Here is a 72,089-nt window from a genome sequence, read left to right as displayed (position 1 = left end):
TCCTGCAGCCACAGGTTCTACTAGCCACATAAGCTCACTGTCTGCAAAGTTTCCCAAAGTTCCCAGAGAAGCCACCTCTCTCAGGTGCAGTGACTCAACCTCATCACTAAGGACAGAATGGCCAACCAGACTAATCACTGAGGAGTGAGCATGAGCCATCGAAGGCACCCAGTGTTCAAAGATGGTCTGATTGCAGATATCAAAGGGGAAAACATTCATGAAGGGGCCCCAGGTTCTCAATTCTCAAGCTCAGCAAGCCAAACCCTAAGATGCTATTTTCTCAGGTTTTGCAAAAGCCACATGATTGACAGCCGGTGGGCAAAGGAAGAGGGGCCGTACCCGGGGCTGATGGATGGGTGTGGATGCAATCAGACGCGTTTTCAGAGCCTCTTCACTTGACACCTGCCCTCATTCTCCATGGAGGCGGGCTCTGAATGTGCTCCTGGACCACACCCTCTGTCTCCTCACCCCGGTGCCTCTATTCTTGTGGAAAGGAACACAAGCTAATGATGGATTCCTTCAATGTGATCGTCCTTGCTTAAGCACAAAACAAAAGCAGGATTGATGAACTCTGAGGAAGCATATTCACTGGCCTGATCTATGCCTTTCACCTTGGAGCAGGCAGCCAGTCTCAAGCGTGTGTCAACAACTTAGCATCTGTCAATAGGACCTTGATTCTCTAAAGGCTGAAAGGGTTTTCATGGGTGAATGCTTAGAGCCAGCTCAGGGTTTTGGGAGCCTCACTCAAAGCCTCCAGGTGAGTCTTTTTGCATCTGCTAGCTTCTTTCATCCCTAGCTCTCACCCTTGAGTGAGGGGAGGCAAAAGACCTTCTCCACGTGCGTAAGAACTGGAGATTAAAGGTGTGGGGGCTGCGAGGAGGGGGCACTCCTGTATGGTGGAAAGAGCAAGGTCCCGCTTCCTGAGTTTACATCTCAGCTTTGCCGCTGGCCAAGGCATTTATCCTCTTGGAGACTGTTCACTTACTTAACCTGCAAAATGAAAATTTAAACAGCAACCCTGCAAGGTGGCCGTCAGATTCAATAAGGCTCTGGAGTCATGCCGCCTAGCTTGGCATCCTGGCCCTGCTACTCGTCAGCTGTAAAACTTCTGGCAAGTTCTTGCTTAATCTCTTTGTGCCTCATTGGTTCCCAGAGGATTAATCAAGTGCTTAGAATAGTGCCCAGCACTTAGAAGGTGCTTAATTCATATTTAGTCAAATATTTAGTTAATATTCTTCTGCTGACTTCCACTCAGCTTCAGAGTACTTCTAATAAGGCATGAATAGTCTGTGCTCACTCATTCAGAATCAAAGGTACTGGGGGTGCCTGACGTACTGGATTCAACAGAGCTCCCCCCCGCCAAATTCGTGTCTACCCAGAATCTCAGAATGTGACCCTGGAAACAGGGTCCTTGCAGGTGTAACCAAGTTAAGATGAGGTCATGAGGGTTAGCGTGGGTGCTCATCTGATGGTTTATAAGAAGAGGAGATACACTGTTGGTGGGAATGTAAGTTGGTACGACCACTATGAAAAACAGTATGGAGCATCCTCAAAAACTAAAAACATAACTACCATATGATACAGCAATCCCAATTCTGGGCATCCATCTGGAGAAAACCATGACTCAAAAAGATACATGTATCCTAATGTTCATTGCAACACTATATACAACAGCCAAGACATGGAAGAAACCTAAGAGTGCACCAACAGAGGAATGGATAAAGAAGATGTGGTACATATACACAATGGAATATTACTCAGCCATACAAAAGAATGAAATAATGCCATTTGCAGCAACATGGATGGATCTAGAAACTATCCTACTAAGTGAAGTTAGCCAGACAGTTAATGACAAACATCATATGATATCACTTACACATGGAATCAAAAAAAGGATACAAATGAACTTATTTACAGGTCAGAAATAGACTCACAGACTTTGAAAAACTTATGGTTACCAAAGGGGACAAGTACGGTTGGGGGAGGAGGGGACTGGAGGCTTTGGATGAAAATGTTCTAAAATTAGGTTGTGATGATGATTGTACAACTATAAATATAATAAAATCCATTGAATTAAAAAAAAAAAGAAGGGAAAATGGACAGCCACAAAGAGGTAAGAAGAAGTGATGTCACACAGGGAGAAGGCCACCTGGAGACAGAGACAGAGACTGGAATGATGTGTTTGCAAGCCAAGGGTTGCTGGCAACAACTGAAAGCCAGGAGGAGGCAAGGAAATACCCATCTCTTGAACCTTTAGAGAGAGCACAGCTCTGTCGATGTCCTGGCTTCAGACTTCCAGCTCCAGAACCAGGAGAGAATAACTGCCTGTTGTTTGAGCCACCCAGTTTGTCGGACTTGGTTAGAGCAGCCCCAGGAAACTAACACTTTGAACATCAAGGGAAGTTGGTGTGTTTATCCCTCCACCTCCTGGCACAAGGTCAGTGACCACTCCAGTCTCTCAGGAAGTGAGATACATCTCATCAGGAGGTGATGTCTGACTTCCATCACCTGGTAGGGAAAGACCTTGAGCAGAGGTTGGCAAACTTTTCCAGTAAAGTATCAGATAGAAAACATTTGAGACTTTTCAGCCCATACGGTTTCTGTAGGAGCTACTCAAGGCTGCCGCTATAACTCAAAAGCAGCTATGAACCATACATAAACGAACAGGCATGCCTGTTTTCCAATAAAACTGTACTGATGAACACTAAAATTAATTTCATATAATGTTCATGAGTCATTATATTCTTCTTCTTTTGATTTTCTTCATTTATTTAAAAAGGTAAAAGCACATTCCTAGCTTGCAGGCAGCACAAAACCAGGCAGGGGGCCAGGTTTTTTTTAATGAAGTGGAATTCACATAACATAAAATTAAGTATTTCAATGTGTAGGATTCAGGGGAATTTAGCATTTTCACTGTGTTGTGCAAACATCACCTCTGTCTAGTTCCAAACCATGTTCATAACCCTCAAAGGATGCTTATTAAGCAAGCACTACCTGTTTTATGCCCCCTGTTGCCCCTGCTGAGTACCAGTCTACTTTCTGTCTCTATGAATCTACCTATTCTGAACATTTCATACAAATGGAATCGTACAATACATGGCCTTTTGTGACTGCCTTCTCTCACTCAGCATCATGTTTTCAAGTTCATCCATGCCATAGTGCATGAACAAAGCATCAGTGCTCCATTACTTTTTACGGCTGCATAATATTCCTTTGTGTGGATAGACTACATTTGGTTTACCCATCCATCTATTGATGGGAATTTGGGTGGCTTCCACCTTTTGACTATTGTGAATCCTGCTTCTATGAATGTCTGTGTACAAGTACTTGTTGGGAAAACCTGTTTTCAATTCTTTGGGATATATATCTAAAAGTGGAATTACTGGGTTTTATGGTAGTTCTATGTTTAACTTTTTGAGGAACCGCCAAACTATTTCCTACAGTAGCTGTACCATTTTGCTGTCGGTGGGCCAGATCTGACTGGTGAAAATCAGAGTTTGCCAACCTTTAGTCCAGAGCAAGGAGATGAAATCTCAATGCATACAAGTTAGACAAATAAAACGAGCAAGTTAGAAAAATAAAACATGGGGCCCTCTCAGTTGATTCACAATTTTCCTAATTTTCATAGAATCGTGGATCCAGGGAATCATTCATGACAATCCAATTGTATATAGATTAAAATGACAGAGGGTATGTAGCACTAGGTGGTGGCTGGCATTCTGCCTCATGATTGGAGAGACAACGGGCGGGCGGGGGGACCATGATGAATTAAAAACCAGTCACTGATTTAAAGTACTGACCATGACCACCACTCAGCTCTTGTCCTTTGTGGCCAAGCAGGAATGAGGGTCTACTGCTGCTAGATTTTCTTGTTTTTTTCCATAAGAAACCAGAAAATTCAGATTTTTATATGAAATTCCCCAATGTTTAAATGTTGACAATTAACTCAGGGAAAGATTAATTCATTGGCATTAATTTGCCAAGCAGCCCATGGTCAGGACCTCTGATCTCTTGTGCCTGCTTCTAATGTTGTTGGTGGCTTCTTCTAAAGAGGGGCACAAATTAATTCTCTGGGCTCTCAGTGGATTCTAGGCTCTGAGAAGAGCTGTGAGTTCCGAGGTTCTCCCAAGGGTCTGTTGACAGACAGAATCATGCACCCTCAGTTTGGGTGAGGGCCACTGGGACAGACTTGGTGACTGGGTTTTAAAGAGCCTCTCTTGAAGCCAGCAAGGGTCGGACATCCACTAAAGTTCCTCTAGTGTTGCCAACAAGGACCCCAAACTTCTTACCCTATCCCTCAGGGCTGCAGTGGGGGCAGTGGTTCACAGGACTAAATTATACTGCACATATTTCATGCCTCAGATGGAATCCAGAAATAAGCAAAAGAAACCAAAGAAATGAAGTTAAAGTGAAGAAGGTTCATCCACAAAAGGAAGTCGGGCTCTGCTATGGCAGAAGTGCTATGGCGAGCAAGCTGGAAGACATGCAATAAAGCCTTGCTTGTGGGTTTTGAGGGATGTTGTACTAACTGGGGTCAGTCACTCCACCTCTCTGTGCCTCAGTTTCTTCATCCGTTAGATAGAGACCATGGAGACCACTTCTCTGACTTGTACGTTCAAAGCATTCGGGTTATAAGATATAATTCAGCTTGTCTGGACACTTATTACACATACCACACTAACCCTAATAGATGCCCCATGAAAAAAACTCCAAGGATTCTATGATTATTAAGCTTTGAAGAGTCACTGTTGATGTTACTAATGTCACAAGTTTTGAAAAGTCCTGTAGTAAAAAAGACTTTGACTTGCTATAAACCTAGATTTTCCAAATTTGTTTGACCTTGGAATCCTTACCCTCCCACTCCCAACATACCTATTAACACCCCACATCACTAGGACTCAACAAACACACAACGGACACCCAAGATTATCACTCCTTGCTTCTGGTTTGTCCACTAAGGAGCGATGAAGCCAAGGGTAACCTACAGCCCCCTGCAGCTTCTATATAACTCCCTACCAGCTCTGGCTTCAATCTTCCATCCCTAGCTCCTTTCTCCCCTCTCTGGCTGTGACCCTCACTTCCAAAGGACAGAAAAGGTCACAGAGGCTCCCTCTAAGGAAGGGTAGGACAGGAAAAGTCCAAGTGCTCCAACTCTATCCATTAATGAGAGTGACGTCAAGAGCTCAAATCTCAGCTCAGCCACTTCCCAGTCAGGCACTTTGGGCAAGTCACTTCTTTGTGTTCCTGTTTCCTTGTTGTAAATCAGTCAAGTCTATGCCTCAGGACGGTGGTCATGTACGATGCTGTAATGAGATAATGCATGCAAAGGGCTCAGGACAGAGCCTAGCCCAGAGGTGGGCTGTGCAGATGAAGGGTGAACAAGTTAAAAAGTTTAAACAAGGCATCAAGGCTTTGGTATCCAAGCAAAAGACAGGCAGTCTCTTGGCATCCAAGCAAAAGACAGGCAGTCTGCAACAACCCTCAAGAATTCAAATGCTGAAATCCTAGCCTGCAAGGTAATGATGTTAGAGGGCGAGTCCTTTGGGAGGTGATTAGGTCAGAAGGGTAGAGCCCTTGTGAATGGGATTAGTGTCCTTAGAAAAGACACGTCTCTCTTTCTGCTTTCCACCATGTGGGGACAGAAATAAGAAGACAGGCCTCTGCAAAACAGGAAGTGGACCCTTACCAGACATCAGATCTGTCAGCACCTTGATCTTGGCCTCCCCAGCCTCCAGAACTGAGAAAAAAAGTTCTGTTGCTTAAGCCACCCAGACTGGTACTTTTGTTACAGCGGCCCAATTGGACAAGACATTCTTCTTGATGATTCCTGCTGACTTTCACACTGCTTGCCACCCTCCCTCCCTCCTTCTGCAGCAAGCACTTGTTGACTGCTTTTCCACTCACACAGTGGGCGTGGCTCTAGGCATATGGAAACAGGGAGAAAAAAAGTCTCTTTCCTTAAGAAACAATCCATTCCTTCCAGACACGTTCTGAAATGACTAGAAAATACGGAAGCAAATGAATGCTGTAAAGAGAGGCTCACCTGAATAAACCCAGGAGTAGGGACAGAAGAAGACAAAGTCCTCGACATGGGATGGAGGGGCCCCAAAAGGTGCTCTCTGCCCACTCGGCCTCCCCAGACTTCTGCCCACCCTGGAATCCACAGGCAGCTCTGTAGGTGTTGGGACCCCAGGCAGCCAGGTCCGTCCCAGGGCAGCACCTGCAGGTTGACTGCTGTCTCTCTGTGCTCAGTGGCAATAATCTTCAAGGACAAGAGACAGGTATGGTTCATCTCAGCCTCCTGGGTGCTGGTGCAGCACCCAGGTGGCTAAAAAGGGTGGCTGCCAAAGATCTAGGTGCATGAAATTAAGGTAGGGCTAGGTTAGTCTGCACACAGGGGAAATCCCTCTAATTGTAATGAACAATAACTGAAATGTGTTCATTGTCCTAAGAGCTTAGTATACTCGACTGCCTTTGCTCTTCCCAAAGACTGTGGGGAGAGAAGCACACACATGCCCCTTTCACAGATAAGGAAACTGAGCTCAGAGAGATGCACAGCTGGTCGGCAGCAAAGCCAGCACTGAGCTCAGGTGGGCATCCTCAGAGAGCTGCAAAGGGCCAAGTCTGTACCACTCAGGAAGGACCAGTGCTCCTTCCTGGCTCAGGGAGCTGGGAACCCTGGCATCACCCCAACTCTCCAAGCCCCCAGTCTCTTCCCCAGTAGGGAGGTCACCAAAGGGGGATCAGGTGAAGTTCAGAGCTGCCTCAGGCTCAGGCTCTACCACCTGCATTGCATCAACAGACCTCCCTAGAAAGGAAACTTCTGAGAAATGATAAGCAGGCTTGATGGGCAGGGGGTTGATGGTGTCAGGCGTTCAGCTGACAGGACATTAAACCGGGGCTTCTATGGATCTGAGGCCAACAGACAGGTATGACAGGAGGGTGCAGGGCTTCTGACACCACTGGGAACCTTCCAAGGAGAGCAGAGCAAAGTCTGGGCACAGATGGTGCCACAGGAGACTGGGTTGTCCCCAAGGTCATGGAAGTGCAGGCAATGGCTCCTCAGCAGGGATGCCTGGCCCATAGGAATCACTGCCTCGTGGGCAACTGTGCAAGGGGAGCCACCTTCTCTGAGAATATTATCTAAACTCTCAGAGCCTCAGTTTCTTCATCTGTACAATGGAGCTGAAAATAGCACCTGCCTCCTGGGCTTATTAAATGACAAACTGCCCATCAAGAGGCTAATGATGGGGAGTTCCCATTGTGGCTCAATGGGTTAAGAACCTGACTAGTATCCACAAGGACACAGGTTTGATCCCTGGCCCTGCTCATTGGGTTAAAGGATCTGGCATTGCCCTGAGCTGTGGTGTAGGTCGAAGACCCGGCTCAGATCTGAGGTTGCTGTGGACATGGCATAAGCTGGCAGCTACAGCTCCGATGAGACCCCCTAGCCTGGGAACTTCCACATGCCACAGGTGCAGCCCTAAAAAGACAAAGAAAAAAAAAGATGCTAGTGATGTCTAAGGCTTGTCAGTGTTATATTACAAGCTCGCCTGGACCACAAGCTCCTCAAAGATGTGGCGGTGTCTTACATAGCACCTAGAAAAGAAGTGGCAGAGAGCAGTTACTCACTTAAAAGAAGCAATATCTGCCGAACAAAGAAACAAACACACCAAGGGAAATGTATCATTTTATCATTGCCTCCTGACTCAGATTTGTGAGGCATCACTATTACTTTTCAAACAAGAAGATCTTAGCTCAGAGAGTAGAGAAACTTGCTCAAGAATTCAGAGCCTTGCAGTTGTGACCTGACCCTAGAACTCTGGGAAGATGGCATCAGAGCTGCTGCTCTGGTTGGCACAGGAAAAGACAACGCTGAGGGGCCCCCAATTTTTATGGTGGCCCACGACAATGCTCCCATAAGAATTTCATTTATTTTTAAGTTAGTGAAAAAAAAGAATGTATGAATAATGAGTAAATAATAATCAATCCATCATGGGCTATAGTTGTCTCTGCAACAGTATAGTCACAAAATATGATTTTTCATTTTTTCAATAGAGGAAAGGGTTCACAAAGGCAAAAGTGCTTCAGGGCACCTGGTTCGGGGTGGACCTCATGGGGACACACCCACAGAAGCAGCACAGAGCTATGAGCGGAGGCTAATAGATGGAGCCAAGTGCCAGGGGGCCCGAAGTGGAGAAGGTAAGGAGTAATAGCTCAAACTTGGGTGCACAGGAAATTCTGGGAGGTCACCCTCAGTAAGGGAGCCTCCTTCCTACCTTCTGTCAATAGGAAGAAGGGCTTTCTCCCAATCTTCTTCCTTCACACACTTCTCACTCCTCCCCACGCCCGCCTCATGCCACCAAACCTCCCTTATCACCACTTCTCACCTTCTCAGAAGGTCATGTCCAGGCTTGGGGAAGAAGCATGTCATTTTAGAGCCAGATGGCTTGTTGAATTTCACACACTGGGTCCAGGAGGATTCCACCCCCAGCTCCGCCACTTTGTAAATGAGAGATCTCAGACAAGTGACTTCATCTCTTTTGGCCTTGAGTCCCTCATCTTTAAAATGGGGATAAGAACCTTCCACAGAGTGGACGTGAGAGTAAGCAAGACAACAATCTGTGTACAGTACCTGGCATTTGTTAAATGCTTAAGAAGTAATACATGTTGCCTCCATCTGATCGAATCTCTATGCAGTAGAGTTCAACTAACCCCAGAGGTCAACAAACTGGCTTGAAGGTCAAATGCCACCCACCATCTGTTTTTGTGTGGCTTCAAACTAAGAATGGTCTTTACATATTTAAGTGATTTAAAAAACATTTTTTAAAAGAACATTTTGTGACATGTGAAAATTAGGTGAAATCCAAATGTCAGTGTCCACAAACAAAGTTTTATGCACTCGTTGGCTTCTGTATGTCTATAGCTGCTTCTTACTCCAGGGACAGAGTTGAGTAGCTGTGACAGGGACCATATGGGGGCGTTTCTCTACTTGGGCTCCGCTGACATTTAGGGCTGCATAAATCCTGGTGGTGAGGGCTGCTCTGTGCACTGTAGGATACCTAGCAACATCCCTGGTGTCTACCCACTAGATCCCCGTGGCCCTCTCTTCCCAGTTGTGATAACCAAAGTGTCTCTCGACACTGGGAATGGAAAATCACCCCCAGTTGAAAACTACTGCCGTATGGCCCACAAAACCTAAAATATTTCCTCTCTGGCCCTTTATAGGAAAAGTTGGTCAATCTAACTTCCTGTCTGCATACATGAAGAAACAGTTATGAAGAGCGGACAGAACTGCCCGTATTGTGCCCCCTGGATAGTGGCAGAGCGTGGACTGCTTGAATGGTTTTCTTATTTTTACATCTTTCCGGAATGTTCCTTCTACTGTATTATTACCCAGCCTCCTGGGTAGGAAGATTTTTAGCTTTCAGGGAGCATAAATCAGTACAATTTTCATAGCGTAATTTGGCAACATAATTCAATAGCTTTATAAATATGCATGCTCTGTGACACAGAAATTATTCTTCTAAAAAACGCCACCTAAGGAAATAATCATGGTTGCACCCAAAGCTCTGTAGCTCCGCAGATTGTTTTCAAATTGTAGAATTATTTAGAATGCCCCCAAATTAGAGCACAACCCAAACGCCCAGCAGTCAGAGAACGGGTAAATGAAACACAGGACACTGCGCACCCATTCAAGTTGATCCCAGTTAGAAAAAATATACACAGACATTCCAGTAAAATAAAAAAGTAAAAATACACGTGGGGTGGGGGGAGGAGAGAAAACACTGGCATCATCTACATTTCCCAGTACAAATAAGAATGCTCTCTGAGAAATAAGATTACTTCTGCAACAGATCCTTATTAGTATTGTGTAAAAATCAAGTTCGCATGGTTGATTTTAATTTTTAAAGGAGCCTGAAATCTTCAGTCCTTCTTCCCCTCCTCTCACCCGCAGCACCACAGGTGGGCTTGCAGTTGTGAGATGAAGCCTGTAGTCAGTCCGAGTCTTTGGGTGGAAATGGTGGGGCTGGGGCTGGGGCTGGGGTTGTGGGCTGGGGGTGGTGTGTGGGAAGGGACTCAAGGGAAGTTTGGGCAACTCTAACTTGGTTCTGATTTACAAAAGAAAGCTTGGAGGATTCCACAGGATGTGGCAAGACCAGGATTAACAGATGGTCTGTTTTAAAGTTTCCAAACTAGTCAAATCAAGGTTTGCACTTGAGCAGTACTTGACAACACACACACACACACACACACACACACACATATGCACACACACACGTATTCATTGCAGGCTACCTGTTATCAGTAAGCAGGGTAACAAGAGGGTAAGTCATGGCATAGATAAGCACCAGTAAAGCTTATGTTCATGGGAAGGAGATAGGGAAAATGAGGGGACACCTGGGGGGCCCAGGAGCCATGATGTGGCCAAGAAAACAAAAAACAAAACAGGCCCTGAGCAGAAATAATGGCCAAACCCAGTGCTCAGTAGCAACTTGGAGCCTCTTCGAATGATTGCTTCAGAAACCCATGGTCTACTGGAGAACCACAGATAATCTGAGCTGGCGACAACTGAAAATCACATTTGTATTCGGCTTTAAAAAGGAAGGAGGAGTTCCTGTTGTGGCTCAGCGGAAACAAGCCTGACAAATATCCATGAAGATGCGGGTTCCATCCCTGGCCTCCCTCAGTGGGTTAAGGATCTGGTGTTGCCATAAGCTGTGGTATAGGTCACAGATAAGGCTCGAATCTGGTATTGCTGTGGCTCTGGCGTGGGCCAGCAGCTACAGCTCTGATTTGACCCCTATCCTGGCAACTTCCATATGTCGTGGGTGCGGCCCTAAAAAGACAAAATATAAATAAATAAATAGAAAGGAAAGAGATTCAGATACATGCTACATCCCGGGTGAACCTGGAAGACATTATGCTCAGTGACAGAGCCGGTCACAAAAGACCCAACTTTGTATGGTCCCACGGATACCAGGTACTTAGAGTAGTAGAACTGCAGGGACAGGAAGTAGAATGGTGGCTGCAAGGGACTGGGCAGGGCACATGGGGAGTTAGTATTAAATAGGTATAGAGGTCCTGTTTGGGAAGATGAAAAAATTCTAGAGATGGGTAGTGGTGAGGGCTGCCCAGTAACACAAATGTCACAGAACTGTATGCTTAAAAATGGTTAAAAATGGTAAGTTTGATGTTACATATATTTTACAATAAAAACTGAGAAAAAAGTCACATTTGTGTCTGAATTTGGAAGGAATGATGCAATTCTTCTTGGAAGAAGGTTTGATTTCTCTAAGGTCACTAGGACAATATTTAAATTGTACTCCCTGTTAAAAGCATCTAGATTGCTAGAAAAATAGAAGATTTAAGTTGTTCTAAGACATGTAGATGGGCAACTCACAGAAGAAAAACCAATGACCAATACGTCTATGAAAGAAATGTCTAACCTCACTAATAATTAAATAATCACTGATAAAAACAAAATCATTTTTCACCTATCAAGTTGGAGATCTTGATGAAGACTGATAATATCCAGGGTTGGTGAAAGTATAGGAAATGACTCATGCTCTCTTACGAGACTGTAAGTCAGTATGACCTTACTGGAAAGACATTTGTTGGAATCTATCAAAATTCTATAGGTACATAACTTTTTTTTTCTTTTAGGGCCGTACCTACGGTATGTGGAAGTTCCTAGGCTAGGGGCTGAATCAGAGCTGTAGCTGCCAGTCTATACCACAGGCACAGCAATGCCAGATCTGAGCCACATCTGTGACCCACACTGCAGCTCACAGCAATGCCAGATCCTTAACCCACTGAGGGAGGCCAGGGATCTAACCCACAACCTCATGGATGCTAGTTGGGTTCACTACTGCTGAGCTACAATGGGAACTCCCTATATAACCTTTGACCAAACAATTCTACTATGTCTATGTCTTATAGAGGTACGAGTTTATCAGACCCATCTCATTGGCTTTCCAAGATTCTCCCAGCCTCACTGCCTCCTAGATGCTCAGCTGCTCATCTGTCCCAGCTGCCACCCTATAGCCTGACTGCATGAGGCTCGTATGGTTTAGCCACCTGCACGTGATCAACAGCACATCCAGAGTCTCTGGAGTCTCCCACAGTACACTTAGAAGAAACACCATCCCATGCGGCATGGGATCTGGCCTCTGAGCAGCTGCCACATGGGCTGAACGACATAACCTATAAGTGCACCATGGGGTGAACCACAACCACTGGAAGACAGACCTGAGAAGCAGGGGGGCAGATCCATTTCTTCTCCCTCCCTCTCCTGAGTGGTCTGTTCCTGAGGCTCAGTTTCTCTGCACAGCCTGTCCTGGGACACGCCATGCAGAAGAGCAGATGCATCTGCTTATGCTGTGTCTCTTTGGGGCTCACAGTGGATCAGTGGCCAGGATGGCACCACTTCTCTTTATTCTCTTACCCCTCACTCTCGATGCCCTGAGACTGCACTTCCCAAATAAAGCATTATCACTTAATCCTTGCCTCAGAATCTGTGTTTTGAGGCAGGTTAAAACAACTAACATTATGCTCAGAGATCTGCATACAAGACATTGTGGTTATGACAGTTCAATATGATATGGGAGCAAATACAACAAAACAGAAACCGACTTACGCAGAACAAGCTAGTGGTTATCAATGGGGAGAGGGGAGAGGGAATTACAGGAGGAAGATAAAGAGGCATTAACTACAGGATATAAAATAAATAAGATACAAGAATGTAAGGTACAGCACAGGGAATATAGCCAATATTTTATAATAACTTTGGAATTATCTATATCAATCACTGTTTTGTACACCTGAAACCAATATAACCCCATAAATAAACTTTTCTTTGATTAAAAAATATGGAGCAAGTAAATAAATTTTACTGCATCCAAAGTATGAAATAGTATATGTTTTAATACCATAAGCATATATGTACTGATATGAAAAAAATGCCCTTGATATAGTAGTGAAAATACACAGAAATAATGTATTTCATACATTTTTTAATGAAACACTACTATATATACAGAAAAAAAAGTCTGAAAGGATACGCTCAAGACTGGTTTACATGGACGCATTCTGGTGGTGACATTTGACCTTTTTACGTGATATACGTGCTTATTGTTTGAATTTGTTGTGATAGCATAAACTGTATCTTGTCAACATAAAAAGTTGTAAAAATCTGAAGAAAACTATTTTAAGCATAAGACACACGGAAGAGAGGACACAAATGAATAATTGAGAACTGACTAGACTTGCTCAGCCTGGATTAAAAAAAAAATGACCTGAAACTCTTGGAATACATCTCCCTGGGTGGGCTGCTCAGAACTCTAGTTCATCATCTAATAAAATGTGAATCTAATATTGCTATTAGATGTAAATGATAGATCCTGCTGAAAAAGGAACCCAACAGCAGATAAAAGGGAAGGAAGCTGACATCTCCATGTGGAGAAAGATCTCTTCATATCTTCCTGTCGTACTTCCACGCATTCAACTGTGGGAACTTGGGGAGAGGAAAATGAATCAATATTACAGGACTGACTTTTAATTTACACCTGCGAAATAATTCTGACGGTCGTTCATAAGTGTTTAACTAATGTTTATTCTGGAAATGTCACCACCACCTCTGAAATTTACTTTGATATTCTCTGAGTGCTATCTCTCTATTAATATATGAGTGTGGAAACACTTGCTCTCTTTCCCTCCCTGACATCTTTTTTTGACGTGCTAAAGTAAGATTGGGCCTGAATTTGTTAACAGTGGTTGCAGCAAGATAAAACGTATCTTCAAAGAAAATCTATTTCATTCTCTTCTCTTCTCACCCAATATCCACACCGGGAACACCGGTGGGCTCTAGGGTGTTTCCCACTCCAAAGTACCTGCTACAGGAGGAGGAATCTTGGGGTAACAGCTGAGGTAACCACTTGGAATCTTTTCTCCTGGTGAGACACACCCACACTGCTAAGAAAGCATGTTCCCTTCTCTCCAGTTACACAACCCACTTAGGTACCATATTGCATTTTGGTCTAGAATAACTTTTTGGCTTTAAAAGCATCAGAGCAGCTCAGGCAGAGGGGTTAAACCCTGCCCAGTGACTCAAGGTCATGAGGAAGAGTAATACCTGCTAACCAACATTGAATTCTTGGCTGTTCCTTGCTATCTTCCCTTCCCTCCCTCATCACCAGCCCATCCCCAAGTCTTTAGTCTTTAGTAAAACATCAATTTATGACTGTGTCCACCATGGAACAAAGCAAAATGGAGGGATCGACTGATGTGGAGAGGTGGTGACTAGTTCCTGTTAAATTAAGGCTGCTGTGTCATGAGGCCACTCAAGCAACCTTAAAGAAAGATTCACATGGAGAGGAACTGAGCCTTCCTCCAAAAAGCCACCACCAACTTGCTAACCAGGTGAGCCTACCACCTTGGAAGTGGATCCTTCAGCTTCAGCTATGGTCTGAATACGTCCCCTAACAAATTCATGTGTTGAGACCCTAATCACATGTCACCTTTGGGAGGTACTTAAGCATGAATAGGATAAGTGTCCATATAAAAAGAGGCTCCAGAGAGATCCCTAGCCCCTCTGCCATGTGAGGACAGAGCAAGAAGGTGCCAGCTACGAACCAGGAAGAGGGTCCTCATATGACCATGCTGGCGCCATGATCCCGGACTTCCAGCCTCTGAAACTGTGAGACATATATGTCTGTTGTTTATAAGCCATCCAGTCTGTGGTATTTTGTTCCAGCAGCTACATAATAATATGTAATAATATGATTGAGACTCTCTCTGTCAATTTTTCAGTTGAGACTGCAGCCCAACAACATTTTGATTGCACTCTCATGCAAGACTCTTAGCCAAAACCACCCAGCTAAGCTGATCCAAAATTCCTTACACAGCTGTGAGATAATAATGTATGTTGTTTCAAGCTACAAAGTTCTGAGCCACTAAGATCTGTCATGCTGTAACAGACAATGGCTTTAGGTTTTTAAGAGAATGTCAATGCCTAGTACAGTGCCTCAAAAATATTTTAATAAGGATGAATAATTAATCGATGGATTTTGAAAAAACAAAAAGGCATCAGAAAAAATCAGAATAGGTAAGTAGCCCTCCAGTCACCATGCCTTCATAAGGAAAATACATTTTCTTCATTCACACAGTGTGAGGGCTTAAGTTATTTTATATGAGTGTTAGGAACTGGGTAACTTCAGAAGGCTCTAGAGCTTGGGATGCCGGGTTCCCATGTCAGTTCTTTTCATGGGGAAAGGGAATGGAAGGAAATATCAGAGAACTAATGGACCAACCAGATACCCACTCCACCCAGCAGCAACTGCCCTTAGCTAAAGAAAGCAGGCTTTCCCACAGCAAAACCCCAAGGGCAGCCCACTACTAAATATTGGTCAGTGAAGGCATATAAAGACCTGAGCCCTTTGTTGCAACTGAGAATATCTCTGTACTACCAGCCCAGCTCAAGTGCCCTGTGAGGTTTGATGAGGTCTTTACTGAAACTGTATCACAGCTCAAATTCTCCTTCTATCCAATTTTGTATCATTTACTCCTCCAAGCTGTAGATTCCAAGAGTGCCCCCTAAGAAAATTCCTACACGCTAATTACCATCTCAGATTCTGCTTCCCAGGAAACTACCTGCAACACATGGCAAGTCAGGAAAAGAAAGCTGGGCTTCATGACTCATCTTCCTTCCTTTTTACCTTCCTTCCCTCCTTCCTTTCCTTCATCATGCATGCACTCATGCATGCATGTACTGAGCAGTGACTGAGAGCCTGCCATGGAAGTGGAACTGGGCTTATCAGGAAGCTCATTGAGCTTATATGCTTTTTTTTTATCTTTTTTTTTTTTAGGGCCACACCTAAGGCACATGGAAGTTCCCAGGCTAGGAGCTGAATCAGAGCTGCAGCTAATGGCCTACGCTACAGCCACAGCAGCACCAGATCTGAGCCGTATCTGCAACCTACACCATGGCAACTGGATCCTTAACCCACTGAGAAAGGCCAGGGATCAAACCTGAGTCCTCATGGATACTAGCTGGGTTCTTTACTGCTGAGCCACCACATAAACTCTGAGCTTAATAGCTTTACTAAGAGGTACTTGGGTATATTTTTCTTTGTATTCATTCTGCCTGGAGTTCAAGGTATTCTTGAAGCTGTAGCTTGATGTCTTTTGTCTGGAAATTTCTCTATCATTATCAATTCAAATGTCGCTTTTGTTTATCTCCTGTCCCTCTGAAATCCCAATTATAAGCATATTAGACCATCTCAATATATCTTATATGTCTCATATACATTCTTTTCAGTATTTTCTCTATTATTATTTTTCCTTTGTGCTTAGGTCTGGGTATTTTCTTCTGATCCACCTTCCTATTCACTAATTCTCTCTTCAATATGTCTATAATTTTAAATCCCCATATTGGATTATTAATTTCAGTTATTATGTTTTCCAGTTCTAAAATGCCCATTTGATTTTTTTTTAAGTTTTGGGATGTTTTATTTTACTTCTTGGATAAAGTGATACAAATATTTTTCTTTTTTTTTTTTTGTCTTTTTGCTATTTCTTGGGCCGCTCCCGCAGCATATGGAGGTTCCCAGGCTAGGGGTCTAATTGGAGCTGTAGTTGCTGGCCTACACCAGAGCCATAGCAATGCAGGATCTGAGCTGCATCTTCGACCTGCACCACAGCTCACAGCAATGCCAAATCCTTAACCCACTGAGCAAGGCCAGGGATTGAACCCACAATCTCATGGTTCCTAGTCGGATTTGTTAACCACTGAGCCACAATGGGAACTCCTCTATTTCATTTTTTATAGTTTCCAGATCTTTGCTTAAATTCTCCATCTTGTCATTGAGTTCCTTATATATCTTAACCATAGCTAAAGTCCATGTCTTATAATGAAATACAGGCAATAAAAAAATACCAAAACACTGATAACTGCAACAACAGAAATGAATTTCAAGAACGTTTTGCTGAGTAAAGAAAGCCAAACACAAAGAAATACATACTGTATGAATCTATTTATATGAAACTCTAGAAAATGTAAATTAATGAATAGTGACAGAGGGAAGTGATTGATGGGACTAGGGAGATTGAGGAATTAACTTCAAAGGGATATGAGAAAATTTTTTGGAGTGATGAAAATGTTCTGTATCTTCATTGTGGTGGTGGTTATCCAGGTGTATGCATCTGTCAAAAATCTATCCAACAGCAAATTTAAATGGATGCAACTCATTATACCTCAGTATGTTGGTTAAAAAAAAAATTAGACCTAGACTAGCTGAGGAATTAACTTCTAATTCTGGCAAACCCCAAATCACATGAATCATGATAAAATTTAAAAATCCCATGATGACTCAAATAACTCCTCTGGATATCTTTTTCTTCTGGTTTTAAATCACGTAGTTTTGCCTAATACGCTTGGTAATTTTTTAATACTGAATTCCTAAAACTGTGTCTGAAAATTGAAATAACTTCAGATTCTGGGTGATGTTATTTTTCTCCACAAAAAGGAGTGAAATCTTGCTTTTGGCAGGCAGTTAAGAAAGGGACAAAGAGAGTTCCTGTCGTGGCGCAATGGTTAACGAATCCAACTAGGAACCATGAGGTTGCGGGTTCGATCCCTGCCCTTGCTCAGTGGGTCAAGGTTCCGGCGTTGCCGTGAGCTGTGGTGTAGGTCGCAGACGCGGCTCAGATCCTGCGTTGCTATGGCTCTGGTGCAGGCTGGCAGCTACAGCTCCGATTCGACCCCTAGCCGGGGAACCTCCATATGCCGCAGGAGCGGCCCAAGAAATATGCAAAAAGACAAAAAAAGAAAAAAGAAAGAAAAAAGAAAGGGACAGAGCACATTAATCCAACTGGGGACTAAAGAGATTTGAAGCTCAGCTTTATTTATTTATTTATTTATTTATTTGTCTTTTTGCCATTTCTTGGGCCACTCCTGTGGCATATGGAGGTTCCCAGGCTAGGAGTCCAATTGGAGCTGTAGCTGCCGGCCTACACCAGAGCCATAGCAACACAGGATCCGAGCCGCATCTGTGACCTACACCACAGCTCACGGCAACACTGGATCCTTTACCCACTGAGCAAGGCCAGGGATCGAACCTGAAACCTCATGGTTCCTAGTCGGATTTGTTAAGCACTGAGCCACGATGGGAACTCCTCCTCAGCTTTATTTTTATAAGCACTGGTATGTGTCTAGTTTACCTTTACTCCTAGAGTATAATCCCTCAGGTCTCCACTGGACACATTGCTACTTATTGAGTCCCCCTCTGTTTGTCTTGAGCTCCAATTTTTGTTCCTCAGTCCCAGGAGGTGCAGAAAGTTCTTAGCTTCTCAGCCTCTTGGCCACCATCTTGAAATTTGCCAATCCCTTGAGCAGAAGATCAGTACTGAACTTTGGGCTCACTTCTCTGTGCCTCCTTTCTTTCTGGGAGCCTCACTACCTGAGTACCTGACTGATGCCTTTAAATGGATTTTTAAAAATACCTTATCCAGAATTTCTAGTTATTCTTGGCAGGAGGATTGGTCCACAAAAGTATAGCTCACCATTGCAGGAAGTAGGAATTTCTTCTCCTGGGGAGACCCAGATCCAAGGTCAGACCCTACCTTCCAGACACAACTTTCAATATTCATTAATAGTTACAATGATGTCTGCTAGACTGCTAGGCTACCAAGCTGGTGCTTATGCTCTCCCCAGCAATATTTTCTGGGTGCAGTTGGTTTCAGAGAATGGTCGTCTTCCAATTTTGAAAATTCTTCTGATGATGCACATCTGTACAGCATGTCAGAATATCTCAAATGATGCCATTCCATCATCTCTCTTGAGCTGCATAATTAATACTTTTTTAAAAAACAACTTTGTTGAGGTCTAATTTACAAATTTTAAAATTCACTCAATTTAAGTGTACAGTTCAGTGACTTTCAGTCAATTCTCTGAGTTGTGATCATCATCACAACCCAATTTTCAGATATTTCCATCACCCCAGAATGTGTGCACCTTCTACCCACTTGCAGTCACTTCCTATTCCCCTTCCCAGCCCCAGGCAACCACTAATCTACTCTCTGTCTCTATATATTTGCCTTTTCTGGACATTTCAAACAAATGAAATTGTATAATACACGGCCTTTTGCATTTGTCTTCTCTCATTTATCACAGTTGATCTTTAATGAAAGTATTGTTATTTTCACCTTACAAATGAGAAAGTTGAGGATCAGAGAGATTAAGAGACTTGCCCAAAGGTGATCATCTGGTTAATGACAAGGGCACCAGAATTTGAACCCATGTCTAAGAGCTCTTTTCTTCTACAAAACTTCCACCATCATATGCAAGCTGCCTAAAAGCCACAGCTGGTCCCAATGAGTGGCAAGCACACTGCCTGGCCCATCATGGGTGCATAATAATTATTTGTTGTACTGAAATCAATTTATTCTATTTAGTTCCGGTCTCCATCCTTATCCACCATCCCCAGGTACCATTGTGAGTGACCTCACACTGACTGCCATTAGTTGATATTTACCTAGAGATCACACATTTGTGGTTATGGTTGACCAAAGGTAAACAGAGGAAAGACAAGTGAAGAGATTAAGGAAGTATACCCAGCATGACGGTTTGTGGATTAATTGCTACTGAAGCTTATGTACTCCAGAGCTCCTGGTAAACAGACATCTGATAGAGATAAGTTAGGTTTGCCCATAGCTCCACAATGGGATGGACACCAAAGGCCAGAAAAGAGGCCCCATTCTCTGCCTATGTGGCTTAGGATGCTGATACCGGGACAAACCCCTTTCTGTGGTCCATGATCAGTAACTAGTGCAGATATTTTCCATTCTTCTTTTGTTCCAAGCTGTTTCATTCCTAGTTCTCATAACTTAGACTCATTAGCAAGTTCTGGAGAAGTAGGGGGAGAAAAGGATCCAGTATAGTCACATCTCATAGCCCCTACCTATGTATTCAAAACAAAACCTAAACATGTAGTGAGCCCCTACAACCTGTAAAATCAGAGCAGGAAGATCAGGAGGGTATACAATCTAAGTTGATGCGTCCGAAGAATTTTATTACTGAGTTGGAAGGCAGCAGAGAAAAAAGGTCATGAGCACAGGATCTGAAATCAGAATCCAGGTTTGTGTCACAACTGTACTATTTAGTAGCTGGATGCACTTAGGCTGGTTTTTAAACCTCTCTCTGCCTCACTTCTCATCTGTAAAATGGAGATAATCTATCTCAACAGGTTCTTACAATGATTTATATTGTATCAGCATGTAAAGGGGTTGATACAGACCAAGAATTCACTTACTGAGTGCACATATCTATGCATGTACCTAACACAGACCTTCTTTTGTAGTTGAATTAATAGTATCATACCAATGTCATTTTCCAAGTTTTGGTAATATACCCTAGCTATGTAAGATAAGATCATTGGGAGAAGCTGAGGGAAGAGTACACAAGAACTCCATGCTACGTTTGCATCTTCTCATGAGTCCAACATGATTTCAAAATAAAAAAAAACTTCAAAAAAATTCCAAAGCCAAATATAAAAATAATAATCATAACACAGACCTTCTCCCAACAGCCATCCTCTACCACCATCCACACCTTCATGCTGTATCCGCCACAATAAAATATGCAAAAGGAGATGGGTGAAGGGGCCAGAGACCAGCCATGGACATCTTGAGGAGGCATCCGCATGCCCTATTCTATCAATTCAGGGAGCTAAGGGATGATCTCATTCAGCACATGAATATTACATAACTGTATTGGTCTCAACCAAGATGGCACCAGTTACAACACTCCAGCCCATCTTATAAGAAGACCATTTCCATGGATGACTCTCAGTGTAACTATAGGCATGCCACCATACTTCTCTGCCCTTCTGATTTTTTAAAAAGAGGAGAGGATGGAAAAAGCACCCGATCCTCTAAGAATCATCCCAGGACTGGGGATGTGATTTGCTCAGGATTGAATCATCATTTCCTGCGTCTTATTTTACATGTGTAATTCAAGACCTCACAGAGTCAACACTATCGAGATTCACAATTAGCCTTCACAAACTGCACCCAAAACATCTGCAAAGCAACAGAAAGATTCTCTTGCAGAGAGCCTCTTTGATAAGACAACAAAAGTTATTTTATTCAACTGGCATCTTCTTCTCAATGAGCCTATTTGTGCAATTTGAGTGTTGTGCAATTTAGTTATCAAGATTCTTTTTTCCCTGTCCCCAGAAGACAAGGTCAAATAGGATTAAACACATGTTAATACCCTCCACTGCCTTAAACAAAGGCAACACCATGACTAACTTGCACTGGTTGAAAAAGGTTCTCTTACATCTGCAGAAAACTCCAGGTTCATTAGATACTTAAAAAAAAAAAAAAACTTTAAATAGAATTTTCAGAATCATGAATTATTTATAAATGTTCTTTACTCTACTTTTAGGAACAAGTGGAAACTGTCCCCCAAATCCAGTTCAAGATGATACCCACTCAACACATACTTATTGAACCTCTTCTACACTCCAAACATGGTGCTGAATGCTGAAATCTGACACAAGCCATGAACATTTTCTCCCTGGAATAAACAGTCAGGTCCAGGAGAAAGACAAATAGTCAAACATTATAGCGCACTGAGGCAGGCAAATGATCCAATGCAGGAAGTTTAAGTTCAAAGCACAATTTTTAAGAAACCGAGCTGACACTAAAGTGCTAATCTAAGACTCTGGGCAAGCTACCCAACCTCTCTGAGGCTCATTTTCCTTTTCTTTAAACTTCATAATGCAAATTTGATAATGTACCCCCATGCCTGGCACATGGTAGATTCCCCATGGGCCCTTGTGGATTGAGTAGCCATATATATAATAATACCTAACATTTGCACTTTTATTTTTTAATGCCTTTCTCTCTTCATTCCAGAAAGGATCTAAAGCTGTTTACATTCGTATTATATATTCAAAAGTTTTTTGAATGAACTAATTTTTTAAAAAGCTGAGCAAGAAGAAAATGAGAGTAGAAAACAAATGTAAAGCCTGGGAGGTGAACAGACATAACAGCTAAGCTGACAACTGCAAGAAGCTGGCCAAAATTTTGATTTTGAGCTTCCTGGTAGCCAGAGCAAACAGAGTCAGTCACCTGACACAGGCACTGGTTCCATAACCTAAAAAGTGAAAAAAGAGTGTGTGAGAATCACAGCTCTTCCTGTTCCTGATAGCAGAAATAGGTCCTCCATAGGACACTGGTTACTATATCAAGAAATACCCTCAACAAAACCCTCTTGGGACTCTGCTAAAATGTTCCAGTTAATGATGAAGAATGTAGGTCAGTGAAAGTAATCCTTTGGGAAGTCAAAATGACCAAGTCCTGATATCATCAGAGACTTCTTTGGCGTATCAAGAAGAATTGAGCACACCTTCCATAAGCTCTGCTCCCATCAGTCAACATTTTGCAAAATAAGAAACATTAGGAGTTCCCACTGTGGGGCAGTGGGTGAAGAATCTGACTGCAGTGTCTTAGGTCACTGCAGAAGCTCAGGTTCTATTCCTGGCCTAGCACAGTGGGTTAAAGGATCTGGCATTGCCACAGCTGCAGCTCAGATTCAATCCCTGGCCTGGGTGCTTCTATATGCCATGGGTCGACCATAAAAAAAAAAAAAAGAAAGAAAGAAACATTAGCCAGTCCCCAACTAAGTGGACTTACTTCAGCTTCACTGATTGTGCTTCAGCTTCATCTGCTTTACTGTTCAGCCTACTGGTCTCACAAAGAAGTGGGTCAGAGGAGTGTTCATGGACAGGCCAGGGAGACCCCTCACAAGTAATTTTGGGCTTCTCCCAGCACCCCAAGGAGGAAGCAAGGAAAACCTTAAAGTTCTAAGGACATGGAGCTACATGTGCCTAATACATTCCTGTGAGTAATGTCTCTCAAGGAACCCCTTATAGAAACATGAATGCATGGCAAACTGAGGGTTGACACATATTCTGGGTGCTCAGATATGTTCCAGGCTAAGTAAACAGCATATGCAAAAGTCCTGGGGTAGGAGAGAATATGGTGGTATGAGGGCGTGAAAGAAACCAGTGCCACTGGAAGAGGAAAAGGAGAGATGAGGCAAAGAGGGAGAGGGCAAGAATGTGTGTGTGTGTGTGTATGTGTTGAGGGGGAGAGGTGGGGGTTAGGTCAGGAATGATACAAATGAAGCTGGAGATAGAGGGGCCAGAGCACTCAGTCTGGTGCCACATCGAGGAGTTTTCTCTTTGACCTGACAGCAAAGGGAGATTGTGGAAGGGTTATAACTAATCACACTTGCCTTCTGCACAGATCTCCTTGGCTTCAGCAGGGCCATCAACTGGGAGAAGGTGAAGGGAGAGGAGGAGTTAGGAAGCTGAGGCTGGGGTAGGGATGGCTTTGACCCAGCAGGGAAATGTAAGTGGAAAGAAGCAATTTGAGAACAAGGGAATGACAATAGGTAGGAACTGGGAACATAAGGTTTTATGAGAGTGTGGTCACTGAAGGAAAGAGGTACTGATGGGCAGAATGGAGGGATGTCAATGACAGCCAGACAAAGCAGAGGACAGGCCTGTGTCTTCTGTAGAAAGCAGGAATCCTGCAGATAAAAGACAATGGTACTATTTCCTGTTGGTATCGGTTCACCAAAGACCTGAGGGTTTGCAACCCAGGCCAATGGGCTCCATGAAAAGTAAAAATGCTCCCTAGGCTGAAAAAAAGGCGGATGGTAAAACAAGGCTCTGAAAAGTTTATTGAAAGAATGAATGGAATGAATGGCTGAGTCTGGAGTGGCCAGGGAACTGCCATTTTAAAACTATAAGCCTAGATGACAGTCTGACCTCATATAACTATCTCTACATTTGAAAATAAGGAGATCCTGCTGAATAGCATTGAGAACTTTGTCTAGATACTCATGTTGCAACAGAAAAAGGCTGGGGGAAAAATGTAATTGTAATATATACATGTAAGGATAACCTGACCCCCTTGCTGTACAGTGGGAAAATAATAAAAAAAAGAAAATTATTTAGATAGACTCTTATGATCAAAAAACAAATTCATGATTTTTCTTTGTGATTATTATTAATCTAGGTCTTTTCTTCTTCATCAGAAAAAAAAATCTTGACTTTTATCTACATTTTTCATGCCTAATTATTTTTCTTCATCTACATTCCAATATGCTAAATATTATGATAATAAATCTAGATAATCTTTAGTCAGTTCCTTTTCTAAGCATACTAAGTGTTAATTAACACCCAGAATCCAAATGAAACCTCAGAGTTTTCCACATACTCACAAATAAGATGAAATAAGTTCCTTGGGGGTAGGATGGGGATAATTATCATTTATCAAATGAGATAATACATGAAAAAGCACTTTTAAGGCAAAAAGTATTATACAAAATGTGAGCTGTTATCATTCCTTAGATAAAATTCCAGTGTTAAAAAAAATCATTAAAGCTCTCACAAAAAAATGTATCTATTCTGATGGAAGGAGGTAGATGGAGTATGTAAGATAGAGCTTTAAAAGGTCCTCACAACAGACCTGTGGTTGCCAAGGGGGAGAGGTTTGGGGGAGAGATGGGGTGGGAGGTTGGGGTTAGCAGATGTAAGCTACTGCATATAGAACGGATAAACAACAAGGTCCTACTGTATAGCACAGGGAGCCAGATTCGGTATCCTATGATAAGCCATAATGGAAAAGAATGCATATACATATGTGTGCATATGTATACACACATACATGTACATGTGTGCGCATATACATGAATACATGTGTATATGTGTGTATACATGTATGTTATGTGTATGTTGTACATGTGTGTACATATTTATGCATATATACATATGTATTGTGTGTAATATACATATGTGTGTGTATACATGTGAATCACTTTGCTGTGCAGCAGAAATTAACACATTGTAAATCAACTACACTTTAATAAAAATAAAAAATAAATAAAAGGCCTTCACAAAGCTTAGATTCCCTGTAGAGTCTGAAAGCCCCTGAGTTCATCTGCCAGCAGGCATGCATCAGCCACCAAACCTCCAGAGGCCAACCGCGAATGCAGACAGTTGCCAGGCCAAGAATAAAAGTAGGAAAAATTTCACTCCAAGCAGAAAGGGGCTCGAGGGAGATGCCGCCAGAATAAAGTCATACAGGAATTGTCTCTCCCCAGGCTACTGTTCAAATACACCAGGAAGGAGGAATTTCCATTTCTAGCTGTACGTCTATTGTCACAGGGAAGGTAGGAATTCAGGGCTGGGTCCCCTTAGATCAGCCACGCCCAGCACTCAGAACCCCAGAAATGATCTCCTGCCCTTGAGAAGTCTGGAACCAACTAGGGTTACCTCCAAGCCAATAGTATTTTTCTTGGCAAGGAGAATGTCAGTGTTGAGATAAATCATTATCTCTCTTCCAGGAAAACTGAATCAGGCCCAGAAGCAGACTGTCTGGCCATCCCAGAGTCAAGGATGTGAGAGCAGTAAGATCAAGTTCATTCCGCAGAGGTCAGGGAGGCCCAAATGCACTGACTCCAGGCACCAGGCCATGAATCTACAAGGTGGTGATGCCACGAATAGGTTTGATGGATACTGGCCAAGGTACCCGGTGCAGCTGCCGCAGCAAATCAAACATGCCATCTGCAGCTTGGAGAGGGTTAACTCAGGGCCACTCTTCCAGGGTGGAGGTCCCTGAGAAGTCGGAATCTGCTGCTAAAACTCAGGGGCAGAAAGAAGCAAGCCTCCTGTCCCATTCATGATGAAGCCTTTTCCTCCTTACTGTCTCCCCACAGCTGAGGTTTTCTGTCCGTACCAACATGACGAAAAAAATAAGAGAATAGATTCAGAAAGAAGCAGAGAAGAGAAATATTATATATTTTAAATCACGAAGGGAGGGTAGGTGATTATGAAGAGATTAAGGGTGAGAGCAAACCAAAAGATGAATAATCCGAAAGTTAAAAATGAGTCAGGATGCCAGTGAAGACAGTGCAAGTTTTTGCCTTTTGTAGTGAGAGAAAAGAAAGGAAATTTGAAATAAAAATGACTGTCAGCCGAAGACGCAGAGATTTAAAAGATGGAGGGCAAAAGAGATGGAAGATTCAGCTAAAGAGTTTAAACTCAAGAGATGATCCATTTAAAATATAAAAATGACAGGGTGAAGGATTAAGGAAGGCATTAGTAACAAAAAAGGCCAAAAATTATTTTTAAGCAATGAGAGAAATCTGTTTTAATCAACTGACTGCTTTGGAATACTTTTCAATTTCTGGGAAAGTTGCAGAGATAGAACAGAGAGTTCTCATATTCCTTTTATGCGGCTTTTTCCATAAAATGGTACATTTGTCAGAATTAAGAAAACCAATGTTGGTACACTGCTATCAAGTAAACACTAGACTTTATTTGCATTTTACTAGTTTTCCCCCCAATATCCTTTCCCTGCTCTGTGATGCCATAATGCTTTTAAAAGAGACTATTTTTAAAAAAAACAACAAAAAAAGAGTTCCCTGATCGCCTAGTGGTTAAGGAGTCACCATTGTCACTGCTGTGGTTGCAGGTTTGATCCCTGGCCCGAGAACTTCTACATGCAATGGGCATCACCAAAAACAAACAAACAAACAATTTTTAAAAAGAAAACTAAAGCAAATTTTTAAAAATTATACAGATCTATATGAAAAAGGAGGGGTAGGAACAAGTGACTACCAGTGGGACAGAATGAAAAGAAGAGGAAGAGTCCTGTGTTATTTCAGACATCTGACCAATGACAAGTTGACACAGCAGATCTGTGGGGCAAAAAAAAAGCCTATGTGACAAATGGTGCTGGGAAACTGGTTATCCATTTGGGGCAGGGGTGGGGGGGTGGGGAAGAAGGAAGCTGCTTTATACCAAACACAAAAATCTATTCCAGGGGGAGAGGACAATATGTTTGAATTTATTAAATATGATTTTTAAAGCAAAAACCATAAAGGAAAGCAATGATATATTTGACTACATTAATGTTAAGAACATCTATTCATCAAAAGAAACAATAAGGAAAGTGAGAAGGCATGCCACAAATCAGAAGATATCTGCCACACATGTCACAAAGAATTAGAACCCAGAATTTTTTTAAGTCTCTAAAAATCAATAAGAAAAAAAAAGAGAAACAGAAGAAGAAATGTGGGCAAAAGACAGAGACATTTCACAGAGGAGAAAACAGGCGAGGCCAAAACACTAAAGATGCTCAACCGCACCAGCATAGGGGAAGCACCAGCAGAAACTAAGCAGAAACACCTTTTTATTCTCACCAGATGGGCAACACAGTGCAACAGTCTGGCCATATGAAAGTTGGCAAGAATATGGTGCACAGGGAACACCAACGCATTGCTGGTGAACAAATCAATTGATGCAACCATTCTGGCATCCAATCACACCTCGTCTAGTCCACAGTTCTCAGCCATGGGGTGATTTTGGCCCCCAGAGGACATGTGGCAATATCTAGAGAGCTTTTGGTTTCTTAGATGTGTTTTTGCCGGGGAAGGATGCTGCTGATATCTTGAGGGAAGAGGCCAGGGATGCAGCTAAACATCCTACAGTGTGCAAGGCAGTCCCCACCACGAAGAATTATTCATCCCCAAGTGTCAACAGTGCTGGAGTTGAGAAACTCTGATCTTGTCAAGTTGGGTGCTTCAGAGTAAAAAGCAGAGAAGAAACCCCAATGTCCACCAAAGAGGAATGCAGGCATTAACTGTGGCCTCTTCATACAATGGAATATTACCTTATTTCACTGACTTTTAAGATGACATTGAGTATAAGGATATTAATTTATGAACCACTAAGATAGAAAGAGGCTGTCAATTACCTGTGACACAGTGCTTTCTTACACTTAAAATTTTTTAATGCAGTGTTACTTTAAAATCTCTTCTAGATTTATTTGGACATATTTTATCATATATCATGCTGCTCTGTTCTTATGCCTTTCTGCATAGGCAATACATATAGACAGATTTTTATTTCAAGGCCAAGTCATGGAATAATATTTTTGAAGGTCTCTTCAACTCCAATTAAACTCAACTCATGTAAGATCAACAAAGCACAGGGTCTCAGAGGTGACAACGTTATGAAGGGGCACGTCTATAAGCACTGAACAGGCGGGGAATAACAACGACAGCCCAACCTCAGGACCATGACCATGAGGGCAGCGACCATGAGGTGCCACAGTTCACAAAGGACAGAGGTGCTGGACTGCGGGGGGAGGGGGACCTGCGTCTTAGAGTGGGTGAAGCACAGGATATGACAGCCTAAAAATGAATGACCTACAGTTATTCACACAGATCAGCATGAATCTCAAAGCCAGAATATTCAAGAAAAAAAAAAAAGCCACAGAATAGGTGAGGTATAATTCCATTTCTGTGAAGTTCAAAAACATGTGAAACTAAACTATATGCTGTTTAGGGACTTGTACACATGAGGCATGCCACAAAGAAAAGCAAGACAGAGTAAAATAAATCCTGGATGGCTTCACCTCAGGGGAATGGAAGGGAAAGACATATAAAACACACTGGTCTATGCAATGACTGGCCAAAGGGGACCTGCTACAGAGCACAAGGAGCTTTACCTAATGTTCTTTTCCTATACGGGAAAAGAATCTGAAAAAGAATGAGAAAGAATGGATGTGTGTACGTGTATAACTGAACCACTGTGTCGTACAGCAGAAATGATCACAACATTGTAAATCAGCTCTATTTCAATACAACTTTAAAAAAATAAACATAAAAAAAAATAAATTAAAAATTAAAAAGGGCTTCCAGGAACGTGGGATGTTCTATTTCTCAAATTCAAGTTAGTTTCTCAGTAATTTTATCAGGGTTAGGACTAGGGCGAAGCAAGTGAGACACTGACCTGCAGCAAAACGATTTAAGGGGGTGGCCAAAACACTCAGGTATCAAGACAAAAATGCTTCAATGCAACATTTTTAAATGAATGCAAAAAATCCACGAGAAGCATAATATCAAACTTTCATATAAGCACATACATGACCTTGCCGCACTTGTCCCCTCCCTAATCCCAGCCCTGGTTTGAATAAAACTTTATTAACAAAAACAGGCAGCTGGCCCACAGGCCAGAATTTGCTCACCTGTTATTTTAAAAAACTGTGTGAAAAGTTTATTCTTCTTTAAAGTGTTTATAGATTATAAACATACACATATCAGCACAGACACATACATATTATGTATATATGCAAATATACTATTTTTCATTTGGGATATATATTTTTTAATATTTTATGGAAAGGAAAAAAAATAGTGAGCAGAACACCCAACACAACACTGGGCTAGGAGAGATCCACTGCAGCCACTGCCAAATGTATCAGTAAGATCGAGGGATGCTTCCTACCTCAAACCCCAAACAGGGGTAGGGGGCTTCATTCAAGCCCCCATCAGCCTGCCTAGTAACCTCTCAATCAGCCTTCCACAATGGGGCAGAATTCTTCAGCGTAAGAGCCACTTTGCCATCCATTCTTGAATTTCATCTTTATCATACTGCTGTGGGAGAAGCAGCAAAAATCCTCACTTTCCAGTGGGGAAACTGAGTCTCAGAGAGACTGGCTAACCCAGTCAATATTGCGCAGTGAGGGAGGGCAGACTCTGGCTCTACACACCGGGGGTCTGAATCCATGCAACAGCCAGTCCATCAGATGCTAACGTCGGACTGGCATCCTTTGTGAGTTAGGAAGTGTCTTACCTAGTTTACCATTAAATCAGAAAATGGAGTGACAACAGGATGCAGAGTGGCTTCCGATGAAGCATTTCTGGCTGGGAGGAAGGCTTAATCCAAAGAGCTTATCCCCACAGAACTGCAGGCAGTATAGACCTATGTGCCCGAGGGTGGTAGGCAACAACAGCTGTTTCTAATCAGTTCCTGCCCCTCCTCTGCCAACAGCCCCCATGGGCCGCGCATCCAGATTCTCTTCTGAGGCAAACAGCCATCCAGGGAGCCAGCGGGGCACCTGGGGATGCAGCACTAACTCTTTATTGTCACTAGGAGGCCATTGGTGAGGTGATCACTCGAGTGCACTGATTGATGAGCAATTTCACAGCTGAGAGGAGCAATGTCATTTTCCCAAAAAGCACCCAGTTTACTCCCAGACTGATTATACAGTCACCGGGAGACTGACTTGAGAGCAGGGCCCTCAAATATGCCAGGGCTGAAGATGTGCTCCTTACAGACACTTGTTAGTATCCTAGCGCTGCTGTAACAAAGCACTCTGAACAGGGTGCCTAAAACAGCAGAGATGCATTTTTCTTAGTTTTCACAGCCAGAAACCTAGTATCAAGGTGTGGGCAGGGCCAGGATCCCCCCTATGACTGAATGAAATCCTTCCCTACCTCTTCCAAACTCTGGTAGTGACTGTTAATCTCTGATCCTCCTGGGTCTGAAGCTGCAGCCCTCCAATCTCTGCCCCCATGGTCACATGGCATCCCCCTTATATGTTTCTGCCTTGGTGGCCAAAATTCCCTCTTCTTAGAAGGACCCCGGGCACACTACATGAGGGGCGCACCTTACTCCAGCGTGGCCTCATCTCAACTTGACTAATTACTCTGACCCCCTTTCCAAATAAGAGCAGATTCTGAGGGACTGGGGCCTAGGACTTCAACCTATCTTTTGGGGGATCTCAATTCAACCCCTAACAGATCCACATGTCAGAGTGCAGAAGTCGCCATTGAAGGGAAGCGCAGAAATAGCACAGGTGAGTCAGGGCAGAAGCCTGAGGCTTAAAAGTTTCCCTCAGAACGGAGGTCAAATCCCACCTACTAAACTCACATCCTGGATCAGACTCCTGCTGGCCTTTCCAGTCTCGTCTCTTTCTCTCTGCCCTGCCTCACCCACAGACTCCTGGGTTCCTGAAACCTGTCCAATTCTTTTAACAGAGGCTGTTCCTTCTGCCTTAGATGCATGTCCATCTCAGTCATCATCTGGTTAACCCTATTTAGCCTGTGTCTCAGCATAAACAGTCCTGGTTCCCCAGCTTGATTAGACATCCCTGCTCAGCCTCACTCCCCATCATCACTCTATGGACGTCCATTTGAGGCTCTCATCACCACCAGAACCGACTCATATCTGTCTCCCCCGGCAGAATGGATGATCCGTGAAGATGGAGATCTTGAATGTCTACACATCCCTGTATCCCTGGTACCCACACAGGGAGGGGGCACTCCAAAATATTTTTGGTTGGATGGACAGATGGAGGAATGACTCTTGAAGAGATAAACTCAGAAGTTATACTGTCAGAAAAGCCATAGTTCCTGAATATTTTCAAAGCTTCCGCCCAGACGCCAGAGCTGACTTTGTAGCATAAGGGAAAGTGGAAAAGTGCTCTGGACCTCAGGTCATGACCTTAGTCTTTTCTCCCTCTTAGTGACCCCGAGAAAGTCATGTCACTTCCCTGGACCATGCAGTTCTCGTTTTCAAAATGAGAAAATAAGGCTTGTTATAATAAGGACCACAGTCCCCCTGACACCTACCAGGTGCTAAGTCCATCCTGGAGCTGGTGGCGGGGGCGGGGGGGGATGTCTTTTTAATTCATCAGTGACATGCTGGCCTTGGGATGACTGGGCTCAATTAAGAATCAAGAATTTAGGAAAATACTTTCCATCCTAGGGCCTTGGGTTTCCCACTCAAATCATTTAAAGAAATTTCTAAGATAGCAGTTCTAGAGTGAGTTTCAAAGAAGCATCTCAGAGGCCACCACTGCGGGGACCCAGGGGATGGGATGCCAGGACATAACCCAGAATAACTCCAGTTTCACCTGCTGATTCATATACTGGGGGTTATATAAGCTTCTTTCTGAAGAAGAAGTTTTGTTGCTTAATAACATTAATCATCAACCTTTAAAACTCCAATCTAGACAAAGGGTTCCTGACTTGAATTTTTATGGACCAGAAAATTAAATAAAAAAGACAGTGCCTGGAGTTAGCAATGTCTGTTTCTAAGTAAGGACACTACATAAGAAAATACCAACGTCTATAATTATCCGTCATTTCACTGTAAAAGGGACATTTAACACTAAAAAAGGTTTGAAGGATATTATCTCAAACTAAAGGGCTGTTTATTAAATTCACTTCATGGAAACACAATATGTTTCTTGTCCTTATTTATTTATTTATTTTTAATCTGGATGGCAGCTGGTTAAAAACGGCACCAGGTCCCAAGCCTGGTCTGGAGGCCTGTCTCTGTGTCATAATTTCAAAGGAGCTTGTTCAATACCCAGTATCTGGGCCCAGCCTCAGAGAACAGGATGGGAAAGTGATTCTGAAGTAGCTGCAGCATTAGAGCCAGGAGTTAGGGACTGCTAGGATCTCCTTTTGCTTGGATCTTAGGTATGGGGTCAATAATTCGATTCTGACACTTCTGTACAGCTCCTGACTTTGTTGGTCCTTCACAAGCACTGAATGAATGAATGACCTGGGTGGAGAAGAGCAGATATTTTCGGCCCTCTAGACAGCTGTCCAAGTCTCCTCGTTGGCCCTGTCCCCAAAGGCTGAGCTGTCTGTCATCTGCCCCAGGAACCACAGTCCTGTCTATATTTCACACCTGTCCACCCACTCACTTCCTCCACCTCTGCCAAAGAGCATTCAGACCTGTGCTGATGCCTGGGTGCCAGTCCGGCTGAAGATGCAGCAAGGGGACCAGGTAATGTGACAGTAATCAGTGTGTTAGTAAGCAGGAATGGCACGGGTGAATCATTGCCCCAGCAGGGCCTCAACACTTGTAAATCACATGAAATCACTCTGCAGACAAAAACCTGTCTTCCATTTATTTCTGGAGCCTGAGATGAAAGGAGAAAATGTGTAGTGCCTACACTGATGTCGTAGGTGTTCAGAAAATTCTATAAGAACTTACCTCCACCTGCCTAGGATAGCTTCTAAATGCTGGCCACTCTGGCTGGATCAATGGGTCCTGACCTTGGCTGCACCTTGCAATCATCCAGAGAGCATTAAAAAGTACTGATGTCTGGGTCTCATGCCCCAGTGGCTCTGATGTCACTGGACTGGGGTGCAGCCTGGGAATCAGAATTTTGAAAACCCCCTCCCCCCAGGTGATTGGGATATACCACCAAGGTTGGAACCAGCAGGCGAGAAGCAGTTCCTTCTTATTTCGCAGCCAGCTGAAAACTGATAGTGAAGGGGAAAAGAGAGATTCCTGACTCCCTCTTAAAGTGGGAATCTCAAGAGAGAAAAAAGGGAAATAGTCCCCATCAAATAGGTTCGTGCTCCTCTTCTGAATTACTAATCATTCATATTTCCCCTGGCTACTTAACGAGGAGAGAAACAAATGAGAGCATGAATCACAGGTGCCTAACCCACAGACCAGTGGGTTTTTATAGAGACAGTTGTTGCTCTTGCCTGCTCAACATCTCTATTCTGGAGCTCCATCATCCAGGTGTTCCTTGGAGATCTATTCCCCTTAATCATAATCTAGTTGGTTCAGTGGGGTTGCTGTATTTTAGATCTATAAAGATGGAAGCCAAATGCCACCATGAAGGAAGAGCCTAACTAAGAATGAAACCTATAAGGAGGAAAGCAGGACTGTGAGATGGGAGAGAAAAAAGAACATGGCCTGATGACACAGAGATCCTGGATCTAGCCATTCCTGAAGCCCTGGTTTATGTTTAGATTTTTTTCCCAGTACCTAAACCAGCAAGTTCCCTTTTATTTCAGCCAGTATGTGGTGGGTCTCTGCCTCAGAAAAAGCCCTGACAAATGCAGTCTTGGGAGTTTCTAAGCCAGGTACCCCTCTTTGACCAATAACCCCTACTCCCCTGTCTAGGTTCTGTGGGATTTTCAAAAGGAAGAAAACCTGAGTAAGGATTGCTTTTTCTGTCCAGATGCCTGGATCCCCCACACCACACATCTGCTCTCAGAATTAAGTTTACACATGAGTAGAGGTTGTACTGTCCCTGGTGCAGGCCTTGATTTCATAGTCTGCTTCCCCAATCAGTGTCCCTGGAAAAAGAATCCCAGACCTCCAGGAAGAGGCTATGAAGGGGCAGTCACCTCAGTATGGATGAGCTGGGCCATGGGCATGGCAGGCCCCTGACAGAAGAAACAGGACCTTGGATAAAAGCCTTGGTGTCTCATGAGGACCAGTTGGGACATGGCCTCATTAAATAAGGTGGGTGAAGAAGCCTCCCCCCAAACTCAATGCTTTGGTTCTTCCTGCAATCCTAAATGTGGCACAGAAAACAACTGCATCTCGTGGAAGAGGGGTGTATGTGCATGTGCTTAAGATATAACATATATATTCCATATGTTTTATATATAACATAGGCACATATTAATAATATTACATAAATAAGAATTGCTGATATTTACTACCTGCTCGCCATGTGCCTGGCACTGTGCTAGCAGCTCACAGGCATTCTCTCATTTAATCTTACAACCACCCTGTGAGGGAGGCCTGATTACTCTCCTAAGGGCCGCTCTTAGTTGAGAAATGCCGCTCAGAGACCTCACTTACCCGAGGCCTCCCAGCCAGCAGGGGGAAGAGCTGGAACCTGAAACCAGGTCTTCTTTAGGTCTGTAGTCTGATCCCAATTCGGCCTACTGCCTGTTTTGTAAATAAAGCTTTATTGGGACAAGGCCTTGCCCCTTCAATTAAGGCTGTGTTTCTGCTGCTACCAAAGAGTTATTTGTTGAGAACTGCTGACTTGCAAAGCTGAAAATATCTGCACTCTGGACCTTTAGAAAACATAACTGACCCTGGCCTGAACATTCACATAGAGTGTTACAGCCTGTAACAGCTCATTTGTTTCAATGGCGAGTTTGATACTGACCACGAGAAAAGAGAGAGGTGAGGTACTGCTCAGGGTCAGGTTGAGGCACAGCCCCTGTGCTTTCTTTCTTCTTTCCTTTTTTTTTTTTTTTTTTTTTTTGCTTTTTAGGGCCACACCCACAGCATATGGGAGTTCTCAAGCTAGGAGTTGAATCAGAGCTGTAGCTGCCAGCCTTCACCACAGCCACAGCAATGTAGGATCCAAGCCACATCTGCGACCTACACCACAGCTCAAGGCAACGCTGGATCCTTAATCCATTGAGTGAGGCCACAGAAGGCCTGGAGAAACAGAAAATAATGACCCTGGCTGGAAGCAGGCTGGGGTATGCCACTTAGCACCTAAGGACCTCAGATCCCAGGCCTGTTGCTATGGGATCAGCAGCAGGGATCACCCAGAAGAGGGAGGCACCCAGCCCCTGTCCCAGGACACCTCTGCCATCCATCCATCCCTCCCTCCCTCTCCTTAGTGCTTAGTACCCCCCCACCCCAGACACCTGGTTTCTGAGGTGGGAGGCGGGGGTTAGTCCTCCCTCCCTCCAGCCCCCAACCCACCAACTCCAGATCATCCCTGGTAAGGAATGTGGCCCAGAGCCGCTGGCAGAGTCAGGAGGCTGGGAAGATGGGGCAGTGGAGACAGGAGAGGGAAAGGAGAGGAGAGAAAAAGGTGGTGATGAGAGAGAGACAGAGAAAGTGGGAGGGGGTGGATCTGAGAGCGTGGAGGTGACACAGATGGAGAAAAGACAAGGGTAATAATTGTTTCAGGGGAAACCAACAGAAAAAGAGGCTGGCCAATCCAGAGGAACAGACAGACAGACACCGAGACAGGACAGAGGAAGAGGGCAAGGGTGAGGGTGAGTAAAGGGAGATGGAGGTGGGCCCTGTGTCCACCCTGCCAGCCTGGTGATGCCCAGACTCTCAACCAAGGGAAGACCTGCTTTAACAGAGACCTCAAACAGAGCAGCAGGAGGCCCAGTGGGACACGTGCCACTTGGATCTTGGCTGAGAAGAACGTGGCCTGGGACAGAAGATGGGTTCTCAGCTCCTGCCCAGCAGCTGACAGGGCTGGAGCATCCAAGCCAGGATGTGCGCCAGTGACCGGCAAGAGGGGGCACCCGGGCTGGGGGGCTGTGACAGAGCCACCCCAGGCCTAGGAAGCAGCCTGTTCTTTGGAGAAGGAGGACTCTCCCCGTTCAAAAGAAGTAACAAGTAAGTTAAAATGCCTGGGAGCTCCACCCTGGATCAGGACAGCCTGTGTGGCTCCTAAATAGTGGGAAAGGTGAGGAGGGGAGGCTAGGAGCACAGCCCCAGGGATAAGAAGAGTGGACCCTATGCCTCAGAAAAGTAAAGCTCCTGTCATAAGAATTAGCAAAGGACACGCCTTTTATGGCCAGCCCAGTCACAAGGACCCACACAGCCCAAAGAATTAAGACAGTATCACCCTTTACATGCCAGGAATTCAATCAGTAGTGATGGTTTCATTCAGGTGTGGCAGGGCAGGGAGTTGGGGGGAGGTGGCGATGACCAATGGAAACCAGTCAGGATCAAAGACAACCAAAACCCAAACTCCATGTAATAGTATTGATGAGCACACCACTTAAGTAATGCTTCCTAAGCACCAGGCACAGTGCTCAGCATCCTTTTATTTCATCCTGATAACCACACCACAAGAAAGGCCTATTAGGCTCCCATTTTGAAGAGGGTGTGGAAACTGAGGCTCAGAGATGTTAGCTAACACTTGGCAGAGATGAGATTCAAACACAGATTTGTCTAAGTCTCAACCCCATGCCTGGCTAATGCCAGGATGCTGGCTTTGCCTGAAGAGTGGCACTGAGTCTCCACCTGGAACCATGGGTTAACCTTCCCTGGCAGGCTGGGTGTTTCCTGGAGACCCCTCAAGAATGTCAGAGGGATGAAAAAGAAACTCCTTAGTGGGGATCACAGAGTAACGCAGCCCAAGGAGACACTGAGACAAAGGAGGAAGAGGGCAAGGGTGAGGGTGAGTAAAGGGAGATGGAAGTGGGCCCTGTGTCCACCCTGCCCACCTGGTGATGCCTAGACTCTTAACCAAGGGAAGAACTGCTTCCTTGGTTGAGAAGGAACCAGTTGGTTTTCTCTAAAGTGGTGGAGACATGGGCCCACTAACTTGGACCATACATTAATTCATCTAGGGGATGCTTCTCAAAGCCCCTGAGGACAGACACCCTCATTACTCATTTTTACTCTAATGGACACTGGCTTTCAGCTACACCAGTATTCACTCTCCTTTTTAAAGAGGAACTCTCCATTTCTAAGCCCAAAAGTAAAGATCACAGCCGAGGATTAAGCCAATATGTTTCCATTCCATTTCCCTGGCCCTACAGAATGGTTCAAAGGTGAGCAAATGGTCAATCTGCTGACTCAGTGAATCTCATACTTAAACATCCTCACCCCTTTACTATGAACCTCAGAAGAGGGAAGGGGCTGGAACTTCCAAGTCCACATTGCTACCATATAGAAAGCTTAAGAGTGGAGACATCTCAGAGAAGAGCAGAACAAAGATATATAGAGTCCTGACATGAACTGACCTCCTAGATCCAGCCACACCTAAAGCCCACACAATTCCTGGACTTTTCAGTTACATATGCCAATAAATGACTTTCATACTAGAAAAAGCTTGTTTTTTTACCTGTCACTTGTAACCATGAGTCCAGAGCTATGTGTCAGTACAACCACCATCACACAGTGATAATGACCTGCTTATTTTCCAGTTAATGAAACAGTTTGGGGCAGTTTTGCTACAGCATCTGCTTCTCTGGTCAATTAAAGCAGGAGAACCATCAGAAAATCACAAAGACTGCAGTGATGGCCTCAGTGATGCCAGAACCAGCCAGCTCTGCAGCTCTGGAGGGCAACGAGCAGAATTCTTTCTCCTTTTCCCTCTAGATTCTGAGGAGCTGAAGACCCATGATACTGGCCACAAAGTGAATGCCCCAAAATTGTACTGTCTATTCAAAAATATTTATTTGTCCTAGCTCCTGATACTGGCCACAAAGTGAATGCCCCAAAATTGTACTGTCTATTCAAAAATATTTATTTGTCCTAGCTCCACGTGAGGCATGGCAGATACCGTAATAAGCAAGAGCGATATGGTCACTGCTCTCATGGAACTGATGATGGGGGACCAGGGCATTAAACAAATATCCCTATAAGTAAATAGGTGGCTGGGACTTGTGCTTCTGAAGAAACGTACAGGAGATGAGAGAAGGAGGAAGGGATATGGCCCAGGGTGTCAGGGGATGCTTTCCCAAGGAAGTAGAGATTGAAATGAAGTAACAATTACAGGTGTCCAGTAGCCCAAGGGTTTAAGGTAAGACAAAGCATATTCACTGATGGAATTTTTTTCAAAAAGGCCTGGGTGGCAGGGGCAGAAGGATGAAGAAAGGACTAGAGAGAGGGGAGGGGCCAGTTCATTTAGGACCTTGACTGAGGACCATATTCATTAAGAATCTGGGCTATCACCTATGAATAATGGGAGATCACGGCCAGATTCTCATTTGGGAAAGATCACTTTGATGGATTGGATTTAGGGCCATGGAGGCTATGGAAAGATCCATTTGGAGACTATTGCATATTTGGGACCAGGGTAGTGGTTATGGAAGAGGATATTGGAAAAAGTGGACAAACAGGTCACAATCTGGCCAAATCTGGCCCTCCACCTGCTGCTGTAAATAACACTTTATTGGAATACCACCACACACATTTGTTTCTGTATGGTCTAGGGCTGCTTGGTGCTACAAAAGCAAAGTTGCGTAGTTATGATGGAGATCACTTGGCCTGCAAAACTGAAAATAATTACTATCTGGTCTTTATCAAAAATATTTGCTGATTTCTGATTTAGAAGGTTAGCTCAACAAGACTTGGAGATGGGGCAGACTGGGAGAAGAAGGGACCCAAGATCACACTGAGGTAAGATGCAGACTTGCCCAACTGAGCAGATGTACAAGATGGGGCCACTAGAGAGGAGTCTATTTTATTGGGAAGGGAAGCAAATTCGATTAACACAACGTACCATGCACCTACCATGCACCAACCTACTGTCTCATGGAAACAAGATGGGGCCAAATTATGTGCAAAGAGTACCTACAGCCTGGAGTCTAAAGATGCTGTGGTTTTCCATTCTTGGCTCTGATGCACTATAGAGCCTCTAACCATGGATTTCTCCTCTAGAAATATCAGTTTTCTCATCTGCAGAATGGGGATGCAGGAGCCCGGATAAGGAATACAAATATCTGGCATAAACTATGCAGTTCTACAGAGGCATTGTTGCTTTTTTTCTTACTGCTATGAAATCAGTTGAAACCTGAAAATTCCTCCTGGGGTTGGGAGGATGACATGGGAGATGTTAGTGGGACAAAGGCACAATCAGACTCAGGTCCTGATGACAGGGAACAGTATGCCCACACCAACAGTGTGTACCTGGCCAGGGATGAGGACTCACTCCAAGAGGCACAAATGACCCCCCCTTGGCTCCTAGTGCCAACCACTTACCAACCAATTTTTGCTGCCACAATTCCTGGTGGGAGCAATCATAACAAAAGGTCTAACGTTGTCCGCTGCATGCTGAGCCCAAACTGTTTGTGCTCAGGCAGGAATTGCAAAATATACAGGCAGATCAGAAGTGAGGGAGCTGATAAAAACCCAGTAGTGGCCTCGCACAAAACATACACACCTACACACATGCCCCTCACACACACCTACATCACCAGCCCTCTGTACACACAAAATATGTCACCTTTCAAATGAAGGCACTGTTTCCTTCCTCTGGAGCACTTTCAGCAGCACTCTTAGAAGCTACAATTTTGCAACCATCTTATCTTAACAGAGACAACCATTAGCTGGGCCTCAGGAGATGTGGGTTCACATGGCAGCTCTGTAACCCTAGGCAAGTCCCTCTAGCCTCTGGCCTCAGTTTCTCCATCTGTAAAATGAGGGCTTGGACTCAGTGATTTTTTTGAGGCACCTACCAGTTCTGACCTTCATGATTCTAGAACAGAGGTGAAAAACTGGGGACCCCAAGACCAGATATGACCCACAAATCTATGAGATTATTTCAACTGGTTCACACAGTGTTGAAAGATTTTTCACTGGGTGCTTACAATTTAAAATTGGGAAATTTCTTCTAAAAGTCACAGTCTATGACTCCTTTTTAAAATCTGGAGTTGCCACTGTGGCTCAGCAGGTTATGAACCCAACACAGTGTCCCTGAGCATTTGAGTTCAATCCCTGGCCTCAGTGGGTTAAGGATCTGGCGTTGCTGCAAGCTGTGGCGTAAGTTGAAGCTGCCAGTCAGATCCAGTGTTGTTGTGGCTATGGTATAGGCCTACAGCTGTAGCTCTGATTCGACCCCTAGCCCAGGAACTTCCATGTGCCTCAGGAGCAGCCATAAAAAGAAAAAGAAAAAGCCAAAGATCTGGCAGCCTGGGCCACAAAACAGGGGCCATACCAAGTAAAACACAACACCACTTATGTAGAAGACCTGCCAAAACTGCACAACCTGAGTCTAAGCACACAGAATCATCAGAAGCCCAAATTGAAGGGGATTCTGGAAAGCAGCTGATCTCTCCTCTTCCAAGATGTCAAAGCCACAAAGGACAAGGGCTAAGGAACTATTCAAAGTCGACACAAGAGCTAAATGCAAAATGTGACCCTTGACCGGATCCCGTACCAAGAGAAAAAAAAAAAAGTGCTATAAAGGATACTATTGAGACACATTGCTGAAACTGAATGATGGTTAGATGAAAATCTTGCTTCAAAATCAAGTTTACTAAATCTATAAGTCTGTATGGTTATGTAAGAGAGTATGCGACCTAGTCTCAAATGGTCCACTACAAGGAGGGGGGGCAGGGTTGGTGGGGGGGACTGGAGAGAGGAAACAAACGTAAAGAAATGTTTACAATTAGTAATTCTGGGTTAAGGGAGTCTAGGAATCCTTTACATTGTTTCTGACACTTTTCTGTAAGTTTGAAACTATTCCCCCCCAAAAAAAGCTAAAAAAAGACATAACCGAATAATTCTCAAATGCTCCCATGCAGAATCCCCTGGAGGGCTGGTGAAAACAGAGAACCCTGGACTCTCCCCAGAGCTTCTGATTCTGTGGGTCTGGACAGAGGAAAGTCAGAATTTGCATTTCTCACCAGCTTGCAGGTGATGCTGGTTAGGGACATGCTCTGAGAACCACAAACTGGTACAACCTCATTTAAACTGTGGAAGTGACCACCAGAAGCAGCAGACCCAGAAAAGAGATTTTTCAAAGCAGGATTGGGAAAAGGAAGGTGCAAGGGACAAATATTTTCACTAGTAACCCTTCCGTATCATTTTATTTGTTTCCAGCCATATCTATCGGAATGCCGACAAAGCACCTACGCCAGCACCTGCCCAGCAAGTAGCACATGATCAGTATGCGTTAGGGACCTGCTGGGACCTCAGTTTCCAAAAAATAGCACAGATGCCAAGAGACATGCGACAGGGGTTCTTCCTGTGTCTGCTGGGTGGGGGGAGTGGGGAGCAGGGCTTCTTCTGGCTCATTTTGGGTGAGAAAATTTCTTGGGGGTTACTCCAATGGGATATATGTTTTCCCCTTGGAATGGCCTCCACTGAGTCAGGTCAGACCCAAATTTCTCAAAATCTCTCTGGATTCTGAGACGAGAACATGGGTCAGGCAGCCAATTTTTGTCAAGACTTGAGATCCTCCGCCCCCTCTCCCCAGGGGGTAATGAACCTTGGCCTCAAACCTCATTAAACCTCATTATATAATCACCCCCATCCTGAGTCTCTTTATCTCCCTTCCAGGGGCTGGTTTCTTGGGAGTTCACTGCTCAGCTTCATCAGTCTTTATGGCTAACTGCGGCTGCCTCCCTAACAAATCAGCTTCTGACTCGGCCTCCAGGCACATGAGGCTAGGCCCTCAACTGAGGGTAGGGTGTCTGTCCTGGCATCTCCAGGACAAAGAACAGGCGTTGCTTGGAGAAGAGATAATAAGAGGGCACAGTGAGATGGGTCTTTCAAACCTGCTTTGGTAGCTGCTCCCCTGGAGCAAGGCTATCCCTCCACAACACAATCCCCCAACTAGACAAGGGCACCAGAGAGAGACCTTGAACAAGCTGAGCTCCCTCTGTGCTGAGCAAGCAAGTTGCCATGGAGACAGCATGGGAATGCATCGCGGACAGCACCTTCAGAATGGGTGCAAACTCCACCTCCTTCCTGGCCTGGGGACCTGGGGCCAGGTACCAAAATCTCTCAGCCCCAGTTTCTTCATCTGTAAAATGGGGATAATGATAATACCTACCTGATGGAGGATTGTGAAGCTTAAATGGAATAATAGAAGCTTAAACGAAGTAAGTTGCTTTGCCTGAACTGATGATGCTCAGGACACTGTCCACACACAATAAATGCTGACTGCTATTATTATCACTGTTTTTGTCACTGTTACAAGCTATTCCACCAAATAATGCACAGCAATAGCTCCCCAAGCTACCATTATGAAGACTCAGAGCTCTAAGCACTGGCCTACAGGATTTCCCTGTTTTGTCCTCACTACATCCTTGCTGAGGAGAAACAGATCCATGGGGTTCAGTGATGTCCACCACTGCTTAGTAAACCCCAAACACTTCTGCCAGGGAAATGAGTGATGATAAACAATTACCCCTCCCAAGTGGGTGGCGCTTTTTTTATTCTGAAGAAGCCTCTTGATTAGGATCATAGAGGCTACTGAGCTAAGTCAGCTGAAATCAGAGACAGCTTCCAAGGAGCCACAGACACACAGCTTGTTGGACCAAGAATGGTCCATGGGTGGAGGGCATCCAACACCACAGGGGCAACATGGTATGCATGAATGCAGCACCGAGTAAACCCAGCAAAGATGGAGAGGGAAGTCGGTGGTTTTCCACTTCTCTGGGGAGCAGGTTCACTCCTGAGTCAGCATCTTCCACATGGAGCCGGGGAGCCTGTTATCTTGCGCTTTGTCTGTGGTTAACCTTAGAGACAGATTCCTCATAAGCCAGAGTTCCTTTGACTCCCCGCCCTCCCCCTGCTTGTCACCCCCCAGACCATGGAAGCAAGGTAAGCCCTAAGGAGGTAAGTCCTTCTTGCATCCCATCCGAGGTGGCGAGGCACCCTGAGGGTCTGAGACTCGGCCACTCTGCAGCCAGGCTGCCTAACGCTGACTCCAGGCATTACCATCAGGGGTGACAAGATGCAGGATCACCACCCTTCACGGTGCAGCCACAGTCAGAGCTGACAGTGACGAACAGGCAGACAGACTCAGCCTGGCAGGGACACAGCCTGAGAGGCTCCCTTGGCTAGGTCACAGGAGGAAAGCTGGCAGTGGGGCCCAGAGGCAGGAAGTTCTCTTCTGAAACCCAGAATGGCATGAGAACAGGACTGTTAGATCATGAGAACAGGACTGTTAGAAGTAAGGAGGAGCTGGTGCCAGCAGCTGTGTTCTCCTAGCAGCCCTAGCCCAGAGTCTCCCAAACCGGCATTCTAAGTGAGTCAGAGATTTGCCTAGAAAAAGCCACTCTGCATACTCACTGGGTAAGCCTTAGCATCTCTAAGCTCTGGAATGGACCTTCATGGAATCTTTTGTATAGCTAGGGAAACTGAGACCCGGATAGAGAAAGGAAGACAGGATGCAGGTTACAGCTGCATCTGGATTCAAAACCTACAACATGGGCAATACCACTCATCTTTCTGAGCCTCAGTTTCCTGATCTGAAACATGGGACTAAAGATGTCTGCCTAAAAGATTGCAGTGAGTCCTAACTGTAACAGTGCAGCTGACATGCCCAGCAGGGACAAAAGTCACACAGACAATTCGTGACAACATTGAAACTCCAACAGAGAGCTTCTCATTTCCTGATCTGCAGCCTATTCCACCAGGCTACCTTTGTTTCTATTATTTGTCGGCATCAATGAAAGTGGGACTGGTCCACAGGGTTCCAGCTAATACTTGGGTTACACACTTGCTCTCCCACTGAGACTCTAAAATGTTATCTTTTCCTTCTTGAGAGATCAGAGAGTGACCTCATTGCACACAAGGGCCAGGAGTGTCCAAAGAGGCAATTGTGCCTGAGGGCCTCTTAGTGTCAGGAGCTGATTTTAATTAAGGACTTTGCTCCTGTCCACAGGCAAGCAGGGAAGCCTCTCCTCTCAGATGGAGACTGGGTCAAGCACGAAAGTGGGGAGCTAGGGTGAATCTTTGCAAAATTCTGGCAGAAGCAGGGGTCTGAACGTGCAAGTTTGTAGAGTTTGTTGTTTGTTTGTTTGTTTAAAGCAAGCTGGAAATGTCTCTACTCCGGCCAGAATTAATGTGCAGAATTATGGTCAAACCCTCTTTGGTGGCCATGCTGACATTCCCTCATAGGATGGTGATGCTCAAAGACAGATGGCTGCTGGAGGCAGCCTCCCAGCATCACGCCAAGGTAAATTCCAAGCACTCTTAGGGCCGTGAGGAAGTAGAGGGGTGAGCTGAAAGGCATTTAACCACAGCCTCAAACTTAATCGTGGAGCCAGAGAATGGAAATGCTACTAGGAAAAGGAGCCAATAAACATCAGAACAACAGCCACCACTTATTAAGTGCTTACAATGTACCAAGCAATGTGGAGACAACTTGACATGCATGAGCTTATCTTATCCTCGCAATCATCTATGACATGAAACTACTGTTATCCTCACTTTACAGATAAGGAAACTGAGGCTCAGAGAAGCTCTTCACTGGCTACAGGTCAGCACACTGCTCAAAAGTTACAGCTAGGACTGGACCCCAGGTGGCTCCCTCCAGGGCCACAAGAGCCTGCCCCACCCCACTGCCATTACAAACTGGATATGTCATCACCCCTTTTCCTGGTCTAGACTCACCAAGCAGCTCCCTGACTGCCACGCAGGCCCATCCACCATCACGGAGCATTTCCGGTCTCTCTGACAGTGATTTCTCTTGACAAATTGATAAATTGGCCTTCTGGTGCGGATGTATGTCACGAGGGCTATTTCAGTTCACTTGACTCAGGGCCTGTACCCTCTGGGCACTGAGATAAGCCAGACTCTGGAACTATTCCTCACTGATGTCCACCTGAGTCTCTTCTGGTACCAGACCCTCCGCAGATTCCTGCAGTGGACTTATCACACACACTCATGGAATGTGAAACTGAGTTCAATGTTGCCCCAGGCCAACCCTCCAGCTGGGCTAAGGCAAAGCTTCTGAAAGTCTTGACACTAGACATGTGTGTTGGATGTTACATTTGCAATTTTCCAGGAAGAGAATTAACAGATTGCATCCAATTCTAAAAGGGCCCATGGCCTTCCCAAACAAACTTTGCAAACCCTTGTGTTAAGTAAAGCACAGAACCCCATATTCAGAGAAAGGCATCTTGCTAATATTTGAGGAATCTTGGTTATGAAATCACGCATGAGGGTTAAACTTGTATGCTATGGAGTTAGAAGCAGATTCGAATCCTGACTCAACTACTGGATAGCTGTGTGACTTTGGGCAATTCTTTGATGTCCCTGGGCCTCAGTGTCCTCATCTATACAGTGGGAATAATCCATCTGCACCACTGGTTATTGCAAGAACTAAATGAAATCATGTATGGGGGTGATGAATACATACTTAGTATTTATCAGAGCAACAACACAAGCACACAGTCTGGCTGGATTAAGGGCAAGGGGTTATTTTCTCCCCATTCCAGCAGCGCCTCCCCAGTTAATAACAGTTCTTGTCTTGGCTGGAAGACTGGTTGGGCTTTTCTCAAGGCCTCCCCCACCCCCCACCCCGACTACATCCGTGCCTGTTCAGCCAAACAGGCAAGCAGAAAAGATTAAACACGTTCTGAGACCTCAGACCTGGATCACCAGAAAGTTCCATTTCTGCTTCCAGGCATAACCGCTTAGCCGAAAAATTCATGGGAGAGAACTGTAAACCACCCCAGGCCATGCTCTGCCCAGTTTGAACCCAAATCCATCTCTGAGATATAAAGGTTATATGCGTTGGCCTGCATGGGGGAGAAAATTACTAAATTGAATCACAGATGTTTTATCCACAGCGGCAAGGCATAATCCTGGGAACCCACAGCTGAGCAGCAGAGGAAAGAAAAGGCTGATGTTTCTTTTCATGCCCTTCGTGCTTGCTTCCCGCTGTCAACCCTGCACACCTGCAGGCAAGAAGGAGTAGGCACGCGGGTCCAATGACAACAGTCAGTCAACCTCCCAATTACGCCCCCTTCTCTCCGAAAAGATCCCAAGGCGCAGGTGGGGGCGGCAGGGGCCCGCGGATGAGGCGCGTTCAGCGAGCATTTTCCCAAAGGAAAAGAAGAGGGCAGGTCCCCAGCGCGGAGGGCAGTGGGTGCAGCCGCCAGGGCGCCCCGACTTACTTGCTGAGAAGTTAACCTCGGTGTGGACGGGAGGGGTGGAGGGCAGGAAGGGCGCGTGTCCCACGAAGAAGGAGCGGAGGGAGCGCTCGGACAGCAGGGGGGAGCGCTGCTGGGAGGGGATGTTCTCACAGCTGCCCACGCTGCTGTGTATCTTGAGGTTCAAGGGCTTGCTTTTCTTCTTGGCTCTGAAAGGGAGGCACAGAAAGAGGAGAGGGAAATGTAACCCTACACACATACGATGAGAGCGGGGGGGGGGGGACCCACTCTCTTCAGCGTGCACCCACCGGTACCCGCTCCCCAGCCCCATTGAGAGCCCTCCCACTGGACTCCCACCAACCACATGCTTTGCGCTCTTTCTCACCTCCGACCCTTTGCTTATGCAGTTCCCACCGCCTGCACAACCCTCCCCTGCTTTGCCTGGTCAATTTTCATGTTTGTTTGTTTTGTTCTGGTTTTGGCATGCACAAGTTCCCAGGTCAGGGATCAGACCCAAGCCACAGCTGTGACAATGCCAGATCCTTAACTACTAGGCCACCAAGGAACTCCATCTAGAGTATGTCTTTAACTCTAGCTCCAATGTCCTCTCCTCCAAGGAGCATTCCTTGACACCACAATCCATCCCAGCCGGGGTCAAGTGTTCCTCCTCCAGGAAGTCTTCCCTGATACTCCCCCTTCCCTCCTAGCTTGGGTTGGGGTTCCTCCTCCGTCTTCCTAAAATATTCTCCATATACCTCTGTGGCTGCACTTTCCTATTTTTTCCAAATGTGTTCTTTTAAGTTTTGTCTTCCAAGTGCATTGAGGGCAATGACTCTGTCTTGTTTCTCTGTCTTCGGCAAGGAGCACAGCGCCTGGCACACAGTAGGTGTTAATGAAATGCTTATTAAGTGATCAATCTGAATGAAGACTGACACTTATCACACTGCGTTTTAATTTTCCATCTTCTCCCCCTGACTGTGAGCTCCTTGAGGGTCAGAACCTGTGGTTTTTGTTGTTGGAACTCTCAGCCCTTAGCGTGGCACAAGCTGAAGAGAATGGACCTCTTGGGATGGTTTCGAAACATTTCTCCCCTTTCCCAGAAGTTTAGGTGATCAGTTTAAGAGAGTTTGGTTTAAAACTGCATCCAAAATTAACCTCCCCCAGTGCCCTGTACAGGCGTGTTCAGGAGTTGGGCGCCCTCTTGTGGCCAGAGCAAACCTTCCTTGCAAATTCTCACAGTTCTGGATGGAGGGCCAGGGAAGCCGCATTAATTTAAGACTAGAGGCCTCCCATAGAGGCAGCCTAAAAGTCACTCTCACCAGGAGGCCCACTGCTCCCGCTTTCAGGAGTTCAAGTGTGCCTGCATGTTGCCCCCTCATAGTGCTGGCGGCGCTGGCAGCTCTGCTTATTACCTCCCCGGGGGGTCTCCTCCTGATGTAGCAGCTCACACTGGCTGCTCACCCTGCCCGTAGTTGGGGAAGGGGGTTGGGGATGAGGGGTTGTATTTCATCCATATGAGTGTCCAGTGATGGAGATTCAAAAAGGAGTCTGCACCAAGGGAATGTAATGTAGGAGTTAAATTCACAGGCTTTGAGGCTGGGGACTCTGGAGCTCAGGACCTGACTGTGATCTCACCTCTTTGTGCTTCAGTTTACTCACCTGAACAATGGGGGAAAATCATAACACCTACCCTAATAAGAATGTCATGACAATCCTATGAGATCATGTGCACAGGACCCACCACAGAAGGAGGGTTCAGGTTACCTGTTACTAATGTCGCTGTGACCATGTTAAACTGGGTATCTGTGCAGTATGGGATTAAACCTGAAGAAGCCAAAAATCAAAGCCAAACTGTTGTTTTCATCTGAAACATCTAGCAGCTCCCTCAACCCACCCCTACCCTTGGCAGATAAAGAGGATGCAGTCAAATCTACTGGCAATAGATACCATGATTAGCTCCAGAACACAAATGGGAGCCTTGAGGGCTTGGGTCACTGAGTGACAAGGCCAGATCCCTTGTACAAGAACTGAGTCTAACCCAGCACACGTGTAACAGTAGCTCAATGCAGCAGAGAGTCAACTTGCCTTCACTTGTGGCCACAGATGGAACAGAGAAGGGGTATACAAATAGATGTTAATTGGGCAGATGGATGGATGGAAGGATGGGTGGATAGATGGGAAAAGGAGTAAAAAGTGAAAGGATGTAATGAATGATGGACAGAGAATGAAAGGATGGGAGTAAAAATGAATAGAATAAAAGAGAATGAGAAGATGGAAGGATGGATAAAAGGAACGGGGGAGAATGGGAGGATGAATGAAAGGAAGAATGGATGGATGGATGGATGGGTGAAACTGTCAAAGGATGAAAGGGTGATGGATATCTTCTTTGGAGAAATGTCTATTTATATCTGCCCATTTTTTGATTGGGTTGTTTGGGTTTTCTTTTTTATATTGAGCTGTAGGAGATGTTTGTACATTTTGGAGATTAAACCCTTGTCAGGTGCTTCATTTGCAAATACATCTTCCCATTCTGTGGGTTGTCTTTTCATTTGTTTATGGTTTCCTTTGCTGTACAAAGACTTTTAAAGTTTAATTAGGTCCAATTTGTTTATTTTTGTTTTTATCTTCATTACCCTAGGAGTTAGATCTGAGAAGACCTACAGATGGCCAAAAAAAAAAAAAAAAAGAAAGAAAAGAAAAAAAAAAAGATCCTCAACACCACTAATTATTAAAGAAATGCAAATCAAAACTACCATGAGGTACCACCTTACACCAGCCAGAATGGCCATCATCAAAAAGTCTACAAATAAATGCTGGAGAGGGTGTAGAGAAAAGGGAACCCTCTTACACTGTTGGGGGGAATGTAAATTGGTGCAAGCACTATGGAAAACAGTATGGAGGTTTCCTCAAAGAATCTAAAAATAGAACTACCATACACTCAGCAATCCCACTCCTGGGCGTCTATCTGGAGAAAACCATGACTCAAAAAGATACATGCACCCCAATGTTCATTGCAGTGCTATATACAACAACCAAGACATGGAAGCACTCTAAATGTCCACTGACAGAGGAATGGATAAAGAAGATGTAGTACATATATATAATGAAATATTACTCAACCATAAAAAAGAATGAAATAATGCCATTTGCAGCAACATAGATGGACCAGAAATTATCCTACTAAGCTAAGTTAGTCAGACAGTGAAAGACAAACATCATATGATACCGCTGATATGCGGAATCTTAAAAAAAGGATACAAATGAACTTATTTGCATATGCACACTGAGGTATGTGGAATGATGGGCCAACAGGGACCTACAATATAGCACAGGGAATTCTACACACTATTCTGTGATAATCTATGTGGGAAAAGAATCTGAGAGACAATGGATATGTGTATATGTATGACTGAATTCCTTTGTTATACAGCAGAAATTATCACAACCTTGTAAATCAACTATACTTCAATAAAACATTTTAAAAAAAGAAAGGGCAAGGATGGATGAATTTAATGAAGGAGAGGATGGTAGGATGGAAAGGTGGATAGAAAGAAGGAAGGAAGAGAGGACAGGAGGAAGAGAAAGTAGGAGAATAAATGGCTTTTGATCAGAAGGAAGGAAATCCTTTAGCACTTCCCACCTACCAAGGAAGTTTCCGTGGACAGGATGTTATGACCCATTTTTACTACCTGCCCTCATTACCCAGCCATATTTGAAGGGGAAAACAGACACAACTGACTGTGTCTGATGACTGTAACTGTGTACTAAAATCTAGTGGCTCTTTTGTGGTAGATCCTGCAGATGTAATTAAAAAGAACATCTTCTCCATGATCTTTGCATGATATTAGATATCTATTATATAAATGTCTTTTCTGGAAATGGGGCCAATTCTGGGGAAAGCAGCCAGGTGAGCTGGCATGAAACGTGGGCAAGACAGCTCCATGCTTTGGGGCTATATCAGCCCTGGGGGCCATGTGGCTTCCTGGATGGGCTCTCTGACATGGCAGGCTGGGCCACAAACTGTGCCTAGGAAAATGTGCTGGTTTTACCAAGGACAGCAAACGACTCTTCCAATGTTGGCATCTAGGAAAGTTCTTCCAACCTTCCTAATGCCTCATTTGCATAGAACATCCTAACAAAAAGGATCCTGAGAATCCTTACCTCTTCAAACTGGTTGATGACTTTCCATCTCCAGCCCCACAGTTCTGGTCCAAGCTGCCTTCCTCCCTCACCTAAGGGAGGTGAGGGAGGAAGGCGGCTGCGGCTGCTTCAGAATTGCAATCCCACTATTTTTCTTTTGCTTTGCTTTTTTTTTTTTTTGGTATTGTGGTAAAATTCACACAATATAAAGTTAATCATTTTAAAGTAAACAACTCAGTACCAAGAAGTATCCACAGTGCTGTGCAAACACTACCTCTGTCTACTTCCAAAATATTTTCCTAATCCCAAAAGCAAACCCTGTACCCATGAAGTTGTTACTCTCCATTCTGCTTCCCTCCAGCCTCGGTCAATCACTAATATGTTTTCTGTCTCTAAGAATTTGCCTATTCCAGGTATTTCATATAAGTGAAATGAATCATATAATATGTGACCTTTTGCATCTGGCTCCTTTCACTTAGCATCATGTTTTTGAGTTTCGTCTATGTTGTAGCATGTATCAAAACATCATTCCTTTTAGTGGCTGAATAATACCATCCTGATTTTAGTTCTTTACAATGTATGTTCTACCCAGCAGTGGCTGAATAATACCATCCCTGATTTGAATTCTTTACAATGTATGTTCTACCCAGCAGTTAAAGTGGGGTTTTAAAATGGTACCTTGTATCATGACACTCCCCTGCTTAAAAACCTCCAAAGGGTTTTGAAACATTGTTCTTCCTTGCTGTGGCTTACAAAAGCTTCAATAGGACCCTCAAACCCACTGTCCAATTTCTTGTGCCATCAAATTGCCACCCTCTGACTCACTGGTCCTTGACCACATCAGTTCTCATCCACCTCAGAGCCTTTGCACATGCTATTCCCTCTGCCTGGGACACTATTCCCCATCCTGCCTGTTAGTGGAGACCTACTCACCTTTAGGTATCACTTCCTTTGAGACGCTGACCTCAACCCTCAGAACTAATCAGATCTCCAGGCATCACGTGCTCCCAGCACTATATGCCTTTTCTCATGCATCCCAATGCGCATCATGCATTTCCTTATGTGGTTACTGAGTGCCTGTCTCCCCCATGGCCTGTGCTCACCACACAGGGAAGAACCTGTATCCCCAGCACCTAACACACAGCAGGCACTCCACAGTGGCAGAGCCAGGATCCGATGCCAGGTCCATCCAAGTCCATGTCCCCCAACTCAGGCTGGAACCACCCAACATCCTCCAACTCGGAGTAATTCTAAAGGGCATGGCCCAGTTTCCACCTGTGATTTGGGATGACTCTTTATCAGTATCTTCCCAGCTAACTCACAACTATGGTTCCCTTGATGGCAGAGATGTACCTAATTTCTTTTGCTAGCCTCTGGCCACCTCTGCCTAGATCTCACAGACAAGCCCTGCACTCAAAAGGCTCTCTATTGATACCCATTTGCCAGCCTGCCTCTCAGAGCCTTCTTCACAAAGATTGCCAAGGGAAGTCCCAAACTGGTGGTTAGTCTTTGCACCATTTCCTCTCCCAAAAGTTTGCTGGATTTTGAGTTAAGGCGAATCACTGGCTCACATGGCTCCATGGCTTCCTTGAGTGTGCGGCTTTGTCCCCTTGAACACAAGCACTTTCACTGGCCAAATCCCTCAGCATCTCATTAATGGGGTCTGGGGCATCTGGCCCTGACGGTTGGGAGGAAATGGCAGGCCTGGGAACAGGAAGCCCCTCACGGGTGTGGCAAGAGGACAGGCTCAAGTACTCATTCTCACACACACCCTGGGGTGTGAATCTGGTAGCCACTGTCCCAAACAGGAAAAAATGCCCACTGGCCCAACCCAGGACTGCACAAGCTGCCCTCCCTCTCAAACTGGGCCATTTAAATCCTTAGCAGTTGTCTCAATCTGAGCAGCCAAGAGGAGACCTCCAGGAAAGACGATTTTCAAAACCAAAGAATAACACTCTGCTAAGTCTAACACTGGAAGGATGTTTACTGAGAATCCATTCTGCCCCCTGGCCACAGGCAACAACCCTCAATTCTGGCTCAAGAATGTGCCAGACATGGCAAGAATTAAGAGGGGCCCTGGCCAAAAAAAATAAAAGCACCTATGAGCCAGTCAAACAGCACAAGCTGCATTTCCCCAGGTGTGGAGGAACAGGCAATACTTTCAGATGAGACACAGATGCCTTTTTTTGTATTTTAACAGTTAAAATTTGAAATATTGACTCTGCACATCAAATCCATAATTTCATGCAGTTATTTCCCAGTATACAGCCTTGTATAAAATATACTAAGGAGAATTAAAAGAAGAGGAGGAAGAAGAGGAAGAGAAAGAAGGAGAAGGAAAAGAAAGAAAAAGAAGAAGAAGGAGTTGAGGAAGAAGAAAGGGGAAGGGGAAAGAGATGTTGGTTGAAAAAAAAAAGTCAAGTAAATTCTAGTATAGGTCCCACCAGAGGGGCTAAAATAGAGCAGACAGAACCAAATGTTGGCAAGGATACAGAGCAACCAGCATTCTCATAAAATGCTTGTGAGATTGTGAATTGGTACAACCACTCTGAAAAACCATCTGACAGTATCTACTGAATCTGAACATTTGCTCTGACCCAACAGTTTCACCCCGGGGTACTGTATCCTCAACCAAAATGAATGGCCATGTAAGAATGTTCATGCCAATGTCATTCACACAAGCAAACACTGGGAACAATCTCAGTGTCCATCAGTTATTGTAGAATGGATAAATACATGGTTGTATGCTTATATATTTGACTACTGCATGACAGTGAAAAAGAAAACTATGCTATACTACAATATGGCAAAGTCTCAAAGATACAGTGTTGGATCAAAGAAGCCAGCCAGAAAACAGCATATACTATATGATTCCATTACGAGTCCACTGACATGAAGTTCAAGAACAGGCAAAACTAATCTATAGCGGGAGAGGCCAGATTTTCTTTGAGAAGGTTATTGATAGGGAGGGGAACCAAGAATCCTTCTGGGAACCGGATCTTGATTGATGGTGGTTATCTGGGTGTATTGATAAATAAAAACTCTCCAACTGTACACAAAAATTGTGCATTTTACTTCTGAATGAAAGGTATGCTCTACAAAAAGTTTTAAACAATAGTAAAAAATAAAAAATACCAAAAACTCAATTAAAAAGTGGGCAATGGACTTGAATCAATATTTTTCCAAATAAGATATACAAATAACCAACAAGCACCTGAAGAGACGATCAGCATTATTGGTCACTGTGGAAATGCAAATAAAAACCACAATGAGACGCTACTACATACCTACTAGGATGACCATAATCAGGGAATAAGATGATGGGGAGTCCCCAACATGGCGCAGTGGAAACAAATCCAACTAGGAACCATGAGGTTTCGGGTTTGATCTCTGGCCTCACTCAGTGGGTTAAGGATCCAGCATTGCTGTGAGCTGTGGTGTAGGTTGAAGATGCAGCTCGGATCTGGTGTTGCTGTGGCTGTGGTGTAGGCTGACAGCTGTTGCTCCAATTAGACCCCTAGCCTGAGAACCTCCATATGCCATGGGTGTGGCCCAAAAAAGCAAATAAGAAAAGAAATAAGATAATAAGTGTTGGGCGGGGAGTTCCTGTTGTGGCTCAGTGGAAACGAATCTGACTAGTAACCATGAGGACGCAGGTCCAATCCCGGGCCTCGGGCCGTGCTCAGTGGGTTAAGGATCTGGCATTGCCTTGAGCTCTGGTGCAGGTCACAGATGTGACTTGGATCCCAAGTTGCTGTGGCTGTAGCGTAGGCCAGACACTACAGCTCCGATTTGACCCCTAGCCTGGGAACCTCCATGTGCCTTGGGTGTAGCCCTAAAAAGACAAAAAAAAAAAAAGTGTTGGTCAGGATGTGAAGAAATGGGAACCCCTGTCTTTTGCTTGTGGGAATGTAAAATGGTGCAACCACTGTGGAAAAGTTTGATGGCTCCTAAGCAAGTTAGATACGGGATTACTATATGACCCAACAATTTTATTCCTAGATACACACCCAAAGGAATTGAGGACAGGTGTTCAAACAAAAAGGGCACAAAATGCTTACAGCAGCATCATTCACAACAGTCAAAATGTGGAAACAACTCAAATGTCCATCAACAAACGAACGAATAAATAAATTGTGCTCTACCCAGACAGTGGAATATTATTCAGTATTACGAAGTGCTGATTCATGCTACAATGTAGATGAACCTCAAAAACATTAGCTAAGTGAAAGAAAAACTGCAAGCAAAGGCCACATATTACGATTCCATTTACATGAAATATCCAAAATACATCAATTTATAGAGATAGAAAACAGATTAGTGGCTTCCCTGGGCTGAGGTCAGGAGAGGGAATGGGAAATGACTGTTTAGTGGGTCTGGGGTTTCCAAAGGAAGTGATGAGAAAGTTCTAGAACTGGATAGCACTGATAGTTGCACAAGATTCTGAATGTACCATTGAATTATACACTTTAAAATGGTAAATTTTATGTGATGTGTATTTTACTGCCATTAGAAAAATAATAGCAATAAAAAATAATAGTGATACAGAAAGTATGTTTCTCCCCTTTCCTAGCTGTGTGACCTTCATCAAATTACTGAACCTCTATGAGCATCAATGTCCTCACCTGTAAAAATACCTAATAAAGCCTCTATCTCACAGGGCTGTAGGAAGAGCCAATGAAATGATGTAATTCAGGGAGTTCCTACTGTGGCTCAGTGGTTAAGGATCCGGTGAGGACACGGCCTTGCTCAGTGAATTAAGGATCCGGTGTTGCCGTGAGCTATGGTGTAGGTCACAGATGTGGCTTGGATCCTGTGTTGCTGTGGCTGTGGCATAGACTGGCAGCTACAGCTCTGATTCAACCCCTAGCCTGGGAACTTCCATATGCCGTGGGTGTGGCCCTAAAAGCAAAGAGAGAGAGAGACAGACAGAGAAAGAAAGAAAGAAAAAAGAAAGAAAGGAAGGAAGGAAGGAAGTGATTCAGTGCCTTACAGAGTATCTGGCACCTAACCTAGGTAGCTCTTCTTGCATTCATCCCTTGCCAAGAAATTTCTTCTCCTCTAGACATAGACTAAGGCTCCTTATGGGCAAAGTTCTTCCATATGGAAACAGGTCAGGATTCAAAACCAAGAGAAGATGGATAAGTATCCATGATGAAAGCCAAAGAATTCCTCTCTACCCTGGACCTCTTCCCTCAGGAGAAGCACAGGAAGGTCAGAGGACCACACAGACGCATTGCTGGGATGATGACACCAGACTGGGGAGGCATGAGCCTTCCTGGAAGAAGGGCAGTTACAGCAGGATTTTCAAAGGCATCCAGAGAAAAGGCTTGGTGAGGAACACTTGCTCAAGGGACCTCTTCCCCTCTACTGTGTTTTTCCTAGGGCTCCACGAGGCTCTCGCCATCAGTGTCTATTATATCCTAAGGGGTCCCTTGGCACCATTCAGAATAATTTTATCACTAAAAGAAGAGAATCACCCATTGCCTCTGATAGGGAGGTCACTGGGGGATGGACTGGTCACTTGATGAAATTCTTATTCTAGTGATGCATTAATTTTCTCATTTGTTCTCTGCCTCCCCCAATGAGAATATGAGGTCCATCTCAGTCTTATTCACCAATGGGAATGCCTCATACAGAGTGCCCCTCAAATTATATTTTGGATGAATGCACAAGTGAATATTATCACCAAGCCTCACATGCAGTTTCATTTTACAGATGAAGAAACTGAGTCCAGAGAGCACCAGGATTCAAAATCAACTGGTCCAAATCCAGAACCCAGATCTCCACAATGACATGTGATACCATCCCAGTCAGGCACCAGGGAGGGAATTTCCCCCCAAAGCTCGGGATCCTGAACCCAGACATCTTCTTGGACTGGAAGTTAGGATTCTGGGGCTCTTTGCATGAGACTGGGGGTTCCTTCTCACCCTGGTCACACAGAGATCTGGAGCAGGGAACAGATTCCTGCAAGAACCAAAGCAGAGTGTCCCCAAAGTAGGAAACAGAACTGCTAAGGTGCCAGAGAAGAGATGCTGCCTGCCTCTATCCTATCAAGCCCAGCTCCTAAGACACAGGATCCAGCTAGGGAGGAACATGGATCCCAAGTCACAGAATCTGGTCTGGGGGTAATGAGGCTCTTGGGAAGTGATCCAAGGGACTTCCGAGGGACCTCCGCAGGGTGCAGGCTGGCTTTCCATGGATGAGGACAGCAGACAGGGCAGTAATGTGTTCAGCAAGGACTGATGGTGGTCCCACACCCCTTGTGCTAGCTATGTGGTCTCTGGCAAGTCATTTCCCCAATCTAAGCCTTTCACCTTGTTTTTTAAAGAGGGCTGTCACCGAGGTGGGGAAATGGTCCCGCGAGATAAAAGGAACTTGTAAGGGGTAAGACTTGGCACCACCCTCTTGGTATGAATCTGCACTGTCTCCAGTAAATTCCTACTTTCCAAAGGCATGTGACCTCACCTCTCTTCCAGTCTCCTCTCCCCTCCAACCAGCGCTACCTCAGCTTCTCTCTCCCTTCACTCTGCTAGAACCCTATCACGTCTTCCCTCCTCACATCCTTTTTAAAATTATTTATTAATTTATTTTGCTTTTTGGGCCTCACCTGCGGCAAATGGAGTCGAATCAGAGCTGTAGTCACCGGCCTATACCACAGCCATAGCAATGCCAGATCCTAGCCATGTCTGTGACCTACACCATAGCTCACAGCAACACCAGATCCTTAACCCACTGAGCAAGGCCAGGGATCAAACCTTCATCCTCATGGATACTAGTGAGGTTCTTTTCCGCTGAGCCACGATGGGAACGCCCCTCCTCACATCCTTAAACACCCGGCTCAAGGATGAACAGCTCAGAGCCCTCCAGGACCGTCTGCCTCTAGGTTGCCATCAACAGCATAGCAGGTGCATCTGTGTAGTGCTCTGAGCGCTCACTACAGTCCAGATATCAGCCCTGCATCCGTGGTAACTCACTCGGTCCTCCCCAAAGCCCTGTGGGGAAGGTGCTACGGTTACACCCCTTTTACAGATGAGGAAACTGAAGTTCACAGAGAGGAGGTGGCACTTGGTTGCAAATCCCGCACAGGTCACTCAAGCACCCTGTAAGGGCAGCACACTGTGTTAGATGCTACAGGGCTTACAGAGGAAACGTGAGGCCCAGCCCATTCTCAGCAGTCCCACCTCGTGCAGCACTTCTGCACCAGCATAGACCTAGCTAGAAAGCAGGAGTCTGCACCACACCTGTGTCATAGCTGTGTCTCACCAAAGCACAGCAGGAATCTCCAATTCAAGTGTGATCCGACAGAAACTGTCCTTCCCTGGAAGCAAGTCGCCTAGGCTGCCTGGCACACCAGCTGGGTGTGCAAAATTTAAGAAACCCTGGGTTCCATCTGAGGCACTGTTCCACTTTTGTTCTCTGGGAAGTTGCCTTCTGGTTTGAACTGAGCAGATCCAGCCAGATTCTTCTAGTCCAGAGGTTTAAAAAACTATGGGCCAACCCTAGGCCATATCCAGCTCTCAGCCTATTCTTATAAATAAAGTTTTATTGGCACACAGCCATGCCCGTTCATTACACATTGTCTGTGACTGCTTTAGTTTGACAACCACAGGGTCAGTCGCAGCACTGGCTGTATGGGAAAAAATATTTACTATCTTGCCCTTTCCTGCAAAAGACTGCCAACCCCTGTTCTAGACTCCTTGTCCATGAAAAAAATCCTAAAGAGAACCAGAGTATGCTTGGGATTTATTTTCCCTCATGTGACAGCTTCTCTCTTGACCTTTTGCATTTAAATAATGAACACTCTGCTGTCCTGTTCCCTTTTCTCCCTGTGGCCCAGTCACAGTGGCCTGAGTCATCCAGGGTCAGGCATCGGCAACAACTCTCAGTGGTAAGTAAAAAGCCCTTTGCCTAAACCTAGGCTGTTCTATATGGTAACCATAGCCACATGGTTTTAAATTTTAAATTTAAATTCAGGAGGATAACATTTAAAATTCTGCTTATCAGCCTCAACTTCCACAATTTAACATTTTTCTCTTTTGCTGTTGTTTTACCTTTGTTTACTTTCTTTTTTTTCCCCCCTCAGGGCCGCCCACACCTGCGACACATCGAAGCTCTGAAGCTAGGGGTTGAATTGGAACTGCAGGTGCCGGCCTATGCCACAGCCACAGCCATGTGAGATCTGAGTGGCATCTGTGACCTATACTGAAGCTTGCAGCAATGCTGGTTCTTTAACCTACTGAGCAAGGTCAGGGATCAAACTCATATCCTCATGGCCACTAGTTGGGTCCTTAACCCACTGAGCCACAACAGGAACTCCTCTTTTATTAATTTTATTTTTTTTTTTTTTGGAGTTCCCGTCATGGCACAGAAGAAACAAATCCAACTAGGAACCATGATGTTGTGGGTTTGATCCCTGGCCTCGTTCAGTGGGTTAGGGATCTGCTGTTGCCGTGAGCTGTGGTATAGGTGGCAGATGTGGCTCGGATCCTGAGTCTCTGTGGCTGTGGTATAGGTCTGCAGCTATAGCTGCAATTAGACCCCTAGCCCGGGAACCTGCAGGTGTGGCCCTAAAAAGAAAAAACAAATTTTTATTAAAGTATAGTTGGTTTACAATGTTGAGCCAATTTCTGCTATACAGAAAAATAACCCAGTCAAACATATGTATACATTCTTTTTTAATATTAGCTTCCATCATGTTCTATCCCAAGAGGCTGGATATAGTTCCCTGTGCTATATAGTAGGACCCCATTGCTTATCCATTCTAAATGCAACATCTACTGCCACAATTTTTTTTTTGTCTTTTTGCCATTTTCTTGGGCCACTCCCACGGCATATGGAGGTTCCCAGGCTAGGGGTCCAATCAGAGCTGTAGCCACCGGCCTACGCCAGAGCCACAGTAACGTGGGATCCAAGCCACGTCTTCGACCTACACCATAGCTCAGGGTAACACTGGATCCTTAACCCACTGAGCAAGGCCAGGGATCGAACCCACAACCTCATGGTTCCTAGTTGGATTCATTAACCACTGAGCCACGATGGGAACTCCTACTGCCACAATTTAAATGCCCAAAAGTCGCATGTGGCTAGTGGCTACCATATTGGACACAGCAGATATAAGACACTTCCATCATCTCCAAAAGTTCTCTTGGACTCGGCTGCTGTACATCATCCTGTTCTGGGCACTCCAGGGCAGGGTGATCACTGTCTGCCACCAGAGCTTCTGCCCCATCCCATCTCTCTCTCCTCTCTGATTTCACCTTCCATCCCCCCTTTAAATAGTTACCTTTGCTTCTCAAAAGACTGGGAATAGCTAAAACATGCATCATAGGGGGCTGGCCCATTAAGTGGTAATTCCATTTGATGGAACGGAGTAGGTGTTTAAAAGAATCAGGAGAGTAAAAACACCAACATTTATTACTGAAGGCAGAGGCAAAAACAATGCGTACAGAATGACCTCATTCGTATTTTTAAAAGATTCATCTTGATGAAAAACCTGAATCCAATAACTATTCCTAGGACAATGAGGAATGAGTAAACCATATTTACTCTTGCAATGAGGGAGGCAGACAAGAGGCATGCTGCCCCTGGGCTGGTATCACGGTAAGGGGTCCAGACAAATAGATGAAATAATAAGGAAAGACTGGTTAACAATAAGAGCTATGTGGAGACGCAAAGTCGGGTGTGCTGACTAGGTGCTATGGCCTCTCTGGGGACATGATCTTCAGGCTGAGACTTGCATGTCAAGGAGAGACCAGATTTGCAAAAATTTGAAGGAAGAAAGGACCAGACAGTGAGGGAAGGTCAAGGCCAGGGCAAGTCAACTCATACTGAAGGAGGAGAAGAAAGGCCGCAGGGACCACTGTAAGGAGAGGGAGTTTGATTGTGAAAGCAGTGGGAACCTGCTGGAGAGTTTTAAGAAAGAAGATGATGAAATCTGATTCTGTTCTTAAGAGATCACTCTGCCCAACGTGTAGAGAGTTGACGGTGGTAGAAAGCAAGAATGGAATGTGGTGATCAGGAGAGGAGGCTGCTGGAGGCACCCAGGCAAAAGATGCTGGCAGCATGGACCAAGGTCTCAGGCATGAAGGTGGAGGGAGAGGAGGGACTGGCGACTCAGCTCTCCCAGAACTTGCTGGCCAATTCAGTGTGATGAGGGTGAGAGGAAGAGACGTGAGATGTTTCCTAAGCCGACGTGTCATACGGATCCCCTGTCTTAGATGGAGATACTCAGTCTAAGGTTACACAAGAGGCAGCAGACAGGCTGCAAATTCCAGAGTAGATATTTTGTTACTTTTATTTTATTTTATTTTATTTTATCATTTTATTTTATTTTTTGTCTTTTGTCTTTATAGAGCTGCACCCGAGGCATGTGGAGGTTCCCAGGCCAGGGGTCTAATCGGAGCTGTTGCCGCCGGCCTATGCCAGAGCCATAGCAACACCGGATCCAAGCCTTGTCTGCGACCTACACCACAGCTCATGGCAATGCCAGATCCTTAACCCCACTGAGTGAGTCCAGGGATCAAACCCGCAACCTCATGGTTCCTAGTTGGATTCGTTTCCACCGTGCCCCAACGGGAACTCCGGTGTTTTGTTACTTTTAGACTTTTCCTTGCCATTTGGACTTAGTAACAGGAATATTCTTTTGTAATAATAAAAGATAATTTTTAAATGGTATATAGTGTTTTTGCTTGAATTTCCCCTCTTTATTTTATTAAATGAAAAAAAAAAAACACTAGAAAACAGAGGTATGGGCATGGAATAATGTGCTCAATTGGTATTTAATATTTCAAACGTTTCATTATTTTTTTCAAGTTTTAAATTTAAGATCAAATTTGAGTCAGATTTTGTTTCCTAAATGGCTGGTATCAGTTAGCTCATAACTGATATCTCAGATTTAGCTGACAGGTATTAAAATGTGGTTGTTTATAGATTCCTAGAAATTAAACATGTAGGTTTAATTATACAATATTATACTTGTATATAATATTAACTATATATAATATATAAATTGTGCGGATGGTACACATTTATATATTATATATGTATGATTAAATATATGTTTATATTTTTATATTTTATGTATTATATATGCTATATAATTAAACATGTTTGTACTTTAATATTTACGTATTATACTTTACGTATAATATTTACATATATACTTTTATATTTTTACATGTTATGTGATATATGATTAAACATATATCTATGCTGTATAGATGTTTCAAATACATTATAGATGATCCATAATTAAACACATGTATACTTTAAATATATATGATATATAATTAAATGTATATAGTTTTGTATTTTATGTATGATAAATAATATATAATTAAACAAATATATATAAATTATATGTTATATATGAACATAAAAAATGCACTTGAGAAACACAAAATGTCTTTTTTTTCCTGGTTTTTTTTTTTTTTGCCTTTTTAGGGCCACACATGCAGCATATGCAGTTCTCAGGCTAGGGGCTGAATTGGAGCTACAGCTGCCGGCCTACGCCACAGCCACAGCAAAGCCAGATCCAAGCTGCATCTGTGACCTATACCACAGCCCATGGCAATGCCAGATCCTTAACCCACTAAGCGAAACCAGGGATCAAACTTGCACCCTCATGGATACTAGTTGGGTTTGTAACCCACTAAGCCATGATGGGAACTCCAAAAAACATAAAATGCTTAAGAACAGATATATAGTTTTTTTTTTTTTTTTAAGGCTGAATTTCGCTCAGTTACAGATCAGCTCTCAATGTACAGCAGACTTTCTACCAGGACCTGATTTGGGGAAAGAGCATGTTATTCTCATACACACATTCCCCTCCCACCCAGTTAAGACGCACTTCAGATCCAGGGTAAGTACAAGAGACAAAAAGTGGTCAGGAGAGCAATAGAAAGGTGTTCCAGGGTAGAGGGCCTCAGACTTTTCCTGTAAACAGCCAGAGAGAAAATATATCTGTGGCTTTGCCAGCCCTGCACTCCCTGTCACCACTACTCCACTCTGCAGTGCAGCACCGAGCAGGCACACATGACAGATGGGTGAGGGTTCCAATAAAACCATCCACCAAAATAGGCAGTGGGCGGAGTCTTCGCTGCAGCTTGCCAACCCCTGTCCTAGTAGGGTCTGAACTTACTTGAAAGAAGGAAAATAGAAAAAAACCAGCCCTGAATCCCACTGTCCATGCCTGGCTCACCCCAAAAGCTCGCCGCCTCTGCCCCCTGGCCTTTAGTTGGTATCTTTCCTTTCCTTGTTCTGACTCTGCCCTTCCAGTGGTAGACTGGGTCTTGTCACAGCACCTAGACACTTCTTCAAGCTCCAGCCACAGGGCTGGAACACACATCTGTTTTTCTAACTATGGGATGAACGTGGGCTCTCCCACCCACTGGGAAGCACAGGAGGCAGGGATTGTGTGGGACTTGTTCTTTGTGGATCCTCAGGGCCAAACACATAATAAGAGCTCAGTGAATGAAACCAGCGTATGAAGGTCCAAGTGCACCCACTGTACCTTTGCCTGAATGTTTGGGGGGCTCCTCCTAGAAGTGAGTCAGGGAGTAGGGTGGCGTCCAATGCATCCGCATTGCCTCAATGCCATGGAGAGAGGCCAGGCTGGTGCTCACCCTATGTACTTATTTCTGATTAGGAAGAATTTGTTTCCCCGGGGTGTCTATGGGGGTGGTTAACCTGCAGAAAAGATAAGTGCCCGTACTAGCCCACCTGGAGGGGGGTTGAATTCCAGTAATCACAGGACTGCTGGTGTCAGCACTAAGATTGGTCTGGCAGAGATGCTGGGGGTCAGAGGCTATGTTCTGGACACATCATCTCATTAGGGGTAGAAACAATTATGATCCCCGTTTTCCCAGGGAACATAACCGGGGTTCTCCATTGTTACTGTCCCCAGGTCACATCTCAATAAAGGCCCAGGGTGTGATCACAGACTTAACTGACTTCAAAGCCAATTCCTAATCACTCTGTCAATTCCACTGGATGGGCTGATTGCATATAGTTCCATTTTATAGCATTGCCTGGGCAGACCTGGAGTTGTCCAAGTTGTTGACTTCAGGGTTGGCAGGGGACAACCAATCTTACACTTGCAAACTAGGCATCTTGCCAGAAGTCTGGCCAGTTTTTGACCTGGACACAGATCATGCTGCTTCTGCTCCATGGAATAGTCCAGAAGCCTATGGCTCCCTCTCCAGGCAAAGCCCATGACATAGCCCGGCCCAGCTTTCCCCACCCCATCCATGCTTCCCTAGACAGCCAACCTCGATTCTGCCTTCCAGGCCTGATCTGTGCTGGCGTCCAGGCCCGCTGATTTTCCTGCCTCCCCATGATTAGGAACTAATCTTATATTTTTGTTCCCCAACCCATAAATCAGTTACAGACCAAATATTTACACAGGCCATCATTTCCGATTGAACCAAGGCTCATGACAGCCCTCATTATTAAAAAGGATGACTGATTTTGGGCAGAGATTTCACCAGTATGTGGCTGGATGTTTTCTTTTAGCTTTCCTTCCCCCCTCCCCTTGCCTGAAGAGAAGACAATTTCCAAGATAAACTGGTACCAAGGTCTGCTTTTGCTGTCTCCCTGGACCAGCAGGACATGGGCAGGCTTCCATCAGCCCAAAAAGTGATGGCCGGGGTTGGTAGGGGAATCACTTAACTGAACATCCCTTAAAATCAGGAACCCTAAAGAAGGGAGGGGTGGATGGGACCAGGAAAGGGAAACTCAGCAGCATCACCTCCTCAGTCATGACACCCACCCTACAGGAGTGATGTGGCCTGTCCAGGGTGACCCCGAGGGAGGCCATGTGCTAAGTGGTAATATCACTGGGTGCGGAAGCAGAAGACTGAGTTTCTGACTTGGCTCTGTCATTCCTTAGCAAGTCACCATGGCCTCTGAGACTGGTTTCCTTCCCTGTCAAAGTAGGGATTCACTCTGTGGTCTCTGTCCCTTTCTGCTCCAGGTACCTTGTGACAGGTACCTGTGACAGCTGCCTTACTATGAGCCTGGCCTTGTGCTAAGCATCTTATAGGCATTAGCTCATTTTAGTCTTTACAATGGGGACCGTCATCTCCAGATGAAGCAACAGAGGGTCAGAGAGGCTAAGCCACTCACCTGAGGTCACACAGCACATAAGGGGCAGAGGCCAGGATTTGAAATCGTTTCTGCCTGACCTCAATGCTCTTGGTCCTAACATACACTACAGCCTCCCTAAGACCTGAATTTGTTTGGGGCATGTAACACACCACCATGTGGATTCTAAGCACCCTGGTATCTCCATGTGAAAGCCCCTTGGGTCAGCATCCTAGGCAAAGGCAGAACTGACGACTGTCTGCCAGGTGGTGAGCCAGCAGAAAGCCTTCTCTCGGCAAAGCCAGAGGTCAGCTGGAAAGGTTTCTGCAGGGAAACTGTGAGTATTTTGCCACTTAGGGAACACTTCATAGAAGCTTTATGTACCCTGGGAACAATTAATTGAGAGCGAATCTTTACAGACATGCCTAAAAAGCACATATTTCAATCTGGTGCTTCTACAAGATACACACTGCTATGTGTCCATCACAGCCTGGAAGACAGACAGCAGCATCTGTCAGCGCTGGAGGACTTGGGAGGGCTTCAGACAGCGATGGGGCTGGCTGGGCTCTCGGGGCCAGCCACTTAACCTCCCGAGGCTCCCAGTTTCTTCACTTGCAAAATGAGAGCTTAAAGCAGATCATCCTGGAAAGCTCATCCATCCTCACTAAGATGTTTCTGTGATGCTGGCCCCTCTCCTCCAGACTTACGGTGTGACCTTGGGCAGGTCAGAATCTGCGAGGCTTCAGGTCTTCTTATTTATGCCCTGGGTTAACCTCTCCAGACCCCCTGTCTGCCCCTGGCTTCTGTGGGGGCAGATGAGTCAGCGTAAACACAGTAAACCCTCAGCTGCGATGATCCCAGCAGTGCAGAATTTCCAGTAAGTCATGACTGCCCTGCAGTGACTCTGAGAAGAAAGTCGGAAACTCTTTTTCCATGTGAGTTTGAAAACAGTTGCCTGCAAGCAGTGTTTTGTTTTGTTTTTCAAATCAAGGCCTTCTACCTGCTCTCAACTTTGGCATCCAACAGTGACTTGTTATCATACAAAATTTGTTCACTGGGGATCAAGAAATGCAGAGGGCGGGCCCACTGGGAGATGTAACTTAACGTGCTTGGCCACATAATTTTTTTCTGCTCAGCAGTACTCGGGTATTTCAATATCTTAGCCAATGGCCTGTGTGGCAGCTTTGCAGTGGACATTTGATTGTGACCCACTAGCACTCACCTTCCCCACCACCCTTTGGGGGAATTCTCTCTCCTCTGTCCACAGTTTTGTTGGGATGTCAGCCAGGGCACAGCTGCCCACCCCAAGTCACCAGGTACCAAATCAGACCCATCAGAGTCTCTAGATAATATAAATCTTTTTTTTTTTTTTTTTTCCTTTTTAGGGCCACACCTGAGTAATATGGAAGTTCCCAGGCTAGGGGTCAGATCAGAGCTGCAGCTGCTGGCCTACACCACAGCCACAGCAATGCGAGATCCAAGTTGCATCTGCGACCTATGCCACAGCTCACGGCAACGCCGGTTCCTTAACCCACTGAGCAAGGCCAGGGATCAAACCCGCATCCTCACAGACACTGTGTCAGGTTCTTAACTGACTGAGCTGCAGTGGGAACTCTGAGAATATGAATCTTATATGGCGTGACACATAATGAATAAAAAACTTTGAAGCTTGGTTCATCTACTGGTGTCTCCCCCCCAAAACCCTTTCAAGTCATTCCTGCTACTTAGAGCTTCCAAGACACCCTGAGCTTTCCAGGGGACCCGGAGAGTTACCCCAGAATCTTCCACATCGGTTAGTTCTCTGCTTAAGCCAGCTAGAGTGGGCTTCCGTTGTTTGCAAACTAAGATCCTTAGTGCACCCTGCAGAGAGACCAACAGAGCACAATTTTTTTTTTTTTCAAAAAGGTTTATAGCTCCATGCTTCACTATGTCAGACTAAGTATTCTCGACTCCAGCGTTTCTCAAATCCTGTGGGGTGGGGCCCAGACATCCACATTTTAACAAACTTTCCAAAACCACCTCCACACTCCTGAGAACTGCTTCTCTGCCTGGTAATTCAACAGCAATGACAGTGGCCTGGACTGTTACTGGCAGGTCTGGCACAGGATGACACTCTGAAATAAAGTATCACTCACATGGCTGGTGTCCGCTCAGGCTCTCCAAGAACCAGACTTCAAGGCCAGAGTGTCTAGCCAGACCAGGGCTGAAGCGTGCCAGAAGAAGAGAGGGGAACTATCACCAAAAGACGCTCTCCAGGGCAGACACAGGGACACAACCGCAGAGGCCACAAAATCCATCTCTGCTGTAAGCATTGAAGGCTTGAGCTTCACCACCCTCCCCATCAGAAAAGCCCTCGGTATTTACACTAATTCTGGCACACTGCAGGGACAGCCCTATTTAGTGGGTCACCTCTGGAGTAGGTAAAGAGAGCAAAGCAGGATACGTCTTACAAAGGGAGTGGTCTAATAAAATGCAATGCATCCACACTTTAGAATACTATGCAATCATTAAAAAGAAATGAGGCAGCTCTATAGCCAGGATCAACAAACATTTTCTGTAAAGGGCCAGACAGTAAATACTATAGACATTGAAGGCCAGGGGGTCTCTGTCACAACTGCTCAACTCTGCCAATGAAGCACAGAAAAACAGTCCTGGGCAACACTTAAACACATGGGTGAGGCTGTGTCCCAACAAAACTTTATTTACAAAAACAAGCAGTGGGCCAGATTTGGCCCAGAGCCATGGTTTGCCAATTCCTGTTCTCCACGAGCAAATGTGGAAAATTCAAAGACACACTGATTTGAGAAGAAACTTAACTGCTGAGCAACACGTCTGGTGTGATCTCGTCTCTACAAATGTACATAAACATAGATGTGTACAGACACATTTGCATAACTTTTGACTATAGTTACTACATATTCCAATGATGTATTTTAAGGTCACAGAAAAAGAATGGGAAGAAAGGCAGTGGGAGTGAGGGAGTGGGAGAAACTTCCACATCTGACTATGTGTGTAAAGCTTTTCCAGTAAAAATGCTAACCACAAGTGTAATGTATATGTAATTTGGAAGGAGGGAGAGAGGGAAAGAAAAGAATAAATGGAAAGAAAGAAGGAAGAAAAAATAAAAACCTAAAGGAGGGAAAAGAGGAAGGAAGGCTGTGTTCAAATAAAACTTACATATACAAAACTTTTGTAATAAGGTTTTAAATAAAACTTTATTTACAAAACTAGGCAATGGGTCAGATTCAGTCTGTGAGCCATGGTTTCTGACCCCTGGCCTAGGGGACTGACTCCACAGGGGCAGGGTCATAGTCATTTTGCTCATTGCTCCATCTCTAGTGTCTAGAGCAGACCCCGGGAAACAGTAGCTCAAGAAATAGTTTTAGGAAGAGTGAACAAAACTCAGCCTCTCGCTATTAACCTAAGGAACTAACAAGTCAACTACTATCCTAAGCCCCTGACATAAGCAGACAGAAGGGGAATTTGGCTGTGTGTTACTCATTTAAATGTCTTGAACTAATTGCTGCCAGCATACAGGTTAATTAAATGACAGTGATCTTTTAAAAGAAAACTCAGTTCTTATTGTCCCATTATCACATCAAAGGGGTCTTGCTCTGTGGCACGCGGCCAGCTTAGAAAAAGAGAAACAGGACCATGGCTTCTGCTCCACATCTAGAGATCTGTTCTCTAGTTCCCGCCCAGGCACTGAAGCTGGTCTGTGGTCATGCAGGTCCCCAGATCTGCAGGCAGATGTTTCCATCTCCAAGGAAACCGCATTTCTAAATGCCAGGCAGTGTTTTCCAGCCACAGGCAAAGAGACTCTGATTCAGAGGAAAATCTGCAAATCTTTTCTCAAAAATAGGGACAGGGCTCCGGAGGTGGGGACCAACGTGGGGTGAAAATGCCGTAAAGGTGACTTTCAAAAGGAGCCGGGGCTGTGTATTTGAGGGTATAGGAGGAGAACTGGGAAGCTGTGCAAGTGGATTTTTAAAGTAGAAAGAAAATTGCTGCACTTTTGGACACTTTGTTCCACAGTGCCCTGGAATCAAGGGCAATTGGCATCTCAACTGGCGGATTGGGGTAGCAATGTCAAGTACAATCTTTAAATCTTTGGGAAATGACACCACTTGGGGTCTTACTGCTACAGAGGAAGATTGCAACAGTGAACACTGAGTCATGGGCCCTCCTCTTAGGCCACAGGTACCTGGGAAACTAAACAAGAGGCCCCCCTCTCCTGAATATGCAAACTCGCCTGCCCTTTGGGTTCTGCTGCCTTCAGTGTGATTTCAGCATCAAGATGAATTATGTAGCAGAGCGGTTTGGCAGATTGACGGAGACAGACAGCTGCCCACCAAAGGCCACATTGGGTGCCATCACATCAAGAGGTTCCAAGAGGCCCCTTCCTGCCCCCCTGTTTGCTTTTGTACAGCATCCCTAAGCTGTATGTCTGTCTCTATCACTATGGATAGTGTCCATCACAGATCTCTGGTGGAGGCAAAGGCTTCCAGGAAGATGGCATGTGTCCTGAGGAAGACATGAACTACAAATTAAATTGAGGAACAGGGATCAAAATCAAGCTAATGAAACATGTTACCATCTCTTGGGGGCCTCCTCCTGCTGGACACTGGGATAAATATTTCCCCTACATAATCTCCAACCTTTAGAGCCCAGCTATGGAGATAAAGGACCACACCCCCACTTTATAGATGAAGAAACTGAGGTGCAGAAAGTGGAAGCTGCTTGCGCAAGGGCCCACAGATGTGGCCCTCCAGCCTGACCCCACTGGCTACAAATCCGTGCTCCTTTGCTTCTGCAAGGTGCCACTGCTACACTCAGGCTGGTGGCAGCTCAAGAGTAGGGGAGATGATGAACGCGGATCAAAAGAGAGTACAGAAGAGTTGTTCTTGAGAGGTTCCAAATCCCACAGCTCTAGCAAAGGGAGAAGGGCTTGGAGGCATGTGATGAGGGCATTTGCAGAGATGGTCCAGTTGATTTTGATGAAGCCAATGGGCAGGGGTAGGGGGCTTGGTGGTGCCCGTGATGCACACAGAACCTTTCCCCTGAGAAAGGTTTGAAGGCAAGCAAGCACGAGGGTCATGGGGCTTCTGCTGAATTGCGCTCAGTCCCGAATAATTCAGGGAACAGGGACACCATTTACTATTTCTCGGCCTGTGTTCAGGGACTCTTTTAGCAAAGGAGACCAGCTGCATCACTAAGTCCTGAGAACAGCCTTGGGTCCCAGATCCCAGGCAGGCGGGAAAGAACTTGACATCACCCACCTACTTCTTGTTCAGTCTCAAGGGAAAGTGTTTGTTGCACAAATGAGATACTGAGTGTGGAGGGATCCAAAACAGTAGGGGGAAGAAGATGAGGAAGACTGAGAGAAGAAAGAGGGAGATGAACACTCACTCGATGCTGGAGGCTCTGCCTCGTACTTGTGGTCACTCCAAGTGCCCCAGGCCTCCACGTCCTTGTCTCTACAATGGGGATGGACAGGGCACCTCCTGCAGGGCTGTCGTGAGGATTAAAGGAGGTGACGTGTGTCAAGAGCTTGGCATGCACCTGACACTGAGTGGATGCTTGGTCAAAGTTGCACGTTTTCCCTAATGACATATTACCCACCACCAGTCCCTGGAGCCCCCACGTTATACTGCAAACTGTCATCTCTAGGAAATAACACTCAGGAGGGACTTCCTATCTGCCAGGCACTCTCCTGATTATGCAATGTTTACTCTTAATTCTTAATTCACTTAATTCTTCCAAACATCCCTTGAGGTCAGTACTGGCACTATTGTCCCCATTTTACAGATAAGGAAACGGAGGCTGTATCTAGTTAGAAGATCCCCATTCACTCTCTGAGCAAATATTTACTGAACGATAGGGCAGAATACATGAGATGGTGCTGCCCTCAAGCTGTTGATAGTCTAGTTGAGGACCCAAGACAGACTCCCACAAGAAGTTACACAGAAAAGAAAACATAAAAATAAAGGGGAACCCACAGTGTGATATAAATGGCAAGTGCCTGCTGGCCTTGCTTAATCAAAGAAGAATATAGGCTATAGAGAAAGAACCAACCTAAAATGAACCCCCATGGGCAATGGGGGAATGACTCCCAATCTACACTCCATGGAAGCCTGGAGGATGGGGCTGACTTTCTAGAATATTCCTGAACTGGAAGAAGAAGTTCATTTTTCAAAAATTAGACCTCTACTTCCCTTACATCTCTGCTTGGGTCACTGAAGATGAGTGGCTGCTTCTAAAGACCCTTGCATCTCAAAGCCTGTGTCTTGAGAATCAACAAACATGATAGATAGCAGGCGTCTCTTCCCCCTAGGCCTAGCATCAGCAGGTGGTTGATAAGTCCTGGGTGGGTGAATACCTTCCATCCATAATAGCGATACTCCCAGAGTGCCCATCTCCTGTCAGACTCTATGCAAGATGCTTTATATGTACAGTCCCATGGAACCCTCTCAACCCTAAAAAGCAGGTCCTGCTATGACCTACTGATTAGTTGGGATACCTGAGACTTAGAAGGCAGCATCATTTATTCAAGCTATCTTTCCTGGGAACGGTAAACTCAGGCTTCAAGAAGACCCTCTCTGGAGTTCCCATTGAGGTTCGATGGGTTAAGAACCTGACATGGTCTCCTTGAGGATATGGGTTTGATCCCTGGCCTTGCTCAGTGGGCTAAGGATGGGGCATTGCCATGAGCTGTGGTGAAGGTTGCAGATGCAGCTCAAATCCTACATTGCCGTGCCTGGGGTGTAGGCCGGCAGCTGCAGCTCCCATTTGACCCCTAGCCCGGGAACTTCCATATGCCATGGGTGCAGCCATAGAAAGAAAGAAAGAGAAAGAAAGAAGGAAAGGCGGGGGAGGGGGGGAAGGATAGATGGAGGGAGGAAGGAAGAAGGAAAGAAAGAAAGAAGGGAGGGAAGGAAAGGGAGAAAGAGAGAAAGCAAAATGGGAGTTTCTGGGGTGGGGTAGGGGAGAATAGGGAGTTCATGTCTCATGGAGACAGGGTTTCAGTTTAGGAAGATGGGAAAAGTTCTGGCAGTGGGACAGCAGTGATAACTGCAGAATAATGTTCAGTTAATGCCATTGAGCTGTACACCTAAAAATGGTTAAAGGGACAAGTTTGATGTTACAGATATTTTATCATAATTTTTAAAATATATTAGCATTTTAAAATGTGTTAGCATCATCAACCTCTGCTGATGTTTGGGGAGGAGGGTCCTGTGGAGGGAGGGAGAGAAAGAGACGCTTGGACAGGAAACCCCTTTTCTTTAAGGAGACCACAGGGAGGGCTGCTGAGAGTCATGGTGCAATTCCTGAGCAAAGGAAGCTGAGCATGGGGAGTGAAAGCTCACAGCCACCACTGCGAGAGGAACCATCAACCAGCGCAGCCCAGGGCCCCTGCCTTCTCCACAGCAGCTACACATCTTCTCTAGCTGTGCACTCTCCAGCTGCTCAGACCCAACTTCATCAAAGATGCAGGGCTCCCCAAGTACCAAAAAGCTAATGCCAAGTTTATGACCACTGGCAAAGGAGCCATAAAACCCAGGCCCACTCAAGCACATTGCGCTGCCACCTGCCACCTGCCACCTGCCACCCTGGGGAGGCTGCCAGGCCCCAGCTTGGGTTTCTTCGGGGTCCCTCTCCACCCATGATCAACACATCA

This window comes from Phacochoerus africanus, chromosome 15 (assembly GCF_016906955.1).
Source record: "Phacochoerus africanus isolate WHEZ1 chromosome 15, ROS_Pafr_v1, whole genome shotgun sequence".
NCBI classification, from domain to species: Eukaryota; Metazoa; Chordata; class Mammalia; order Artiodactyla; family Suidae; genus Phacochoerus; species Phacochoerus africanus.
Note: the sequence above shows the minus strand (reverse complement) of the source record.